The sequence below is a fragment of the Odontesthes bonariensis genome, chromosome 2 (genome assembly GCF_027942865.1).
Source record: "Odontesthes bonariensis isolate fOdoBon6 chromosome 2, fOdoBon6.hap1, whole genome shotgun sequence".
NCBI classification, from domain to species: domain Eukaryota; kingdom Metazoa; phylum Chordata; class Actinopteri; order Atheriniformes; family Atherinopsidae; genus Odontesthes; species Odontesthes bonariensis.
In genome coordinates, this window is record NC_134507.1 from 26,831,955 (window position 1) to 26,901,851 (window position 69,897).

General features: G+C 40.7%; 6 protein-coding genes across 6 annotated transcripts in view; 4 read left to right on the top strand and 2 right to left on the bottom strand.

The window, feature by feature from the left end:
• Positions 1-2,780: 2,780 nt before the first annotated feature.
• On the top strand, positions 2,781-14,326 carry napba (N-ethylmaleimide-sensitive factor attachment protein, beta a). Its single transcript, XM_075480646.1, has 10 exons — positions 2,781-3,013; positions 6,611-6,690; positions 7,084-7,200; positions 10,212-10,258; positions 10,353-10,430; positions 10,529-10,584; positions 11,220-11,304; positions 12,623-12,727; positions 12,856-12,924; positions 13,346-14,326. Exons 1-10 carry the CDS (start codon positions 2,916-2,918, stop codon positions 13,496-13,498), a joined length of 888 nt encoding a protein of 295 aa, XP_075336761.1. The 5' UTR covers positions 2,781-2,915; the 3' UTR covers positions 13,499-14,326.
• Positions 14,327-15,033: 707 nt separating this feature from the next.
• cdc5l (CDC5 cell division cycle 5-like (S. pombe)) lies at positions 15,034-26,687 on the top strand. The gene is made up of 19 exons (XM_075480657.1): positions 15,034-15,239; positions 16,299-16,402; positions 16,633-16,794; positions 17,224-17,351; positions 17,552-17,651; positions 17,793-17,919; positions 18,017-18,108; positions 18,408-18,552; positions 18,674-18,865; positions 19,027-19,175; positions 21,847-22,018; positions 22,168-22,332; positions 22,440-22,520; positions 22,928-23,179; positions 23,984-24,091; positions 24,442-24,531; positions 24,638-24,769; positions 25,287-25,367; positions 26,310-26,687. Exons 1-19 carry the CDS (start codon positions 15,195-15,197, stop codon positions 26,421-26,423), a joined length of 2,439 nt encoding a protein of 812 aa, XP_075336772.1. The 5' UTR covers positions 15,034-15,194; the 3' UTR covers positions 26,424-26,687.
• Positions 26,480-32,831, bottom strand: supt3h (SPT3 homolog, SAGA and STAGA complex component). The gene is made up of 12 exons (XM_075480667.1): positions 32,758-32,831; positions 31,670-31,769; positions 29,924-30,008; positions 29,540-29,626; positions 29,349-29,445; positions 29,128-29,264; positions 28,971-29,046; positions 28,476-28,588; positions 27,460-27,564; positions 27,244-27,372; positions 27,032-27,121; positions 26,480-26,828 (listed from the first exon to the last, which is right to left on the bottom strand). Exons 2-12 carry the CDS (start codon positions 31,759-31,761, stop codon positions 26,787-26,789), a joined length of 1,053 nt encoding a protein of 350 aa, XP_075336782.1. The 5' UTR covers positions 31,762-31,769; positions 32,758-32,831; the 3' UTR covers positions 26,480-26,786.
• A 2,431-nt stretch (positions 32,832-35,262) lies between these two features.
• On the top strand, positions 35,263-38,972 carry runx2a (RUNX family transcription factor 2a). The gene is made up of 6 exons (XM_075483277.1): positions 35,263-35,302; positions 36,023-36,213; positions 36,403-36,562; positions 36,950-37,054; positions 37,138-37,218; positions 38,626-38,972. The coding sequence occupies exons 1-6, from the start codon at positions 35,263-35,265 to the stop codon at positions 38,970-38,972; spliced, it is 924 nt and encodes a 307-aa protein (XP_075339392.1).
• Positions 38,973-39,111: 139 nt separating this feature from the next.
• Positions 39,112-49,740, bottom strand: LOC142400447 (follistatin-related protein 1-like). Its single transcript, XM_075485331.1, has 10 exons — positions 49,666-49,740; positions 47,674-47,763; positions 43,909-44,038; positions 43,794-43,823; positions 43,562-43,692; positions 42,580-42,698; positions 42,256-42,368; positions 41,766-41,876; positions 41,545-41,642; positions 39,112-39,570 (listed from the first exon to the last, which is right to left on the bottom strand). The coding sequence occupies exons 1-10, from the start codon at positions 49,738-49,740 to the stop codon at positions 39,559-39,561; spliced, it is 909 nt and encodes a 302-aa protein (XP_075341446.1). The 3' UTR covers positions 39,112-39,558.
• A 12,532-nt stretch (positions 49,741-62,272) lies between these two features.
• The window catches only part of LOC142397330 (gap junction alpha-5 protein-like), a 14,434-nt gene continuing 6,809 nt past the window's right edge, over positions 62,273-69,897 (top strand). The window contains exons 1-3 of the mRNA XM_075480677.1: positions 62,273-62,696; positions 67,467-67,616; positions 68,113-68,277. Of these exons, the coding sequence (XP_075336792.1) occupies positions 67,548-67,616; positions 68,113-68,277 (234 nt within the window). The 5' untranslated portion in view covers positions 62,273-62,696; positions 67,467-67,547. The remainder of the gene's footprint in view (positions 62,697-67,466; positions 67,617-68,112; positions 68,278-69,897) is intronic.

Here is a 69,897-nt window from a genome sequence, read left to right on the forward strand (position 1 = left end):
TACATAAAGTTAAAAAAAAAAAAACATGGGTGACCTGTCCATTGTGTGATTTTTTTTTTTTTAGTGTTTTTGTTGTGTATTTATTTGCATTATCTGCTATTTTCCTAATATGTGAAAATAAGTTTTAAAATTCACCGAATCATAAATTAGGAACCAATTGATTATAAGCTTTAAAATGTTGTAAAGATGCCACTCTTCATAAAAGACCAAATGCCTTATTTTTTAAACATGCACATCTCAACATCAGAGCAGCTCTGAATGGGAGATTTCACTGTGACAGCAGACCAGAGATCAGAGTTTTAAGCCTTTTTTTCCATCTCATTTTGCTGTCTTGTCTCAGGCAGCAGTGAGTAATTTACATGAAAACCTATATTTACCATGCAGAAGTTAGAGACCTAAACTTAGATAAAACAAAGCAGATTACAGGGATCTACATTCATTGCTGTGTGACTCTACCTGACAACCAATGAGGCCTGTTGTACGAATAAACACAAAACTTGTGTTAATCGTGCAGTTTAGCTTTAAGCTTGATTCTGCCGCCATCTAGTGTCAACAAGCAACAAGTGCAAGTACAGCTTTCATGTTAATCATTTAGAAAACTGTCTTATAACAATAACTGGTGAAAAGTGATTGTTTGTAGTGGATTGACTCAGATGAAAAATGACATCGAAACAGATGTTAAATGAAGGTAAGAGAATAAAAAGGCTAAGTGACAGTGGCACAGATGTAAGCTGTCATTGGGCGAGTCGACCGCCAGTCCATCACAATAAAGAGTGGAGGAGAAAACAGCAAGTGGAATAGTCAATATTCACAAGAGAAGACTAAAGACCGAGCATAAACTTACACTTAAACTAACTGAAAGTTAAAAATATTCATTCAAACCCACCAACACTTATGTCTGTGGATGCTGTTTGACTTTGCATCTTGAGCATCTAAAGTCATGAAAATGTCACAGTGTGACGTGTTTGCAGGCTCGGGGACCCACAGAGAGAGATGGTTTCTGTTCCTGTTCACGGAATAACGCATAAAAGAGACACAAAACAATCCAAACGAGGTCGTAATCTGAACACAAAGAGGAAGAAAACAACAAAAAGTAGATACAGAATTGTCATGGTCAATGGGTTTTGTGCTGTTTTGGGCTGATGTTTTGTTCTGTTAATGTCTCCCATGTTAGTGAGGTCACTCTTAGTCTTCTTCCTGTTCTGTGTTTAGTTTGTGATTGCCCTCTTTCTCTACTTTGATTTAGTTTCTGTCATTCCTCCTGTTTCTGTGTGTTGTGTTGTGTGTGTGCCTTGCTGGGTTATTTAGTTTTGTCTTCTCATTATGAATTTATTGGACTTCCTGATTTTTAATTTGAGTTCAGTATATGGTTGCTCTTTACCAGCTACTTCCTGCCTGTTCTCCTGTTTTTCAGTCCCACTCCCATTACTCACTGTGACAAAAAATGGTCACGAAGAGATCCAAACTCACCCATATTCGGCCAAAATTAGACACAAGCCAAAATTCAGCACAATGTGAACAATCTGCTTTACAAAATGAGGCACAAAACTATAATAATGACGACAAGAATTATCACAAAATGGCAAGATGATAGATTTCAAACGAAAATAAAAATGTGTCATTGAACATGTAGAAATTGCCGAAATTGAGCCACAAACTGACCAAAAAGGGAAGGGAAATTATATAAAATGACAGCGAGGAGATGCAAAAGCATTCATGATGCACAGAGTGACCAAACTGAAGCAAAACAGAAACATAATTTAATGCAAGATACATGAACCTGAATAGAACGGTGGCCAAATGTGACACAACAACTCTGATCAAATGTAATATGACCACAGAATTGTCTACAAATACATTCAGATCAGGGATAATAAGACAAAGAATGACCCCACACTGAAAAAAGTGACTTTTTGGTTAAGTAAACTCTATTAGAGTAAATGTCATAATTTCTACTTTGTATTTTTAAGATTCAGAAAGAGCTGGAGCTTCTTAAGTAAAATTAAACATTTTATTAACATAATACATGAATTATGGTGGAAGAGTAAGTTTTACTTAGGTTTCCTCATACAATTTAAATGTTTAATAGTTGTATGTACATAAACCTAGAAATATTCCATAAACTTTACTCTGAAAGTGTTTCGTTAAAATCTACTGAGTTACTTCATAACAGCAAATACTACAGATATATAAAATGTACTTAAAATTTTGAGTAAAATGATGTTCCTGTCTATGAAAAACAAGTGGACTTTACTTAATTTGTTTAAATAAATATAACTTAAAACTTAGATATAATTAAGTAAATGTTACTTATTATCTTCAAAACTGTTGTGTTTTATGGTAAGTAAAATTGACTTGATACTAGCAAGTGAGTGTTACTTGATATTGCAGCATTAAATATTACTTATATCATTTGAGAGCAAATACTTACAAAGAGTTTTTAAAGTAAATCTTATGAGTTGTTTTTTTCAGTGCACAATGATAGAAAACTATACGTGTTTGTGGTCATTTCATGTTTTCAGACTGTCTCTGGTCTGTAGACGCATCAGTTTGATCAATTAGATTCAAATATTTGAACATTTTCAGAAGAATTAGTCCTCATGGACTCAATCAACGGTGCTGATAGGATTGTTGAGTCAGTGGGAAATGAGATCTCCTTACATGACAGTGGAAAAGCTGGAGCTGGAGCTGAACGTTATCATTGGCTTTGCACCATCTCGTGACTTCTATTTTCCGTCCAGCAGGTGGTGACTTTGAGTCGCAAATTAGGTTTCGCTCTCGCCTTCGAAGAAGAGCATCATTCCCTCAGCATCAGCACCAGCAGAGACGTCTTCCTCCGCTCCTCTTCTCCGTCCACTGCGGAACACCGGCCTGTTTTCCTCCCATCCCTCCGCCAGTGGCAGACCCAGCTCGCCATGGACAACACGGGCAAAGAGAAGGAGGCCATGCAGCTGATGGCTGAAGCCGACAAAAAGGTCAAAGCGTCCGGATCCTTCCTCGGAGGGATGTTCGGGTAAAGGATGCTCTCCTTCATCTGTTTACCAGCGTCGCTCATTTTGGCATGGGGGAGGGATTTCTGCATGCAGGGCCCCTAAAACACTGCAAGGTTTTTTTTTTTTCTGAGCCGATAAAGCGCCAGAACATAGTTATGGTAATCAGTAATCAGCTTTAAACGGGCCGGATCAAACCCTGCATTGTTCCCCTTTGTATCTTATCATCGTGACATCCATGTAAATGATTCTTCATCCGTTTAAGGGGTGTTAACTTGAACTGCGTGACATTATGTCCTTTTGAGACATTTCAGTTCGCACATGTGTTCCATAAAGCAAATCATTTGTGGTCTTCGTGTCGTGGCCTGACACAGAAAAAGATATTTAAAATGAGAAATGTAAATGTGGCCCGTCGCGTCACTCCTGCTGCTGCGGGGTGAGAGCGGGCCCGGAGCGGGTGTGAGGCCGAGCGGAGGGTGCAGGGAGGCGGGGAGAGCTGCGGACCAAACGGCCTGATGCGGAGGATGTGGTTCTATTTTTATTTCTGTGTGGTTTTTTGTTTGTCTGTTTGTTTGTGTGAATCGGAGTGGGCCTTGAATAACGTAAGGAGGGGCGGATGTTTACAAGTAAAATAGGAGCAGAGAGGATGAATTGCATTTGGCCTGAGAAATAACGCCAATGCTTGATTGATCAGGATTATCGATCGACTTCTCTTTGGGGAAATGGTCTTGGGGCATGCTTTTTATGTTGGAGGGCATGATTTGTAATCAGTTGTGGAAAAATTTAAAGAGGAAAGCAGAAAGAATTAAACAAATTGCACCTGAAACAAATGTTTTTCAACTGTACGGATCATCACTTGACTGATTTACAGTTTGTTCTGTCAGAGAGTTTGTTGTTTAATTCACTCCATGTTGGTGTAAATCTAATGTTGGAGTTTGTGAATTCCTAATGGGAATTTTTTTTTTCCCCATTTTTTTTATCAGCCCTACTGTAATAACAAAGAATGAACCTTTTTACACATCTATTTGGGATGCTTCACCTAACAGACGGAGAACAGGGCACAAAGGATACCACACCCCTGCAGCAAAAGAACTCCATGATTTTAGCCCAGACGAGTTTCTGTTGGACTTTGTTTCTTGGTTGTTGAAGATGTTTCATCTCTCATCAAAATCTACAGTTTTAACTCGTTGAAGAGTTCCTGGTTACTCATTTTATAAGATATTACCAAGAAAATAGGGAAAAGGTGCAGAGATTTACTGAAACATGCAAACATAAGCTCCTTTATCCTCCAACACAGCCTGAACCCTCTCAGACGAGCTTCCTGTCCTTTCTTTAAGGAGTCTTCAGGAATAGTTCTCCAGGCTTCTTGAAGGACATCCCAAAGCTCTTCTTTGGATGTGGGCTGCCTTTTGTTCCGTTCTCTGCCAACATGATCCCACACTGCTTCAGTAATGTTGAGCTCCGGGCTCTGGGGAGGATTCATCCCTCCATCAGACCTGCTGCCACTGATTTTCAGTCCACTTCTTGTGTCCTTTGGCACAGCTCAGCCTTTTCTCCCTGTTTCCCTTCCTTAAGAACGGCTTCCTGACAGCCACCCTTCCATGGAGCCCATTTCTGATGAGGCTTGGGCCAACAGCAGATGGATCAGCTGAAGGTCCAGATGCATCTCTCAGCTCCTGTGTCAGGTCTTTGCTGGATTTTTTCCTCTTCCTTAAGGACATCACTTTCAGATCCTGTTCATCTGCTGTAGATAGTTCTTTAGGCCTGACACTTCTTCTTTTGTCCTCCACTTGTCCAGTTTCCTCAAATGTTTTAAGGACACACTGCACACGCTGAAAATGAGTGAAAAAGCAGCCAAAGAAAAACTTTGAAAGACCTTCAGAAAGCCTGGAGAACTACTGCTCAAGACCACTTGAGATAATTCCAAGAATGTCAAATGTAAAGAAATGAGGGGTGGATCGGGATTTTTACACATCACTGTCACAAAGAACCAGGGTTATTACAAAAAAACTGTAAATAATTACATGGAAATATTACATCAAGCAGTAAATATGAACTGAAACACCATTAGAGTATAATAAGAAGAAGCAGCTATAGTTAGCTATGATAAGTGTGGTCCTTTCATCTTCAGAGTCCAGCCTGCATGTTGGAGTTCATATTGTTGGTCCCTGACCTTTATATTCACCAGGAATTCAAGTTTAAATCTACAGCACAAGCTCTCTGGAAATCATCTTCCTGTCAGTCAACTTTAGTAGGTCTCCGCTGACCTCTCTGTTGAACTTAGTGTCAAAGATAGATGACTGTTTTCTGTAATTAGACAGTGTCCTAAAAGTTGGGGTGTGATCTGGGTCACGTCTGTGTTTCCCAACATGTTTATTCCACGAGCCTCTGGTGTGATCCCTTAGATCTAAGACGCCACCTGCCGGAGAATAGAAGCAGCGTTCCGTTTATCATCGATGTTTCCCACTCCCACCGGTGCAGAGTCACATGTTGTCACGGAACATTATTGTTTCTACATGTGTCTCTGATGATGTTGAACCAGGCGGCATCTACTTCACATCTTTTCTAAAAGTTCTCCTTTCGAAGTGGGAAACAAAGTGACCAGTTGAAGAATAAAGAAAAATATCTTCTTATTGATCCACCACACTGGAAAAAATGCCCCTCCAAAAATAAGTAAAAAAAAACAACAGATACGAGACGTTTTGCTTGAAATAAGCAAAAAAATCTGCCAATGGAACTAGTGAAAATCGGCTTGTCAAGATTTCTTGAAATAAGATGTTATATTTAGGACTTTTGAGATAAAAGTGAGCTTGAAATTAGCTTAAAAATTAGCTTAAAAACCTCTTCATGTGAAATCTGACTCAAAACAAGATGTTTTCAAGACTTTTTCACTTAACAAGATATTCAAGATGTATTGTCTTCAAACAAGTCCCTATATCTGGCTGAAATGGTACTTTTTAGGCAATTGTGTCTTATATTAAGTGTAATGAGATACTCAATGAGACAAATATACTTGGTAAGACTTTGATTTTTTTCCAGTGCAGGCAGGGATCGTTGCTAAGGAAGATCTTTGTTTTTATTTAAAGTCTTTATTTGTGCATGTTTTTCCTTCATTGTTTACAAAAATAAGGTATTGTAAGCAGCACAAAGGAGCCATCAAGTCTTCCTTCAATCTTATCTAGAAAAGCATTGACAGCTACAGATTTTTATGGTGATTCTAAATGAACAAATCTTTTTCTTAGATGGAGGCAGAGCTGTAAAACCAGTGCTGTGGGCAGTGATATAAAGTGATCCAGTTCAAGCTGCTTATATCACACCACACAAGACACCACAGTTTTTCAGTGTATTTGTTCATGCTGCATGATCAACATCACATTTGTACCTCATAACCTCAGCGGTGGGCCGTTGGTCCTCAGCTGCCCTCTGCAGCGATGCCCTGCAGCTGCAGAGCAAGCTGTGCAGTTTCATGTGCTTATTTAGACAATAACACTTTGCATCATCTAAAGCTAAGCAGAGGGGGGGGGGCAAGCATCACAGATTCATGAGGTTAGTGTAAAAAGACAGAAAAACAAAGAAATCATACGATTTATTGGTCACTGTCTCGTGTTTGTGTGTTTTAGGGGGAACCATAAGGTGGAGGATGCCTGCGAAATGTACGCCAGAGCAGCCAACATGTTTAAGATGGCAAAGAACTGGAGCGGTGGGTGACGTCCGCATGCAACTGTCCTCAAATGCAAGATCCACACTCTGCCACCCACGTGCAGACACACACATTTATTTCAGAGCCAACCTGACTATTAAGGGTGAATAAGAGATTTAAGAGACGCTTACAGGATAAATGAGTGGGATGTTTATGTGTGCAGAGACCAGCGTGCGCTCCACACAGAGTAGGTGTGCCAGTAATGGCTCGTGTTGAGTGTAAATTAGCTGTTTAGATGTGTGTGTTTTGATGGCGCTGCTGCCTGATGTGTGTGTCGACACACTCGTGTGAGAGTAAAACTGAAAATAATTCGCCTTATTTGGTTTTCCTGTAGCTAAAAACAAAAGTTAAAACGCTTTTCTCAGCTTTTAAACTGTGACTCTGTGTGTGCAGCTGCGGGGAACGCGTTCTGTCAGGCCGCTCGGCTCCACATGCAGCTCCAGAACAAACTGGACTCTGCAACCAGCTTCGTTGACGCCGGCAACGCCTACAAGAAGGCCGACCCACAGGGTGAGTGATGCTGTCTGGAAAACACGCAGAAAACCTACAAAATTGAACACACTGCAGCTCTGTCCTGTCACAGTTACAACAAGATGTCTCCCGCTAAAACGTCGACCCGAGAATCTCATTTTGCTCACGTTCAAACACTGGCACAACCTAAGTAAAACATATTTGCTGTGAAAGAAAAATTATTAGTTTAGAAGCTTGTAAACAGCTGGATTGTGAGGTAATTAAGGTGGTTAACACTGGAACTTCAATGTCTTAAGAGACCCAGATGCAGCCTTAGCAAGTTGCTTTTGATAATCCAGACATAAAACCATACATAAATCTCAGCTGGGAGATCAAATCTTTATGTCTTGAGTAAATCCTTTAAGATTTCTGGTTTTCAAACGTGCACAGAACAGGCACATAAATTAAAATCCCTCCATGCGACGAGGGCTCTTGTTGCTCACTCTTTCACCCTAATTTGCTTTTTTTAAGTCACAGACATGTGAGCATAGCACATTTTGACTGTTGAATTTATAACTAAATTGGTGCATCTGAATGTAAGAATAGGTCCTTCCTGCTGGGTTTTGTAGGTGTACATCTTTCACTGGAGTCTACTTGTTGTCAAACTTAGAGAACGGAGGACGCAGATGCAGGAGATGTAATTCCAATGCTTTATTAGGAGGGCAGCAGAATCAACAAGTTCCTCTTCAGAGAAGCTAAACAGGCTATGAAATATTATACTAATAACATACTTTTCCAAAATGGGAAAGTATATCTATATAAGTTATCAAACTGAAAATCACTCCTCTAACGGAGGAAAAAAACAAAAGACCATGAAACTTTAAGATTAACTAAGGATCACTCCTGCTGCGGAGGAAAAAACAAAAAGCCTCTCCTAAAAATCGGAGGAAATACACTAGGATAAATTTACAAAAAAAAAAACAAAAAAAAAACACTCCAACTAGGAGGGAAAACAAGAAGGCTATAAACAAAAACTAACACTGTAACTCTTACAGGTTCTAATTTATCAAAATTCACTATGAGAAACAAAAAAACACTCTTTCGAGGATAAATACCATTTGGTAAACTTGGAAACAGGGCTTGGATAACAGGCTTGGCAAAAAAGGCAAGGATGATGCACTTCATACGGACAGATACAACACACTGGCACAAGACAGGGGAGACGCAGACTCTTAAGCACACCGGGGTAATGGGAAACAGGTGGAATCATTCATACCACAATCAGACTGGAGCACGAGAGGAAGAGCAAGTGACCTGGAAAGAGAGGGAAGTTAATCTTTCAAAATAAAACAGGAAATGACGAAACAATACATGAAACGAGACAAAAACCCAACTTAACCTCACCGCGGTGTGACACTTGTCATTCATTGTGAATCCTTTTCTCCCTTTTTTGGACAAAAAGTGCTTCCTTCTCAGCATTTAAGGCTGGAAATCTTTGTGTGAATATGATTAATATGTGTGTTTGTGGCCACTGCAGACTTCTTAAAACTTTAGCACACGTTGCCTATCTCACACTAAAATTCAGCTGGACTTTATGCACTCCTCCACCTGCAATGGTCATGTAGGGGAGTTGTAGCTTTATAGCATCATTGTTCCTCATTTTCTTTTAATTGAGCTCATTGGTCTCGCCAGAACAAAAACATATGAGAAACCATATTTAACTGAATTCAAATAGTATTTTTTTCATGTTATTTTCTATTATTTTTCGTTCCAGAGGGTGTAAAAATGTCCCACTATGAACCTTGGACAGCCTTAAGGAAATAAATTGAATTAAACTAATTAATACTTTCTTCATCATATTGTAGCATTATATATAATACTGAATAGTCATTACAAAGAGTCACTATGGACAGGAATGATATTCGGTAGCATTCCTTCTTGCAGTGGAGCTGAAGAAGCCTCTGCCTGAAGACACTCTGCGTTGATAAGTTTGTGAAACTTTCTGGTTCAGTTCTTTGAGTCACTGGTTCTGATGCTGCTGTCAGTATTTTGCAGTGTCTTAGATTTCTGTTTGACGGAGTTTTGTTTATCCTGCTTTTTTAAAATCTAGCCACAGATTTATGAATGTTTTTAGGTTAGGGGATGAAAAAGCTCTCACCTCTAAAGCTCACCCCTTTGTGGAAGCGTGTTTAGGATCTTTACTCGGTTGACAGCCTCCTTTTTGGCAACAATATAAGCTCATTCTGCAGCCCTTTTCATCTGAACACACCTTTGCTTATTGCAACCAGAGGGTTCTGTCTAACACCCTCGTGTCACTCTGATAAATAATCCTGGAAGGTATTTTGGTTTGTCCTTCTAGATATCCTATTACCTCCACTATTCCACTTAACCGTCATTTCCTGATTACATTATTATCACAAGAACTGGCTAGCTCTGCTCACATGATATCTATGAAATGTTTTGGTTTTTAAGAGCAGAAAACAGATGCTTGGAGAAGCCAGTGGCTGCCTATTGTTGGGGCAAGGTTTTGATAGTTCGATTAGATATGAAAGTTATATGGAACTTTGACATTTGCATCACCTAAGCTAAGCCTTAACTATTCAGACAAACAGAAGTTTTGACCACAAGCAGGAAAATAATGAGTCTATGAATACTGTTGCCCCCCCCAGTCACATAAAAATCTTGTATTTTGTGGCAGTAACAATCATGTCGAGCCAAATCCAGGTTTGAAAACATTCAGAATGATGTTAGGTGATGCACTGTCGAGGCATTACAGCGGCCTCTGCATCGCTTCATTTCGCAGACACGTTCAGGACTCAGGAGGCTGTTATGTTGGAGGAACATAATGGGATCCTGTGTTGCTCGAGGAAAATTAATATCTGGGTTCTGCTGCTTTGTAGTGGACTTAATAAAAAAACTGTGGGTTAGCAGGTTAGCTGTCACAGAGGGAGCTAAATGAGATTGAAGAACGTTAATTTGACTTAGTAGACTCAGGGGACTTCGGGTAAGTCTTTACTCTAAAATATCTCTAATAATATTTTACCTTCTTGTCCTCATCCTTCTTCTTCCAGAGGCCATCAACTGTCTAAACCAGGCCATTGACATCTACACTGACATGGTAAGACCTGCACCAGCTGTTGACCCCCCCCCACCCCCCTCTGTCTTGTCTTATTATAAAACCCTGAATTTGTCTGCATGTGTGTTGATTACAGGGTCGGTTTACCATCGCAGCCAAACATCACATCACTATAGCAGAGGTTTATGAATCTGAGCTGGTGGACATCGAGAAGGTAAAACGGGGAGCTCCTTTCTTTATCATTTGTTATATTCTGTGTTTTTAAATTCACTCTCTTACTGTCCTCGCTTGCATGTATGTGTTTGTTTCCAGGGCATTGCTCACTATGAGCAGGCAGCAGATTACTACAAGGGAGAGGAATCAAACAGGTAAATGAGCTGAATTTGCCCTAAAAGCCAGATACATAGAATATACACATACGTTCTAAGAGCAATCTGTCAATGAATGAACATTTTTACTGCACTATTGTAACAAACTAGTTAGTGTTTAACAGATTCTATTTGTAAAACGTAAAAATTGGCTGATTTTCTTTCTCAAAAATGTGTAACTTTGATATTTTCTGTTTGTATACAGTTTAAAGATGCTACCTGGTAATCATGGAAAACTGTGTCCTGAAGATTTAAAGAGTAAAAATGATTCAAATAACTGAGAATATAACTGGCAAATTGATCTAAAATGAAAGTAGAATAACTAATTTTAGCCTTCCTTGCAAAAATATATCAGCTTAGAGGTAGTTTAGCTTTTACAGGGTACTCTGACGCAGTATTTCACAGGAAAAGGCACCTCTTTGTGCCATCATGCCAAGCTTGCCAATTAATAATGCTGACTCACACTCCTGTTTATTTATCACGGCAAGACCTGCTGAGCTCTACAATGAGGTCAGACATAATTTGAATAAGAATCTCAGTATGAAAGGTCAGGGAACAGAAAAAAAAACGTATTTTACGTTCATGCGAGGAGGAGCCAGTATGTGAGCTAATGAGTTTCTTTGTTTGGGTTTCAGCTCGGCCAACAAATGTCTTCTGAAGGTCGGACACTACAGCGCTCAGCTCGAGCAGTACCAGAAAGCCATCGAAATCTACGAACAGGTACTGTCTGAGTGTAAGCAACCACTACAGCCTGCATTAGTTAGACTAGTTAATGTCAGAGAGATGCTGTTGCAACTTTCTGTCTTTAAATTCAAAGAACCTCCATCAACAAAGTCTGAAGGGGCCTAAAGCACATTTTATAAAATGTGGTAACAAAACAAGAACACAAAAGCTGAAAGGCACTTTAAAGGGAATCATAGTTCCGACTTCCTTTATATAAACCTGCAGTGCCAAATGATTGTCTCCACCTTCTGGCAGGGAGAGTAGCACTTGAGACGTTTTCACTCTGTCTGTGACTATTGTTTGACTCTTCTGATGGTCCCCAGTTGCTTCCAGAGATAGGACCAAGTCACACATGTGCAAGTCTCAAGTAAGTCTAAAGTCTTAGCTTTCAAGTCTCAAGTAAGTCCCAAGTAATTTTTTCTTGGGCAAGTCAAGTCAAGTCCTGTAAAAGGTCAAGTCAAGTCAAGTCAAGTCAAAGTCAAGTCATCTTGTTTTTGCAATTTTACCTGCAGAATCTGATCTTAATAAAGTGAAAAGACAAGATATAAGTAACTGTCCCCCACCCCGTATCATATCAAGCTAACGTTAGCTAACTACCGACTAGGCTAACAGGATAATATTAGCTAATATGACAAGCACTTACTGGTCAGAATGGATCTTCAAATGACGAACAAAGTTCGAAGTTATGCTAGATGCTTAACACTCAAGTCATTCAAGTCATCGTGTCTCAAGTCAAGTCAAGTGCCGAGTCTTTAACTTCCAAGTCCGAGTCGAGTCTCAAGTTTTTTCTTTTTTGTCGAGTCAAGTCACAAGTCATCAAAACAGCAACTCGAGTCGACTCAAGTCCAAGTCACAGTGACTCGAGTCCCCATCTCTGGTTGCTTCCTCCATACTTCACGGTCCTAATCAAGGCTAGGTACTGAAAGTGATAGGTTACAATCAGGAAAACATAATTGAATTATGAATTAAAATACAATTTACTGAAGAAACCTTCGCCAAAGTTTTCTACGATGAAGCATCCTGCAACTGTTTCCACTTTAGGAGTACTTGCAGTCCAAAAATGATGCTTCAGGGGTATCCTACAAGTTGAAAATTAACAAAGCCGCCTCCTGACCAAGCGTCAGTATGTGATGAATTCAGAAAGAGAACAGGTTAAAATCAGTCCAACCATCTAACCATCCAAAAATGAATAAACATAAATATTTCGAAGGAGAACCTCACATTTCTGTTTGAATCGAGCTCCTAAAAACCACTGTCAGAGATCAAAACAACAACCACTGTGGTCCTAAAGCCTCCATGACTTTGTGTGTTTCAGGTTGCAATGAGCACCATGGACAATCCTCTCTTGAAGTACAACGCTAAAGAGTATTTCTTCAAGGCCTCACTGTGTCACTTCATAGTGGACGAGCTCAATGCCAAGGTAACTGCAGACAGTGGTGTCACGGATACATGCAGTCCCACAAATATTTAGGTTTGTTTAACATGTGCGTCGCTGTTAGCAAACAGGAGGTTAGCTGCACCTTGATTGCTTATATTTGTGTGTTTCAGTTGGCCATAGAGAAGTATGAGGAGATGTTTCCAGCCTTCTCAGACTCAAGAGAGCTCAAACTGATAAAGGTAGGTTTTTTTCTTCTTTTAAATTAAAGGTTTATTTTAAGATTTTGACTTGGTTTGTCGTTGTCATGCAGAATATTTATTTACTCCAGTGCATTCTCTAGTCTACACAAACCCCATAAATAAACATGAATATTGTAAAATGATTGTTTACATTGTTATTCCGAGATCACATAACCTGAGATCTACATTTCTATAAACAGTAATACATACAACTACATTACTTTTATTCATTTAGTAATTTATTATTATTATTATTAATAGTTAGTAGTAGTGTTTTTATTAGAATAGTTTATTATTGTATTATTATTGTTGTTGTTAATATACAATCATTGTAAATATTAATAATTTTTTTGAGCTATTCTATTCTATTCTACGTCCAACTCATTTGATTCCTGATATGTGTTGAACTGTATCACAACAGAAACTGTTGGACGCCCACGAGGAGCAGAACAGCGAGGCGTTCACGGAGGCCGTGAAGGAGTATGACTCTGTGTCCCGTCTGGACCAGTGGTTGACCACGATGCTGCTCCGCATCAAAAAGACCATCCAGGGAGACGCCGGGGACCTGAAGTAGACAAATACCGAACAGGGAGCCGGGGAAGGAGGGGGGGGGTAGGTAAAATAGAGGAGAGGGATCATGGGGAAAGACGTGTTAGGGTGGATAAAAGTGTAGATGGGTGGTGTAAGGGAGGAATGGTGGGACTCGGGGAGTTTACAGTTGTACATAGCAGTCTGCATGTGGCCCCCAGTCAACTATCACCTTTAAATCACTGTTAGATGACCCTGTGTCCCGTCCTACAGTATTGCTCCGTAACACTGGACAGAATTATAAAGAATGGGCAGAAAATGTGTGTGTGACAGAGAAAGTGTGTGTGTGTCCAATGCATAAAGGTTATATATGCTATTTGATGGGGAAGTGTGAAACTTAAATAGAATATAAAGATATATGTCATGGAAAAGGGGTAAAAATGTTATTTAGGAGAATATTCATATTTATTGTCAATACTGAGGATAATTATTGTTTACTATGGTGCTCAGTGTTACAATATGTCTTAATATTTTAGGTATTAGCCCCTCTACCTCCCTCTTCTCTCGTTCTCCTTTACTTCCTTCTCTCCTCTGTTCTTCCTCCACCTCTTTCTCAGCCTCTCCTTGCCCCAGCACCCCATCAGAGTCAGTAAAATCACCCATTGTGACCCGTTCGTTCTTTGTGTTCAGGCCAATTGGAGGGAGCGTGCAGTTGTCGCTGCCTTGTTTGTGCATGTCTGCTGTCATGTTGGTGTAAGTGTTCTCCGTGTCGTGCTAACGTGTGAAGAACATACGTGTAGCCTGGTATCATTTGTGTGAAATCAGTAAATATGTACCTCAGATATTGAGTTGAAATAAAAACATCATCTCTCAACATATGTGGCTTTTTATTCAGAACACTGATGGCAAACATTCCAGATAACTTCAGTTTACTATAATGCTTTGTAAAATAAAACTTTCAGTTAAATTTACTATATATCTCTACTATGTATCTCTGAATTCCATGCCTCAATTTCACTTACTGAACTGAAAAATACTTTTAAACAAATAATTGTACTCTTCCTACAGTACTGTAGTGCTGATTTAGGATAAATGTTCAAGGGTTTTAGGGTAAGCTAACGCCAAGATTAAAGTGTAAAATTACTGTTAAAACATTTCATTTGTTTAGAATAAACTATTTATGTGCCATATCTGTTCACTTTCATTATCAGCATAATGTATATTATTATGTCTATGGTCAGCACTAAATGAGGGCAAGAGTCAGGAAGTTTAAAGCTGGCGGAAATCGAAAAACTGAATGAGATGTGTTCCGGTGTTGGACCAAAATCGGCTTCCCATATAAATCAAAGCTCCCGAACAGTTAGGTCCCGGTTAAATCAAATAGCTGTTAGGTAAATACAACTAGTATGATTCAGGAGAAAGTTGGGTTAAAGTTGAAACATCAGAATAATTTATTGTTAGGGGAAACGTACATTTTTAGCTCTGGGAAACGTGTTAAGAGCGAATACACATGGGAACTGATTTCAACATAACACTTGGACGATAATACCCATAATACCTTTCGGTAGATCCGTTGCAACTCAAGTTTCCGGTGAATTCATGCGCGTTGGCTTCTCTGTAGAAGTGCTCTGCGTGTGGTTGTGTTTTTTCATTATAAAGAGTCCACGATACTTTGGATCATAACTGGCTTTGAATAAGCCATTATTTTTTAATTAAAAGGGAGACGCCAGCAAGCCGCCAAGATGCCGCGAATTATGATAAAGGGAGGCGTATGGCGCAACACTGAGGTATGTGTTTACATGGCTAGCTTGGTTAGCATGATGCTAACTCCCGTACAGCAAACCACTGTGTTCAAGTTAGCCTGAAGCTAATTGCTTATTTAGCAGGATTCAGCTCACATATTGACTTCAATGTATTTGTATTGCTGTTTATTTAGTACTTGTGTGCGTTACTGAATTAATAACTTTTGAAAAACATGTATTTAGATACCACAGACAGCGACATCATTAGCAAACATTTCTGCAAGCTTCAAGATTTCAGGAGCAGTGTTGCTAGTTCGCGCGAGAAAAAAAACTTCCACCGTGCCAGGGAATAAGCTATTTGGCTTAATAAAAAAGTGCAAAACACGTCACATCACCTCCCACATCTGATGATTTTACATATACACGTGTCAGTTCAAAAAGAGCACTTAGCTAAATCTAATGCAGGCTTGATGCACCATTCCCGAAGTCCACATTGGCACCATGAAGGTTAAAATAATCAGTGTTTGGTTATACAGTTTGATTTCAAGACTGGAATAACGAAAAACCCTTTGTGTGTTTAATTCAACACCTGTTGACTGCACAACAAACAGCATCTTAAGAAAAGTATCATCCAATTGATTACCTTGCATTCATGAAGAGGGATTCATTTAATGTTGTTAAATAAGATGCATTATTATCATCATTATTTTATACTTTAAAGTACAATGTGAGGAACTGAAAACAAAGGTAAAGGAGTTAAATAAAATTATCTGGCTGAATTATTTCACCAGCAAGAACCAAACAAAGATGGCTCGCCTTTGATAGATTCTTTCAGTTAACATTGCGTCTTTGTACACAAAGAGAATGGAGTAGAGGACAGAATGTTAAGACATATTTTCAGTGTAGACTGATATAATAACAAGGCCCAAGCCATCAGCTTGTGATTATCAATATTTCAAAGCGATTCTGTGCAAGTGAGAGCTGGAAGGAGGATATCTGTCAGCAGCATTATTGTCTTATTGTGGTACCGTGAAGCTCATTGAAGTTTGCTCGAACTTCATGTTTGCGCCTGTCCTTTATCTGCCTTCCTGTTCATTTATTTAGGATGAGATCCTCAAGGCAGCGGTAATGAAATATGGGAAAAACCAATGGTCTCGTATCGCCTCCCTGCTGCACCGCAAGTCTGCCAAACAGTGTAAAGCCAGATGGTGAGTGTTGAGACTAAAAATCCCACTTTAAACAGTCTTTAAACACCAATTTAACTCTGTTTTTAACATGTTAAACGGTTTACAAAGGAAATCTCTATGGGATAAATAGTTGATTTTCAAATGTTTTTGATATGCAAGGTTGTTTTTTTGTTCGTAACATCTTTCTAAGGAGCACATTTAGAAAAACTGCTAAAATCAGGATGGTTTTCATTGACCTTGTTTCTGTGCAGGTACGAGTGGTTGGATCCCAGCATCAAGAAAACAGAATGGTCCAGAGAAGAGGAGGAGAAGCTGCTTCATTTGGCCAAGCTGATGCCCACTCAGTGGAGAACTATTGCTCCCATCATAGGACGCACTGCTGCCCAGTGTCTGGAGCACTATGAATACCTGCTGTACGGTTTCAGGATTTCTTTACATTACATACTTTTAAACTTAAGCAGCCTCTCCAGACTTAGTAGGTGAACAGAGGAGGATGAACCTGTTTGTGTGGATATTAATGGATGGATGTGATTGAACAGATACATGATGGTGTATGTGAAAAAAACACTGAGTTGTCCTTGTGATTCTCTAAAGGATCATCATCAAACTGTAGTCTTGATTTTGTTGATTTGAGCAACTTGATGCTAACTTTGCTACAGAAAGAGCTCTCCTTATACGTTCTGACTTGCTGTTAAAAATGCAGGCTTCCTCCATCCCCCTGTACCAAAACACAGAGCTTACACATGAACAAAATGGCATGAAAACATTAGGATACATTACGATGCAGTCAGGGATGCTTCATTGAGGCGGTTGTTTATTATCATGCGTTCTTGTTCGTTTAGAGACAAAGCGGCACAGAGAGACAACGAAGAAGAGGTGGGAGATGATCCCAGGAAATTAAAACCAGGAGAAATCGACCCTAATCCTGAGACTAAACCCGCCAGACCCGACCCAGTGGACATGGACGAAGGTGCGGCAACACGCCAAAGACGATGATGTAGAGCATTTTTAGAAACATTTGTTTGAACTTGTAGGAATAGTTTAGTTTGCTGCAAAAAAATGTTGGATTCATTTTTACAATGGTCGCACCATTTCTCATGAATGCTTTATTTGACCAGCTTTGTGTGTGTGAAAAAAGAATAATCTGTTTTTTCTGGTCTCGGTCTACAGATGAGTTGGAGATGCTGTCAGAAGCCAGAGCTCGTCTGGCCAACACCCAGGGCAAGAAAGCCAAGAGGAAGGCCAGGGAGAAGCAGCTGGAGGAAGCCAGGTTAAAAGGATTTAGTATTTTCAGAAATTAGCACAGAATCAGACAAGCTAGTTGTATTTTGCTGAGAAAGGAATACTTGGGAAGCACCAAATTCATCAGTGTTCACTTTAAAAACTGTTTACACCTTTTATTGTGCTGCAGACGACTGGCTGCTCTGCAGAAGCGCAGGGAGCTGAGAGCAGCAGGAATCGATGTTCAGAAGAAGAGGAAGAAGAAGAGAGGAGTGGACTACAATGCTGAAATTCCCTTTGAGAAGAAACCTGCTCAGGTATCTGTCAATATTAAGTATTCTTTGATATGTGCAGAATAAACAGTGAAGAGCCTAACTGAACCTGTAATTGACTTTTATAATGGTTTGTTTTAAGGGTTTCTATGACACCAGCATGGAGCAGTATGACGCACAGGAGCCTAACTTCAAACGGCTCAGACAGCAGCACTTAGATGGAGAACTACGCAAGTCAGTAACACCATAAAGCATGTTTATAAAGCTTTATTTATCACATTTTACAAGCTCAAGTGCAACTCAAAGCGCACTGAAGAGCAGAAAGAGGAGTAAAAATAAAACACAAACTATTTCTGTGATGGTAGAAATACAGCTGCATGTATAAAAAGATTAAAAAAAAGGAATATCTTAGTTAACCAGTGAGTGAACAACAATACAAAAGCATGTTGAAGGTTAAAAAAACTACACAAGACCGTTAGAAATATAAATGTATAAGCAACCCAGTGAGTTTGTGGTTTCATTTCTGCGCACAGTGAACGTGAGGACAGGGATCGTAAGAAAGATAAACAGAAGATTAAGAAGAAGAAGGAGAGCGATCTGCCATCTGCCATCCTGCAGACCAGCGGAGTGGCCGAGTTCACCAAGAAACGATCCAAACTGGTGCTGCCTGCTCCACAGGTGACTCCTCGTGTTATTTTAGTGTGTAATCTGCAGTCCACACTGATCCTGGTTCTGTCCGTTTGATTGTGATGTGTGACAGATTCTTTACTCATCGTTTGATTCGACTGTGTGCGCGTAGATCAGCGATGCAGAGTTAGAGGAAGTTGTCAAATTGGGTGTCGCCAGTGAGGTCGCCCGTCAAGCTGCCGAGGAGAGCGAAAGTGGGAACTCGGCCTCCTCCACCCTCCTGTCGGAGTACAGCGTCACCAACAACATGGCGACAGGACTACGGACCCCACGCACCCCTGCTGTACAGGACAGGATACTTCAGGTTTGATGGACCGCCTCGTGTGTTCACTCAACTTAATTTCACTACTTTCTGTCGTTTGTTCTTTAATCTCTAATCTAATTGATTTCCTGTGTTTGCTTTTTATATTCCCATCATGTTGAACCTTTTTCTTGTGTTAAATATTCCACCTTTGTGTCTTTCAGGAAGCCCAGAACCTCATGGCTCTCACCAACATCGACACCCCTCTGAAGGGAGGCCTCAACACTCCGCTGCAAGAGAGCGATTTCAGTGGCGTGACGCCCCAGCGGCAGCAGATTCAGACTCCAAACACTGTTCTCACTACACCGTTCAGGTAACAAAGTTATCCTCTGCGAAGCAGCGAGCCACTTCCACCAGTATCTGTGTGTCACTTGTGACTGTATTTGGTGATGAAAGCTGCATAAAAGCACAGGGAGGCTGGAGTTTTTCCATTTTACAAACTTACAAACTGATTCTTATTCACAAGGAACTGTAACCAAGGCTCAGAAACATGTGTTTGTGTTGTGTTGGGTTTTTGAGTGAATTATATTTTGACAAACCTAGACGGGCTGTGTTGTGGAGAATAGAGGAGTAGGACTCACCTTGGCAGACTCTTTTGGGGAGTTTATTGATCAGAACGACACAGAGACATGTACATGGCAGCATGCACAGAAATTCCCAATGACCTTAGTTTGTGAGATCTTCTTACACCTCTTCTTATCATTCTGTGTATGTGGCCCAAACCCAATCTCTATCTGGCACCTGCTGTCTGAGAATGCTGCTACATCTTCGTCTACATCAGTGATACTCACTATTTATTTCACAAGAGCCACATTGGCAGAGCAAAATCAAAGGAAGAGCCACTTTTACGACAACATACTGAAGTCCCCTTTTGCAAATATGCATTTCTACATATAAAACATCCCACAAAAAAAGAAACGACACAGCCAATACATGTTCAATTACGACCACGTTTACCTTAATACTGGGATGAGCGGAAGCTGGCGTGCATGTCCTTGACTTTCTTCATGTTGTATTTGTAGTTTGTTGTTGTAATCATAGTGAGACATTCAGGATGAGCATGGTTTTTGTGCTGGTTTTTGTCCTTTTTTAATTAAAAAAACAATCCATTGTGACTGCATCTCTCGCTGGCTAAAGGAGCTAGCGTGCACAGACGGTGTGACGGTGGTTTAAGCGGGCTGCGTTATAAAAATACTTAATACTGTGCAGTATTCGCTGTATGTTATTTGAAAAAAATGTGTTGTTATTGTCACCATATTGTTATAAGCTGCTATGCAAGCCGCGCAATGAGTATCTCTGGTTTAGACGGAGTTCATTCTGGTCCTAAACAATGTGTCGAGGCCCTGCTCTCCCCACAGCTGACTCATATCTCCCCCTTTTTTAGTGCATGTTACTGTAGTGTTTTTGCATTTAATGGGGCACAAAAAAAAGTTGAATAACTCCTTTACAGTCTACATTATGGATGATGGTTTGTTTTTAAGGTGACTTTGTATTTAAAGTTTGCTTCAAATATGTTCAGAATAAGTTGACATTTTGATGGTTGAATAACACTCCTAACCTGCTCGTTCATTGTGTTTGTCACCTGCAGTGGCTAATAGCTTTAAAAGTAGCACTGCAGTGCTAGCTCACTGTTTTCATTACACAAGTTGAAATAAAATGAGAGATGTGAGTGTGAGCCACTTTAATTTCAGTAACGAGTCCCAGACATCCAGGCTTTTATATGCTGTCAGGCTTTGCTTCATGAGGGTTCTCGGTCCAGATGTAATGTGCATATAAATATGAGGGAACTGGATTCCTGGACAGAAATGAATGTGAGTAGTTTACTAATTTAATGGCATGCCACAAGCAACTCTTGTCAAGACCAACAACCTTTAATTTGAGAAGATATTCACCGTTAAACTCCCAGATGTGATGAATGTTTTGCCCCTCAGTTGGTATGTTGTCTGGATGCAGTGCTAACATAGCTGCATACCTTCTATTCTGTGTGCATTGATGAGGTTTTTACTACAAACCAACAAGCTGATTATGTAAATAAAGCCAAAAAACTGATGTCATTTTCTTCAGTTAAACTCAAGAAAAGGCCTCATCCAAAAACTGGTGTTTTTAGTTAAAACTGCACCCAGTAATGACACTTTTAGGTCGTAGTTTGTCGTGTCTTGTTTGACAGAATGTCTTTCTCATTCTGCTGGTGCTGCTGCCTCAGGTGCTTCGACAGGTCAGCTGTGCCACCGACGTTACAGCCCGTGGCAGCTGGACTACAGTCATCTCAACAGGGTTCAGATTGTGTTTATAGCCAATGTTCGTTGTTTTAGGACAGTTGTTGTCTTTCATGGCAGCTGCAGGTGGATTTTAGGCTTATTGTGAGTTAGCTTGGTTGTGTCGATAGATGATAAAATATAAATTGGCTGACAAATATGTGGAAAGTTGGACCAAAATAAGTTAAAAGTTACACCAGAACTGGAAAAAACTGAATACAGAGTAAAGAACATTAATGGGTTTTCATGTTGGAAGAGGCTTTTCTTCTTTACTCCAGACTGGTTTCACCAAGTGGCTCCTTTCTGTTGATTTGATTGGTTGAATCCTCTTAAAGATGCTTAGAGGTATTTTTTAGTCTGGCAAGTGATTTTCAAGGGCTTTCCCAGTTTAATTTTCCAGTTTATGGTCAAACATGAGCTTTTCCTAGAGAGCAGGCAAATATTAGGGACAGTTATTTGGCTGAAAGATTGATTTTTCGGTGTCTATTTTCAACAGGAATGTTTGAGGTTGTTCTGCTAAAAAATCATCTGATGTGTCGGTTCATTGTGTTCCTGCCATCACTCCCATCTCCAACTGTTTCTTGCCACCAGAATGTGTTGTTTTAGAGACCACAGAGACCATTTCTTTTAGATTATTTCTAACTTTTCTTGTTTTTGTAATGTTAATTGAATTGACTCGCTGTTATCACCCGGCCCTGCTTTAAATGCAAATCTTTACATCTTTGACAGAACTCCTGGACAAGGGCAGGGCTCAGAGGGCTTGACACCTCAATCTGGAGGTGTGATGACCCCACGTGGGGCGATTACACCAGGTTTGACCCCCTTGCGCACGCCGCTGAGGGACAAACTGAACATTAACAGTGAGGAGCAACTGGCTGACCCCGCGTACACCAAACACCTGGTAAATAACTCTAAATACTGTCCATATAAGGACACAAACTCTGATTGTTAAAATATGTGAAGCTCTTCTGAAAATGAGGCCAAGATCTCTAATTGCGAAGCTTTTAGTGACAATTGGTCAATGTTGCTGCCCTTCTCTTCCCATCGCAGCAAAAGGAAAGCCTCCAGCAGCTGAGGCAGGGCCTCATGTCACTTCCTGTTCCCAAGAACGACTTTGAGATCGTCCTTCCCGAAAACGCAGAGAAAGAACTTGAAGAAACTGAGTCAGAGACGGGATTCGTCGAGGACTCTGCTGATATTGAGGCCCGCAAGCAGGTAATCGCACACAAAGAAAAAACGTATGACATCAGCTCAAATCTATTCCCTTTATAGGAATCCCTGTGGCTCAGAGGTCTTTAGTTGAATGAATTGTGTTTCATCAGGCAATACGTGACGCAGAGCGAGAGAAGGAGCTGAAGCTGCGACACACCCCCGTTCAGAGGAGTCTCCCCAGACCTACCGAGGTACAGTCCCCTAAAGCTAACACCAGATCCAGGTGTTACATTACATTACAATACATTACGGTCATTTTGCAGACGCTTTTATCCAAAGCGACTTACAATAAGTGTGTTCCACATCGATAGGCAAAAGAACTTCAGGTCACAAGAAATCATAAGTGCATTTCCTTCCAGAACCAAACAGCTAAGAGCATAACTAGTGCTAGAGTAAGTGCGGTAAGTTAGGTACCTAGACAAATGGGAAGACAATTTAGGAAACAAATAAGTGCTAAATAATCAACCCTGCAGAATCTGATAGAACTTTTATGAAAGCCACTCAAATTGTGTGAATGTTTGTTGGGTTTATGTGGAGTCTTTGCTCTCTGCCTTTCTTTAAATGAAGAATGTCCACTTGCTGTCGTCTGTCTCTGCAGGTAAACGAGTCCGTCCTCCGTCCCTCCTCCATGGAGCCGCTCTCTGACCTCCAGATGGCGGAGGAGCTCATCAAACAGGAAATGATCACCATGCTGCACTTTGACTGCCTTCACCATCCTTCAGCCAACGCGGCCAATCAGCTGCAGCGCGGCAAAGGCAGAGGCCCCGCCTCCACGTCCAACAACGCCTCGCATATCTCTTACCTGGAAGCACGCGCCTACAAACCCGTCAACACGGAGGATATGGAGCAGGTAACCGGCCACCGATGCTTCCTCTTCAAATGTTTTAGGGGTTTCAGTACATTTGTGAGTGCCAGGAGGTGATATTGATGGATTGAAGGTTTCCTCTCCCAAACAGACCAGGAGAAACTCATCCATGCATTCATCTCCAGTAGACTCCATCACTGTAATGCTCTTTTAACTGGACTTCCCAAAAAGAGCATTAAACATCTGCAGCTCATCCAGAACGCTGCTGCTGGAGTTTTAACCCGGACTAAGAGATCTGAACACATCACAGCAGTTTTAAAATCTTCACACTGGCTTCCAGTCAGTCACAGAATAGATTTTAAAAGCCTGCCGATGGTTTACAAAATACATCTGTGATGTGTTCAGAGAATATAAACCCAGCAGAGCTCTTAGATCCAAGGACTCAGGTCAGCTGGTCCAGTCCAGAGTCCAGACTAAACATGGAGAAGCAGCATTTTGCTGTTATGCTGCAAACAAGTGGAACAAACTGCCAGTGGAGATTAAACTTTCACCAAATGGAGACATTTTTAAATCCAGGTTAAAAACATTTCTGGTCTCATGTGTCTATGCATGAAATCTGCACGATATCTTTTGCTTGTTTTTAAATTAATTTAAATTATTTTATTTGTTTCTCTTTATATTCTTTTATGTATTTTTAATGCTTCTTCCACTCCCTGCTGCAATGCTTTTATTTTATGGGAAGCACTTTGAATTGTTTTGTACATGAAATGTGCTATACAAATAGATTTGATTTGACGTCTGGCAGCAATTTAACCTTTTTATTAATTTGATTAATATCAAAATAAATAGGCGAAGCTCATCCTGGCAGCAGAAATGGAGGTGGTGAAGGCAGGAATGGGTCACGGTGATCTCAGTATGGAGGCCTACAGCCAGGTGTGGGAGGAATGCTACGGACAGGTGAGCATTTTTGTCCCTACATCAAAAAACATCAATATGGATCATTTTAGAGAACTCATTCCTTGGTAGTTGGTAGGAAAATCTGCTGGATTCATGATGTAATGCATTTTTCTGACAGTTTCTCTGTTTTTATTTATTTTCATTCATTCATTTCAACTTCATAATGTGCAATATTATTCAGGTCACTTTACTTTTTAGTACTTGCTTTTTCTCTCTTTTTTTTTTTTATTTCTTGTTCATGTCTGTCGTTTCTTGCTGTGTTGCTGCTGTGGCAAGTGAATTTCCCCATTGTGGGATGAATAAAGTAAAATCTTATCCAATTCATAACGTCTGCTTCTCCTGTTGTGCAGGTGTTGTATCTACCTGGTCAGAACAGATACACCAGAGCTAATCTGGCATCAAAGAAAGATCGTATTGAGAGCCTGGATAAGAAACTAGAGGTGAGAAAGTACCCAAAACTTCTCAACTTGAGCTTGAATTTGTTCAGTTTTATTTTTCGAACAGCTGTAAGTGAGTCCTGGTCCGATGTGTCTGTGCACTCTCCAGGTGAACCGTGGTCACATGACGGCGGAGGCTCGAAGAGCAGCGAAACTGGAGAAGAAACTGAAAATCCTGCTGGGAGGCTTTCAGTCCAGAGCGCTGGGGCTCCTGAAGCAGCACAATGAACTTTGGGAACAGGTACGGAACAGATTTTAGTCTCATCTGCCAGGATTTATTTCTAGTATTCACAGCCACGTGCGATATTATTTAAGTCGGCCTTCCAAGTGTATTCTCATGTTATAAAACATTGTAGCTTTAAAATTTCAAATAATTCTGATTTATTCTTACAAAACTTAACAAAAAAGAGCCTTATTTCCCTTGAAATGGACTGCTTAATGATTTCATGTCTATGAACATGAAAATACACACCCACTGTATGCTGCTTTTGTCACTCTGCACCTTTTGTACACTGTCTACCTACTTATTTACCTGTCCATTTGTCTGTGCATGTTGCGTTTGTCTTACCTGTGTGCATTATCGTGTGTGTTATAATGCTGTTGCACATTTGGAGAATGGGGAAACACAATTTCGATCCTCTGTGTAATTGCTTGCACTGATTGCATGGTTGGATTGACAATAAAGTTGACTTTGACTTTGATTATTTATCAAATGTGAACACTGGCAGTAATGGTGTTATGCTCATCGTGTCCACCAGGTGGAGCAGGCGGCCACAGAGCAGCAGACCTTCACTCAGCTGAAGAAACAGGAGGACACTGCCATTCCCAGGAGACAAGCGGTAAAACATTAAAAACCACACGTTACTGCACTGAGCAGCTCCGTTTTCCAGCCTTAACTCATATTCCTCTGTTACAGATGATTTCATATTACATGTAGTTGCATTTAAGACTTCTCTTTTGACTGAACGGGAACTGGAATAATAATACACTGGCAGAGATTTCTCCTCAAAGCTCCAGGTCTTTCTTAAAATAACTGACATAAAAAAAAAAAAGGTTTCAGCTCAGCTTTAAGACTCTGAAACTACACTTTGATCTGAAGAATATTGTATTAGGGCAGTGAGATGCTGATCTCGGATTGGAGCGCCTACAAAAAACCAATCAGATGCCTCTGCTTTCTGCCTACGCCCCCCTCTGCCGGCTCCCTGCTCCGTGTGCGCACGCGGTTCTACCGGCTTTGGATGAAGCACTGACGGAATGGGGAGGGGCTTAGGAGGGACCACTTTCGAATCTTGCTAGCTCTCTAGGATTACCTACCATAGCTTTAAGCGGGCTGCGTTGCCAGGTTTAACAGTGCCCCCTTTATGAAACACCATTAAGCCTTAATTAATACTTATGCAGTATTCGCTGTGTGTTATTTGAAAAAATGTATTGTTATTGTTACCATATTGTTATAAGCTACTATTAGAGGTGGAGGAGCCGCGCAATGAGTATCTCTGGATTAGGGCATAGGGAGGCTGTTACTAAGGTATGCAACAGCTGAGAAACTCAGCTCATTGTTTTTGTGATTAATTTTTACATTTAATGCCAGTTGAACAATTAAGGGCTGCTGCAGATTTAGACTGTTAATCCATTACCATCTTACATGGCCCAACAAAAATCAATGCAGCAGGAAACATCAGGTTTGTTTAGATATCTGCACATCCCTCCTGTTAACCCGACCAGATTAAAAACATTACCTTTAGGCTTTAAGACTTAATTGACACGTTTCTTGTGTGTTTCAGGCTCTGCGGGAGGATGTGGAGCGGCAGATGGAGAGAGAAAGAGAGCTTCAGCAGAGATATGGAGAGCTGCTGATGGAGAGGGAGTCGCTGGTCAACAGCGCTCAGAAATACTGAACAACACAAGCTAATCAATCGTACATTCATTCAGAAACTCAAAGACATTAAAATCAAGCTAGCAGCTGCTCTGAAATACAGCTTTATTCCACCCGCCCACCCAGAGTTGTCGTGTTGAACCGTGCTGTCTTCTAAACGTTGCTGCAAACTCCAGAGATGAATTCCTCCTCTGTGCTGATGTTGCTATGATGTCACATGTTGAGTTCTGAGCATGCTCAATAGTTCTCTGTAGTAGTGACTAATAAAGTTTCTTTTCAACAATGACATGAATCATTTTAATTAATCGGCTTATCAGGAAAAAGTCTTCATGATACCAAGACAACAAAAATGTGCACGTAGGTGTCCACGGCCATGTGAGCGCTCTCAGCAGGTGAGGAAAGCCATCCCACTCCTCCTATATGCACTCTGACAAACAAAGACGAGATGGTGTTCAGTACTGATCCAAAGAGTCACCTCTGACTACATCACGTTGATTAATGGGAAAAGTTTGGATTTTTCCTGTCCAAAAATGCAACATTCAGCCAAGAAACAACTACATTTCATACTATAAACTCTGTATTGATGTGGAATATGGAGGGTAGGAATCGAGTAAATTAACATGTACGTACCGTATGTCTGTAGTTGTATCTTCTAATGGCCTCTCTGATGTGACAGGGCTGGATGGCTCCACTGGGCGGCTCTGCTGTAGCCGGAGAGCTCTGAAACACACAATTCAGCGTTAGGATCTGGTTTCGTGGAATAAATGGCGTTCTTTACATCCAATGCCCACGTGGAGCTGGTGACAAAGAGAAATGACCACTGATGAGAAGCCTGTATGCACCTTTTTGCGTTTTCTCTGTCTCGCTCGGCTGTCCACGCTGCCGTTACCCTGCAGGAGGGGCTTTGAGGCGTGGGAGGACCCTGGAGTGGAAGGAGGCGTGGCCTCAGGTGAGTCTGGATCCTTCTTCACCTGGCAGGGAAAAAGTCAAATTAAACAAAACCTAAAATTAGCGACTGAAAACGACTCGACGCGAGGAAATGACAGCAGCGTACATACCTCGGTGTGTGTGTTGTAGTGGATGTAGCTGGCAGAGATCACATGACTGACAGGATCAGTCTTTGCCATCATTTCCTGCTTTATCAACAGGGACAAATCCACAATCTGTAAAGATGGATTTAGTTTTGTTTTAAAATCACCAATATCCAATCATTTCAACTTCCCTCAATGGAAATGTACTTTATTTATACAGCCCTTTACAGACAATCCTTACGGTGTACCAAAGTGCTTTACAGCAGGTAATAAATAAAGAGAAGAATAAGTAAAAACAATAAAAGAACAGTGAAAGCAATAAAAAAAATAAAAAAATCGAATAAGATAAAAGTGTCATCATGCTACTGGGTATTAAAAGCAATCCTAAATAAGTAGGTTTTTAGCCTAGATCTGAAGAGGCCCAGGTCAGAAATAAGACGCAGCTGGACGGGGGGCTTATTCCAGAGCCTGGGGGCAGCTTTGGGAAAAGGCTCGCTCACCCCAGGGTTTGTATTCTGACCTGAGCACTTCCAGCAGAAACTGATCTGTTGACCTCAGAGCTCTACCAGGACTGTTAAAAGCTCAGATAAATACGATGGGGTGAGGCCGTTAAGAGCTTTAAAAACAAACATTAAAAGTTTAAAATCAGTTCTATAAAGGACAGGAAGCCAATGGAGGGAGTTAAGAACAGGAGTGATGTGCACACGTCTGTTGGTGTTGGTTAAAAGACGGGCAGCAGCGTTCTGCACCAGCTGAAGGCGGCTGAGAAGACTGGGAGACGCCGACATAAAGGGCATTGCAATAATCTAACCTTGAACTTATTAGGGCATGGATGGCTTTCTCAAGATCATGTCGACTTAAAAACATTTTAACTTTGGCCAGGAGACGCAACTGGAAAAAACTAGTCCTGACGACATTGTTAATTTGTTTGTCCAACCTCAGATCAAAGGTCACTCATAATAATAATGTGTCCCTGACATTTTGTTTTTACAGGAAGAGGCAGCCCAAAGAAAACTCTGCAACGTCGCGAATTGATGCGTTACCTGGGCAACGGTTTCGTAGGCCAGGTAGGAGAGGATCTCCATGGCGATGCTGTTGGGTTTCAGCTCCAGGCTGCTGCAGTCCAGCCAGTCCCGAAACTTTGACGCTTTCTTGGCTGCGGTCGTGTCGACAGCGCAGGCAGGCGACACAAACACACAAGAGGTCACAGCGAGCCTAAACTATGAGCATCAAAAACTCTAAAGTGGACAAGATGTGATCACATCCAGTCTTTTATTCATAATCTTCAGTTACCCCTAGATCATCTTTGCATACTTAGTAACTGAACTTCAGTCACACCTTTTCTGGAGATAAATGTAAATGTATTTTATTTATAAAGCCCTTTACAAACAATCATTATGATGTACCAAAGTGCTTTACAGTAGGTAATAAATAAAGAGAAGAATAAGTAAAAACAAAAAACAAGTAAAAACAAATAATAAAATAAATATAAATCAGAATTATATCAGAGGGAATAAATCAACCGTTTGAAATCTTACCGAAACTAAGCTGCCGGCTCTCGCAGAACTCTGTGTACTGAGCCTGGTCCATATTCTGAGTCCGACGCTCCAGACGCTGAATATTCACATAAATAACATCATCAATGACTTTAACATACGGTCAAAGTGGCGCTGCCAGTAAGTGGTGACCTCTGACCTCCATCCTCTCCTGTTTGACCAGATCTACTTCCTGTCGCTCAGCCAGTGACAGGAGTTCCCCGTTCTGATCCATGCACACCAGGAAGTCCTGGGCCAACCGCTGCCTCCGCTGGTTACCGCCGGCTACAGAAGAACCTGCGTGCACGACAAAACTCGGAGATAAAAGCCAGACTTTCTCTATTTTTGTGTATTTTTTATGATCAACTGTCACGCGTTTACCTGCTTCCTGCTGCGGGTCTTCATCCTCTAAAGATTTGAGCAGCTTCGATTTGTAATCCCTAAACTGGAGATATTTTAATAATCGTCCCATCTTCCTCTGGTCAACAGACGGAGAAGAAGAAGAAGAAGGTTGGAAAATGATTCATTTCAACGCTACAAATCAGTGGGGTTTGCTTGCATTCAGTGCGTACCTTGTCTCTCCTCATCAGGAACAGGATGTCCTCGGCTGAAATGACCCTGGAACCACGAAGCGCTGCGCCCTCGCAGGCCTGATGCAGCTGATGAATAAATCAGCTGTGTCAGTCAAGTCGGGATCACACAGCAGAGTTCAGCTTCGTGACTTTTCGTGTCAGACGCTCGGCAATAAAACAGCTGTTGATGATTCTAATGATCCAGCAGACTGTGCTCATGTTTCAGTGACTTAAATAACTTACTATTATTCTATTTCTTAAATAACATGTCAGTAAATCTAGATTTGTGCATCGATTTTTATAATATTTAAGTATTTTGTATATCTGGCATGAATAGAAGCACAAAGTGCGAAAGAATTCAGACACGTAAAACATCTCTCTCACCATAGTAATGAGCTGTGCGTGCACAATATCTTCCACCAGAGCTGCCGTCTCCTGCAGAGGCCTGCGAGCGTCTCCCAGAGCAAACCTGCAGAACAAATGGGTGCAAAGCATCAGCCAAACAGGACTTCTAGTAAATCCTCCAGACTTACCAGTCCAGCCACTCCCTGTTTTCTCACACACATCTTTGGTCTTTGCCGTTTCTGATGTTTCGTCCTCTTAGCAAACCAGTTGCTATCAGCCCCTTCTGGCTCATGTTGACTTTAGACCAATCAGCATCCAAACCAACACAGTTGCAACAGCACAACTCAGCTTATAAAACATCCGGTTCTAAGATGGCTCAAACTGTGATTCAAACTTGAATTCTGATGATTGCAGAGGTCACTTTTAGTTTGTGTGTGGCTGCTTTGACAAAAAAAAAGAAAAAAGTGAAACAAATGGTCTTCACTGGTTACATTTTAAACACATACGGTGAAAAGTTAACTTTCAATCGTGAGATTTTTAAAAATAAATAAATAAATCATCAGAAAATCATCAATTTGCATATACATTCAGATGGAAAAACTGCACTTGAAGTATAGTCATGGTAAAGTCTGCCTCTATAAACACAGATTGCAAATGTTCCCACACAAATACACTGACCCCCCCTTCGGACACACACACACAGTTTAACCACCATTTGGTCAAACCACAATTTGCATCCAAAGAGGCCACTTCCACGATGGCAAACTAAGCTAAACCCACATCCTGCAGCTTTTTCCTTCTCTCTCATTTCTTCTCTTCCCTCCGTCTATCCTTTCTGTTTCCCACCATCTCAAACACCTGACAGACCCCCCCCCCTCCCTCCTCTTTTATCTGAGCTGTGATTGGCTGTCTGAAGCCATCAGTCACACAGGTGAGAGCAGCTCTGGTTTGGGTTGCGGGCATGTTGGCCTCAGGTTTGGAGATCTGGAGCACTGGTTTTGGGGTTTAGTTGGGTTTCAGCCTCTCTGACCACCACCAACAACCTCTCTGCAGCCCGCACACAACACGAGGTGAGTACAGCACACTCACGCACCCACTCACACTCATGGATGTCACAGCATGCAGCTCGCATATTTGGAAAAAAAAAAAGATATCTCTTTTTTGTGACAGAAAAGCAATCATATGTTTTTTTTTCGTTTTTTTTTAAGCTGAGCAAACATAACATTTTTAAATCATAAGATCAGTTTGAACATAGTGGAAATACATTTTAACTAAAACCATAAACTTCACACCAATTTCCAAAATTTACAAGCTGAATCTGTCTTCTTTTGACGTGAAAGTGATTAATTATCAAACTAGTCGCTTTTCTGTCATTCTGCTCACCGGCTAATCATTTCCAGCCTGCTGCAAACTTAATTTTAAGAAAAATTAAACATGTTATTCATACTTATGCTCATACTTCCTGCTTCTCTGTGGCTTTAGGACGATTACTGAGGATTTATTTTGCACACTTGCTTGCAACCAACTGTTTTTGGAGTCTTATTGAGAGAGCTGAATGTCCAAGGCTGAGAGTTTAAATGGCTCTGATGAACTGTTTACCCTTTTATTGTCGCGCTCACCAAAACGTGTGTAAAGTTATAGTTAAAGACGTCTCAATGGGATTGTTATGGCTCTGTCGTTTGTTAAACAGGTTTCCATGGCTTCAAACAGTCTGTTCAGCAGCAGCAGCAGCAGCCCGATGCTCTACTGGGGTGAGATCTTTTTCTGTGTGTCTGTGTGTCTTACATCATGCTCTGCAGCTCTGGGATAAAACTGGTCCTGGAAGCTGGACGGTCTTTAGAACTGGAGGCAGCAGATCCAGCCATCGGACTGCTCATAACCACACCTGATGACACAAGAACAAAAACATTCAACTTTAATATTTATGATGATGCCACTCATCAATATGTTGAACAATGTCAACATCTTAAAGAAGTGTCTGCTCTTTCGAGACATGTTGTGCCCTGATTACCTGTTTTCCAAGCAAGAGAATCAGGATTCAAGAAACTAATTTAATATTAAATTTAAGGTCGTAGATTAATTGTTTCTTTTATCAACCTTTAAGAGGGGAAACCGAGGCAAAGAGCTTTTTGCTTTCATACATTTGATAAACTGTAAAATATCTTATTAGTATCTTAATATCCTATAAGTGCTTTAATTTTTTTTTCACACCACAGCTTAATATAATAGCATCAATTCACTTGATTGATTGAGCTGTTCAATTAATAAATGGGCAGAAAAATTAGTGATATAGTGATATAATTCCCTATTTTTTCATCAAGTGAAAATACAAAAATATAAAGTTCTCGTATCTTTTTTTTAAAAAAAAGATCATTTCCTTTCTTTGTGAAAACGTTTCTACTTTTTATATGTTGGATTCTGAAAAAGCTGTTCATTATTTGTAACATTTTTCTATGATTACGTTATTATTTCATGAATTTAAAAAGAAAAAAGATTGTTTGTGGTCTGTTGACTTCAGATCTCTCAAAGGGATTCCGAAGTTTTGGTATTTTTTTTTTTCCAATTGTGAGGGAGAGCAAAACAGAGGCTTAAAATTACAAAATAGCAGAACAGATTTGAGGCGAATAAACACACTGTTCAAACACACCCCTAAACACGCTCAGAGTTGAACAGGTGCGGACAGGTGGTGTGACCGCGGTAACTTCCCCTCCGGCAGTAAAATCTGAATGATAATACAGCGCAGTTCCCTCCTATTCAAACACTGCGGTGAATAAAGCACAATACAGAAAACAAAAAGAAGAAAAGAGAACGGGAGGATGAAGTAAACGAAACCAAAGACACGGAGAAGAAGGTGGAAAAGTGAATATTCTCACCGGAGTTTGTCAGAAAACAGCCGCAGTCAACTGCTACTGTTGAGTTTCTCCAATTTTATTCGATTCTGGGCGCGGGCTGATGACGTACTTGTCCCCGGAAGCGTTGGACTTTGGTAGATGTAGTTTTCTACCTTTTCTACTTTTACGTTAAAAAAAGTTTTATTTTACGTGAAAATACAAATTTAACGCCCTGGGGCACATCTTTACTTGTTCATTCGACCTGTGCGCTCGGTTTAGAAGTGAAATCAATTTGGACAAATTAGCCTTTTAGACATTTTAGCTAATCTAATAGCATTGACCTGTTGAATTGATTTAAAACAAAAAAACTATTTCGCCTTTGGCTCATTTTCCGTCCTATTCAACAAATTGTGTTGAAAATAGCTACACTTTTCGGTCTTTTACAAATTAGGTGTCACATGTGACGTCATATATTTAATGTATTACTATCAATCCAGTTCGCAGTCTTCACAAAACAATTACTAGTTATTTTAGATTAGCTCATCTTTACATGGAAGTATTAGTGTTTTAGACCTCTTAACCAAGATTTATAATAATCTGAATTTATGGTGAAAAGTAAAAGGACTCTTTTACAAATGTGGTGCACCTCATAGGTGGAGAAAATATGTCCTTTTTAACCTAACACTGCTTTTTCTAATACACACACAGGGCCGCCAACTCTCACGCATTGGCCGTGAGACTCACGCATTTGATCGGTTTTCACACGCTCTCACGCCACACCTCCGATTTCTCACGCTGAAATACACATACATTTTTCTTACTTTTAAAAATGGGTTAAAAACGGTTCTGAATATATCTGACAGCTGAGTTTATCTGTGATCTATCTGTTGAGCCTGAGAGAAGCCACGCGTGAACGATAGGTTATGCCTGCACAGCGGCGCAAAAAGTGGGTTTGCACTAGAGGGGGGCCAAAGCCATGGGGGAAAAAATCATTTAGAGTAGGTATAGTCTTTATTTAACAGCTTTTGTGCATGTGTAAATAAAATGATCATTAACAGAGGCACGTAACAGCAGCCGGAGACCACACCGGGGGCCGCTCATGTCAGCTAACAACAGGAAACTGAGACTACAATTCACACAGGCTCACCAGTACTGGGCATGTACTGGTGAATTGTAGTCTATTCGGTTACAATAGACTACAATTCACACAGGCTCACCAGTACTGGGCAATAGAAGATTGGAAAAACGCTGCCTAGTCTGACGAGTCTCGATTTCAGTCGCAGTGGAATTAGTGGCAGAACGGAAAAATTACATATCCGCTAGTTCCGCTAAATTAAATTAAATATTAAATTGTTTGAGACCCCTGTGGGGGCTCTCAATTAAATAAAATAACTGAAATTTACCCTTTTTTTTTTTTTTAACCCTTTTTATGCAAAATGAGCTTTGCAAGCGCGTAGCATAATTGTTGAAGATGTGCACAAGGGATGCTCCAAACAGAGGCAGCCGGGATAAACACGTGTATCCATAATCAAAAGCAAGCAGATTTCTGGCCTAAGAATGAATTAATAGAATCTTTGGACAACAAGCAACACTTTGCAGCCCTTTTTCTAGGTTTCCATGAAGCTTGTGACACCTGTGAATCCTACAATGTTATAAGTTATTCAGACCAATGAGTGTAGGGTTGTCTAAGGGCTCAATGCTGGGACCCCTGCCATTTATCACATATATTCATTATACACTCACTGGCCACTTTATCAGGTACACCTGCATAGGCGGCGGGTGAGCCCGACATCTGGCAAGGCACCGAAATCGACATTTTATTTATTTTTAACCAAAAATGGCATAAAAATGAGTTTTTTAGCATAATAATTAACAACAACACATGGATTTACCACCGTCACTTTATTGCTATGAAGTTCAAACCGAGCATCAGGATGGGGAAGAAAGGGGATTTAAGTGACTTTGAACGTGGCCTGGTTGTTGGTGCCAGACGGGCTGAATACCACAGCTGAACGCACAGCACGTGGAACCTTGAAGAGGCTCACCAGAACTGGGCAATAGAAGATTGGAAAAACGCTGCCTGGTTTGACGAGTCTCGATTTCATTCGCATTCGCAGTCGAATTAGCGGCGGAACGGAAAAATTACATTCCCGCATTTCCCGGGAATGCGGGAACACGTGTATCCATAATCAAAAGCAAGTATATTTCTGGCCTAAGAATGAATTAATAGAATCCTTGGACAACAAGCAACACTTTGCAGCCCTTTTTCTAGGTTTACATGAAGCTTGTGACACAGAGAATCCTACAATGTTAAAAGTTATTTAACAGATGTAAAACTTCCTCCCACTGTCCAAAAACATGCATGTTAGGTTAATGGTGTCTCTAAATTGTCCTTAGGAGTGAATGTGAGCGTGTGTGTGGTTGTTTGTCTCTAAGTGGCCCTGTGATGGACTGGCGGCCTGTCCAGGGTGCACCCCGCCTCTCGCCCAATGACTGCTGGGATAGGCTCCAGCAGATGGAACCCTTTCATCATTAATAACAATTAAAATGGCGGGGCCTCGAGCCTTGCTTCAAGTGGGAGCCCTCTGTAGCAATCATCAAGGCCTCAAAAAAGGCCTCAAGCCAGTACAACAAGGCACACAGATCTTGAGATCTTCTTGTTAAATTCCCTGTGTCTCGTCTTGGTGCCACTTCCTTTGTGTAGTTGAGTTGTTTCCTGTTTTATTTTGAAGTTCCTGTCTTCCTGTGTTCTCCCTCTTGTGATTATCTGATGTCTGACCAGAGCTGATTCCACCATCTTGTTCCCTTGTGTATTTAACCTCAGTGTCTCCCTTTGTCTTTGTCGGATCGTCTGCGTTCTATCCCCCGTTGTCCCTGCCATCCTAGCCTTGTGTTTCATGCCCACATGAAATTTATTATATATATGTATTCATATAGTGTTCCTATGTTTTTTTTTAGTCATTTATGTTGAACTTTCTTATTGTCTGTTTGGCTTTTTACTCGTCCGAGACTTAGGCTCGTTGACCCTTTTTTGTTACTTTTGAGTGTATAAACTATACACGTATATACATATATACGTATGATTAAACCTGCAGAAAATTAGACATTCTGTGTCTTGTGTCTTCCTGCTGTGTATGCGGCAAAATTTTGGTTCTCACTCCAAGGTTTTTTGTAAAAGTTGGCAGCCCTGTCTTTATAGTCAACATGTTCTGGTTTCAGACAAAACAATCATGCCTCCAACATTTTAGAGGAAAGAAAAAAAAGACAAAGACAGGTTGAAAGCTTTTATGCATTCACTCTTTTTCAGATACTGTGGGGAAATGTCGGTTGGCGCCATCGCCGAACAATCCCCAACATGATGAGCAGGAGGTGAGGCCTCTCCACCACCGCAGCACAGCTCCATCCAGAGGTCTGGTACAGACTGACAGCCCAAACTTCCTCTGCAGCAGCCTGCCACAACACTGGAGGTGCAACAAGACCCTGCCAAGAGCTTTCACTGTGAGCAACCCAACTATAAGTCCATCTCTCCGTCTTGTTAATACTTGCTTCAGTTCAGTGTCAAAGGTCATTAAATGTTGTATGCACACGACTTTTACCTTCCCCTTCGCCTCAGTTTTAGCTGAGTCTGGTTTGCTTAGACTCGGAATACAAACCCCTAAAGGATCCCTCTTGACGCTTCATTTAAAGGTGGTCGCCGTAGGCAGTGACGTGCCTGATGGCGTGGTTGTGACAGTGATGGCTGGCAACGACGACAACAGCAACGCTGAGCTACGCAATGCAACAGCAACGATGAAGCAAGGTTGCGCCCACTTTAACGACCTCCGCTTCATAGGTCGCAGTGGCAGAGGTACACAGCCAGATGCATACAGTGCTGTCAGAGTAATGTTTCTGGTGTTTTGGACCATTTTTCCTCAAATATAGTCATTTTTGTTTCCTGTGATAACCTTCACATTACTTACTATACCTTTGGAAAGCCATTTTAAGCATTGAACACACCATTTAATTAGTCAAGTTTATTTGTTGAACCCAAAATGATGAGTTTGGCTGAGAAGGATTTACAGTCACAGGGTAGACTTGTGTGTTTCTGCTATCTGACATGTTACTTTTCAAGCTTTAAATGAGTCACTGCAACCTCCAAGTACCCCTGACTGGGCAGAAAAACTGATATATTACAAAAAAAAATGGAAGTGTCCTTCAAAGTGCCACTATATTATGTGTGTTTTGTTTTTTTCAGGCAAGAGTTTCACATTATCAATAAATGTGATGACCTCGCCTCCTCAGATCGCCACCCTGCACCGAGCCATCAAGATTACTGTGGATGGACCTCGGCTGCCGAGACGTAAGTAACCATCGGTGAGAATAAACTCGAAGTTGCTGCGATTAATTTTTTAAAATTTCTTCTCACTCTTTTTCTTTTCACAGGGCAGAGACAGAAGGAGCTAAAGCCAGGAGTGTTCAGACTTTCCAGCTCCAGCATCGGCAGCAGCAGCTCTGCCTCATCCGGTACGAGCAGCAACTATACTAGTATAGGTTGTAGTGGAGTGGTCAAGTATGAGCTGGTAGAAGAACCTTTTAGCTGGTTCTTAGCAACAGTGGGGACTGAATTGTACTGCATAGGTAAATTACTCTTGATTGAATACACTGACAATAGAGACTGGAAAAAATATATGAACTTCTGTGCAAAGGACTTCAAATTAAGTGATCAGGTTGGGTGTTGGTTGTAGAAGATTCACTCCCGATAAGGATATAAAAGCTGCCTTGTAACCACAGGAATTTTCTGCGATGATTAGGCCCACCTAAAGAGTCCTAACTTCGCCCCCAGCACCACCTAAACCTCGTCCCAACTGTGAGGCATGATGGTAGGAGTATCGTGGATTGTGGCTGCTTTGCAAAGTCAGGGCCCAGATACCATCATTTAGGGAATAATTCAGAATATTTCTAGAAGAATGTCACGACAGGAGTCTGTGATCAGAGGCTTAGGAGCTTTGGCATGACACAGTCAGTGGGGTTACATGGCACTGAAAGGATCGGATTATTGGCTAAATTACAATGAGAATGAGTTGAGCGAGGGTAATTATCCTTGGATATATGGCGGTGAATGAATCGGGTGAATGAATCGGGTCAAAGGCACAAAGCATGTCATACTCCGATACGATAGGTGGCGCTGTACCCATTTCAACTGTTGCTAATAGAGCCACTTCCTGTTGACCTCTTCAATAACCAATAACAAACTCAGGCATTTGAGAAAATGGCGAACGCAGAGCAAGATGAAGCTACGTCCCTCTACATTTGGTCTGTGATGAGCTGCTTGTTGCACAAACGCCATGCACAACGGAGCATTCTCCATCGCGTTGTTTGTTTCTTTCTGACGGCGACAACAACAGTAATATCGTCTCCTTTGACTTCCGGGTTACGACCCCGGGAAAAAATCTCGAGCATGCGCAGAACGCAAAGTCTAATTCACCACGTGCTTCAGGGTCTACAAGCAGGTTTAGAGTGACTTTCAACCGAGTTATTTCGGGGTCTTAATCCGATCCGATCCAATTTCTTGTCAGATTAAGGTGTCTACATGAACTTAATAACTCTGATTGTAATTTAGTCAATTATTTGATCCTTTCAGTGCCATGTTACCCCACTGATTGATACAGAGCACACAAGTAAATCAACAACAAAGGGGTTGGAAAAGAAGGAAATCCATTTAAGAGGTCCTGATGTTAGCCCAAACTGTTGACTGATCTGAGGAGGGTTTTATTTTCAATTCAGACATCCCAGATATTCTCATAAATTGAGAAACAATCCACGTTTCCTCCTCATTTTTGCACTTTTATAAATCATCTTAAAGTAAAGGGAGATTTAGGGCTCCTAGAATGAAAACTGATGTGTATGCTGACGATGTTCTTCTCTATTCAGACTGTAGGTCCTTTTCCTCCGCCCTATGGACCAATGAGCCCTCTTTTCTGGGTCAGGTGACCTCTCTAACATCCTCCTACGCTCCAACTCCCAGAAGGCACCACCTGTCTGCCCTCCCCTACTCCACCCAGCCCCCTTCGTACAGCTCCTACCTGTCGTCTCCTCCTGCTGCTCCTCCTCCACTGAGCCACATTGGCTCGTTCCAGCCGAGCAGCTTCTACTATGGAACGAACCAATCGCTCCAAACCACAGGGGACGACCGCAACGCCATCACTGCACTGACCAACTACATAGATGGGGCGTGTTTTCCCATGAGGGGGGAGGAGCCTGTCTGGAGACCTTACTGATGATTGGATGTGTTGAGTAATCTCAAAATAATGTAAAAAAATAACCAAGTTTTCTGTTTTGTTTTCACCTCCTTGTTAAGTCAAGTTTGATGACTTTGTCCTTTTTCATTTTTATTTATTTTGTAATTATACAGTTGGATTTTGTGAAAGAATGAATAAGTTACCCAAAAACAATGAAACTGTTTACCCTGAATTCATCTCCTGAGGGTTTAACAAACTTCAAGATATTTTAAACAAATGCAGACAATAAAACTTAAATTATTGATGATTTAGATTGTGCGTGTTTATAATTGATTAAATAATAAAGAGAATTTTAGGCAGATGAAAGGACAGAAATAATGAAAAAACACAATCCTAACAAGCTTAGTAATAATTAAAAACAATAACATCTATAGAGCAAAATACGTTTTAAATACAAAAGGCATATCGAGAAATGAATACGTAACTTGTTGGAATAAACATGATAAACATAGTATGTGTTTTAATATAAGACGGAAGCTCTGAGACCCTTCTCTCGAGTTCAAGCAAACTCGGCTACTGATTGGCTGTTGTTGCTGCAGTGGGTGTGGCCTCAGGTGATGAAGGTCTACTGAAGAGTCTGCATATGAGAGAAAGATACATGGTAAGTTTTAAATTTATCAAAGAATTATGTTTGCTTGTTTTATTTAATCTGTCATTGGGTTGTTCTTCTTTGTGTTTAATATGTAAATCACAGAGGATGTGATTTCTGACATCTCTTTTAATCCTGGCACAAATAAATGATTAGAAGCCTCAGCCTGTATGTACCTCCATTTGTTGATTTGGAATCATTAATTTCTGAGGAGTATGCAGGAAAGGACTCGGAGTATTCGATTTTCGATAGGGGCAACATCTCCCCAGAACCTAAAACTCTGGGTGAATGGAGACCCGTTATGTTCGTTATGTTCAGGTACTGCAACTCTACGGCATATTTTGTCAGGCTGTAATGTTAGTCTGTCACAAGGCCGGTATACGTGATAAACGAAGGCAGGTAAATTTAGGAGAGTCTAAGGCGAAGAGAGCGACAATTCAGTTTGTTCAAGAGGGAGAGAAAGTTAATAAGACAATAAGGAGGCAAGGTAGCTTTGAGGATGCCTGTGATTGGGAGATGTAGGTAGATTTAGGAGGAAAGCTTGTTGTTTCCCAGGAAATAGCCTCTACAAATATAAGGCCTCATATAGTCTTGTGGTCTAGGAGTAGAATGAGAGTCTATTTCAGTGGTTCTTAACCTTGTTGGAGGTACCGAACCCCACCAGTTTCATATGAAATAGACTCTATTTCATAGAGCTGACTGTTCCTTGGGAGGAATTAGTATCAGAAGCATATGAAAGGAAAAATCTTAGATATGTGGAGTTGGGGGCAGAAGCAGAGCAGCGAGGATGGAAGGTTAGAATCTGTCCAGTGAAAGTAGGATGTAGAGGATTTGTTGCAAAGTCTGTTGTCTCATTGTTGAGGGAGCTCGGTGTAAGTGGACTGAGTGTGAGGAAAATAGTGAAGGAAGTGTCAGATGAGGCAGTAAAGTCCAGTCAGTGGATTTGTATTAGAAGAAGCGATAGTAGCTCGGGGTCCAGCAGGGGGAGCACTTAGGGTAAACAGACTCTTGGAAGAAGCCAGGAAGAAATCCAGGATGTATTTAAGTGGAGGGTGTGGCCCATGTGAGCCTTTTGAAACCAGGCGGCCGTTTTAGGTGAGTTGGCTTGTATGGCTTTGTTTTTGCTGGTGTTTTTAATGACTGTAGGACTGTTTAGGTGAGTTTGTCTGCTGAATCTGCTAGTGTGTCTTGTCCTGCCTCCACCTCTGGCACCCTCTATATTTTCATTACCCCCTACCCGAACCAGGGTTTGTATCCCATTCCTACTTATCTTTACCTCTTCTACTTCTACCCCCACCCCGCTGTGACTGGTGTGCAGTTGGTGAGAGGCTGGGGTAGCTTGTGGTTGTGGAAAAGAGATGGTTGTTGTGTTGTGCACAACAACCAGCTGTGATGGCTGGCATTAGGGGAGTGACTCTGGGACGCCAGTGATCACTGTCTAGCCTCCCGGAGGTGTCGTTGGCCCAACTAGACGAAACACTGATTAACGGAGGTTCCCACCTGATGACCCCAATAACATGTTGGTCAGCACTGCTCACTGTTCTATAGAGATTATAGGGAATTATTCACTGAGTCTGGTCCATTTTTCTTTTTAGCACACGGTTCTTGTATTTACTTTGAATGATCTATCAATTCGTTTATTTTGTCCAACTTTGAACTCGGAGGCTTTTCACACTGTAGATTTTGGTGTGTACTTTTATGCCCACAACACCCAGTCACAGCTGTTATTGGGCGAGAGGCAGGGTGCACCCTGTACAGGTCGCCAGTCCATCACAGGGCCACACAGAGTCAAACAACCATGAACCATGCGCACTCACACTCAGTCCTAGGGACAATTTAGAGACGCCAATTTACCTGACATGCATGTTTTTGGATGGTGGGAGTCGCCACATTCATAAAGCATGAAAATTTGATTAGATTTAAAGGTCATTAAAAAATGAAGCTGTTCAAAGAACTATCAACCTGTAAAGCATTGAGTTCAGCGACTCTCTTCCTCCACTCCTCCTCTGTCATTTCTTCTTCTTCTCCCTCCTGAGCGTCCTCCGTTACCTGATGCTCTCCTGAAATACAAAGATGAACACAACGCCAGCACCCTTTATTGTCACATCTAAATAAACCAAACCATTTTCAGCCACCAGTGTGTGTACAGAATTTCAAAACAACATGTTCTTGTAGGCTCTCACCATTGCAGGTCAGGGCTGTGCAGACCCAGTTTCCACAGGCACAAACACACTTGTTGCACTCCATCTGAGTTTCAGCTCCGTCCTCGAAGACTTCATCCTCCAGAGCACACTCTATGTACAAAAATACAGCATTACAATCCGAAAACAGAAATACCGCTTTGAATATTACAGATAATTACTTGATTAATTAGGTCAGGGGTGTCCACATCAGGTCCTCGAGGGCCGCTGTCCTGCAGGTTTTAGATGTTTCCCTGCTTTGACACACCTGATTCAGATCAAGGTATCATTAGCAGGCTTGTGCAGAACTTTTGAAGTGATCCATTTCATCTGAATCAGGTGTGTGGAAGCAGGGAAACATCTAAAACCTGCAGGACAGCGGCCCTCGAAGACTGACTTTGGGCATCCTTGAATTAGGCGATATGAGGGTTTATGACTCTTAAAACACAACAAAAACCAGCAAACATTTGACTACATCTGTGTGTGTCATTACTTCTCTCCGGCGGGTGGTAGGTGGGTGTCAGACAGTTGATGAACTCTGGTAAACTCAACTTCCAGTCGGCATTTTCATCCGACAGCTCGATCAGAGCATCAACACACAAAGACCTGAGAGAGGCAAGCGGCAACCTGTAAGTAGCAATTTACACCTCTTATTCTAACATTTGTTGAGCGTCAGAGTCAGACCTCAGATTGCCTCTAAAGTTTCTCCTCTTATTCTTGTTATAAAAGTTAAAACGACACAAAAAAATATATATAAAACACATTTGACAAATGATATTTAGCAACATTTACGCGGTGTCTGGATTTGATTAAGCACCTGAGCAGCAGGTTAGTTTCCAGAGAATAGGAGAGCGTGAGGTTGAGGGCGGTCTCGTTGTGTTTCAAGAACCGCAGAAACTCTTTAGAATCCAGCTGAGAATCCCCGTTGTCGTACATCTGTAACACAAAAATACAACCGCAACACGCAGGGAGTTTAAATAAACTTCAAATGAACGACTTTCTGATCTTTTATAGCCTGTACTACATTGATTTCTTCATAGTTAACACAAATATATAGTAGATAAGTTACAAGCTATCAGGTGAATTGTTTCTTTACTTGTTTATATGATCAGCCTCAGTGTATTTTTATTTTCAACTACATCACAATTCAATTGTTTTGCCTCTTTTCTTTGATTTCTGATCACTTTTGATGACTTTTTATCTCAGAGTTTCTGGTTGAGGATGGTTTTGCTCCACCAGGTATTATGGACTAGTAGGGTTTGTAGTGGGGAGAAGAAAATAATGGGTTTTATATACGTTTAATTTTTTCAGTTCCAGTCATTGTAAAAGTAACTTTAGCCCTAATGTCCATGGACGTGAAACATGATTTAAAAAAAAAAGGTTGAAGATTGTAATTTGTGGGGGTTTTAAGAGATAAACTGCTCATTTTAAGAAATTTTAAACAATTCCCCCAGTAATTTGTATCAGCCTGTGTAGTTAAAGCAGAATTGGGGACAAAACAAAATACAAAATCAAATAAAGACATCGTTATGAATATCATGTTGAATTTCTGCCAATAAATTGATCTAAATATGACATCCTGGAACATTTAAAAGAAGAAAACTCGTGTTTTTTGATGCAACCAGAACATACTGACATCTTAATTAACTCTAACTGTAAAAACATACCTTAAAAATGTAAAAGTTGTCCTAATTAATTGGTAGCTTATAATTAAAATATAAGAGATGTATAAAGTCTTTACAAATTTGTAAAGTTAGTTTTACAACGGTTTCAGCGCTTAAGAAGTGGTGAGATCTGACCTGGAAATACGTTTGTAGGACGTTGCTGGCTGATGATTCGTTTGGATCCAGATGACCTGATTCCACCTCTGTCTGAATCCACTGGATCACTCTGTTTCTCAGCCAATCACGATCAGGCAGGAAACACACCACTACAACCAGGAAAAGCAGACGCATCAACATGGCTGCGGTGTTTGCTCTGAGATAATGAATCTCATCATGAGAAGAAGGTGTTTGAACCGTTAAGACTTACTGGGGCTCACGTCTGTTTTAGTCGGTTTCTCTGCCAAAATAAGCACACAAACCACCGTCACAACTCTTGTCATACACCATGCTGTCACAGTGTGCAGCTACATGCATGTACTGACCCACACAGCGTCTTCTGTGCTCCACATGTATCTTGGTCTGAGAGATGCAGGCGTCTCTGTGCAGCTCACAGTGATTCCTGTAGGGTTTACTGTTACTGCCACACACCCAGTGCTCGGACTGGTCACACAGCTGCGAATAAAAAGAAAACGGGAGAAGAACTATTCAGATAAAGTTAAAGGAGAAAATTCAACCACAGCTCCAAAAACAAAGTGTGTAAAATGTAAATCAAAAACACAAAATGCTGATTTGCAGACAGACTGTGTAGCATCCCCTCTTCTTTTAAGACAATAAGGAGGAAAGGCAGCTTAGAGGATGCTTGTGATTGGGAGATGCAGGTAGATTTAGGAAATAAGCTTGTTTTTCCCCAGGAAATAGCCTCTACAAATCTAAGGCCTGATATAGTCTTGTGGTCTCGGAGTAGAATGAGAGTCTATTTCATAGAGCTGACTGTTCCTTGGGAGGAATTAGTAGCAGAAGCATATGAAAGGAAAAATCTTAGATATGTGGAGTTGGGGGCAGAAGCAGAGCAGCGAGGATGGAAGGTTAGAATCTGTCCAGTGAAAGTAGGATGTAGAGGATTTGTTGCAAAGTCTGTTGTCTCATTGTTGAGGGAGCTGGGTGTAAGTGGACAGACTGTGAGGAAAATAGTGAAGGAAGTGTCAGATGAGGCAGTAAAGTCCAGTCAGTGGATTTGAATTAGAAGAAGCGATAGCAGCTCGGGGTCCAGCGGGGGGAGCACTTAGGGTAAACAGACTCTTGGAAGAAGCAAGGAAGAAATCCAGGATGTATTTAAGTGGAGGGTGTGGCCCATGTGAGCCTTTTGAAACCAGGCGGCTTGTATGGCTTTGTTTTTGCTCGCATTTTTAGTGATTATAGGACTGTTTAGGTGAGTTTGTCTGCTGAATCTGCTAGTGTGTCTTGTCCTGCCTCCACCTCTGGCACCCTCTATACTTTCATTACCCCCTACCCGAACCAGGGTTTGAATCCCATTCCTACTTATCTTTACCTCTTCTATTTCTACCCCCTACCCGAACCACCCTGTATCCCCACCCCGCTATGACTGGTGTGCAGTTGGTGAGAGGCTGAGGTAGCTTGTGGCTGTGGGAAAAAAAAAAGAAAAGATGGTTGTTGTGGTGTGAGGAGCAGTGATGGCTGGCATTAGGGGAGTGACTCTGGGACGTCAGTGATCTCTGTCTAGCCTCCTGGAGGCTCCAACTGGATGAAACACTGATGAAAGGAGGTTCCCACCTGATGACATGTTGGTCAGCACTGCTCACTGATCTATAGGGAATTATTCACTGAGTCTGGTCCATTTTTTTTTTTGCACAAGTTTCTTGTGTTTACCTTAAATAACATCAGTCTATAGACATCTGGTAACTGAGGAGTCCAGCTGCTGGACCTTTGGGAGAGGAATGTTGTTGCATTCTTGTCTAATAGAGGCTGCTCAACAAACTCTTCCACTGTGAAGCCACGCTGTTGGAATAGATGCAGGATGTGGTTTAATGTTGCTCCAAAGCCCCTGATGATCTTATTTTACAGATCATATATTGAATCTGTGCTGACCTTTTCTCTCCTGTGCTGGTTTGGCAACCTTAACACAAGGTCCAAAAAATGCACTTAACAGAGTGATAAAGACAAGCAACAAGATTCTGGGAGTTGAACAGTGCACACTTACGGATCTGATCAAGAGACGAATAATTAGGAGGGCTAATGCCATCCTTTACATTCTGGCCCCCGGCTCAGACTTCCTCGTATGAAGAGCAACAGGTACAAGCACTCCTTAGTCCCTACAGCTATTTTCCTTTTGAATTCAGGACAGGGTAGGAGGATATTGTTTTTGTTTCTTGTCTCCATGTGGTGTTATTGACGTTGGCAGAAATTGATGATACACACTTTCGCTACTTTGTAGGGGCTGCTACTGATGTTGTTTCAGCACCCTGTATTATCCCTCCGTCTTAGACTTTTAATTATATGTCTTTTATTTTTTATGTCCTTTTTACTTGCTGCAACACTAATTGCCCTACGGGGACACAAATAAAACTGAATCTAAATCTTAAAGTTTGAACATACCTTTCAGCATTGATGGCGCTTGACCAGATGTCCAAGTTGCCAGTTCCATAGATACTAATGCATCAGAGATGCTTTTGAATTGAGTGCTGATAACAAGCTAGATCGTCCCTCTCCTCTTTAGTCCCGAAGACTCATTGTCCATGATTCTGACCCTGACATTGACCCTTTTGATTCATTTGACCACAGAACAGTTTTCCTCTTTGCCTCAGTCCATTTTATATGAGTTTTAGTCCAGAGAAGACGGCAGAGTTTCTGGATCATGTTCACATATGGCTTCTTCTCTGCATGTTAGAGCTTTAACCTGCATCTGTGGATGTTACGGTGAGCTGTGTTCGCAGACGATGATTTCTGTGAGGTGATATCAGGACAGAATCAGGTCTGTTTTTAATGCAGAGCTGCCTGAGGGCCTGAAGATCACAAGACACAATACATCTGATTTTCAGATGCATGTCATCCACATAGAAATGTCTCCAGAACCTCTGAATCTTCTGATCATATTATGTATGGCAGAAGATTGAACATTCAAGTCTTCACAATTTCACATTATTCTAATAAAAGTCCTAATTTCTAGGTGCATTTTTTTCAGCTTGCTGACATTTTACATATCTTAACTTTTTTAACACATTCTGCCTCTCTAAGGTGCTCTGTTTATACCCAATCATGTTGCCGACCTGTTGCCAATTAACCTAATTAGTTGCAACCTACTTTTCCAGCCTTTTGCTGCCCCAGTCCCAATTTCTCTAAAACATGTTGCTGCCATCAACTTCCAGATGAGTCAATATTTTTCATGAAACAAGAAAATTTGAGGTGTTTTTATTGTAAATAAAATATTGGTTTTATGGGATTTTTTTCTATTTTCTACATATAAATTCAATACACATGTGCATTTTCACAAAATTTTGGCTAGATTTTGAGTCATTTCCATCAGTAAGTTTTAAATAAACAATATACCTGTTATTATTTAGATTTTATCAATGTTTTTATATCGATGTAGCATCACATAAAAGTCCTCCAGTATAAAAATCAGGGCTGGGCAACGATTACAATTTTTAATCTAATTAATCAAATGATTTCCCTGATTAATCGCATTTGTACGCAAAATTCAAAAATGAATTCAAAAGTAATGTATAGCTTTTAGCATTTAGCTTTATTTTAAATGTGCTGCCATATAAATGAAAGTGCCATAACATTTGTTGTGCAAACACACTTTTAACATCAGCATCTTTCTGTAGTTTTTATGTAGAAGCCTCGCTCCACTGTCTGTTTCCTTGAATGACTTGCTGCTATCAGTTGTGTGTTTTGCCTTTAAGTGATATTTTAGACTGGAACTACTACGGTGAGAAGACAATTCAACTTGGCAATGTTTACAGTTGACTTTGGTTCTGTCAACTCGGCCGTCTGGAAGAACTTTAAAATGAAAAAGGCCGAGTAAAAGTTCCGTACCCTTCTCCATGTTTGGTGGATCCGCCGATTACTTTCTTTTCCGGTTCCGCAGCAGACAGCAACAGACTTTTACAATAATAAAATAAATAATAAAACCTGCACTAATGCGTGATAAAATATTCATCGGCGTTAAATAATTAGCAAATTAACGCGATAATAACGAGTTAACTCGCCCAGCCCTAATAAAAATAAAGGATTGTATGATTGTAATTTGAGCAAAAGTAGTACTGGAGGGTAATAGATAACTTTACCTGTAAACAGCGACACACTGGTTCTCCTCTGTCAGTCGACACACACTCTCTACCTGCACCGCAGAAAGTCCTGGCACACACCGACTGATCCTAACACACACAAACACACACAGAGATGCCTCACTTTTTCACAGCAGAGAAAAGAAAGTGTGCGTGAGTGTGTGTGTCCGTGGGTCTTTCACATTCCAGATGGCGACCTTTAACCTCCCACATGAATGACAATAACGCAACACACACACAAACTAATCACTAAAGCAGCTGCACAGCGGTACAAATCATTTCAAATTCAGTCTTTTTTTTTTAAAGCTTTTTCCTTTTTTATTACAACAAAAACAAAACAGCATGAAATGATCCTATAAAGAAACAGCTGAAAACCAACCAGGAGTATATATACAGAGGAAGTGATGAGGGGATAGAAAGCAGGTGTAACACAGGGAAAGGAAGGAAAAATCAACAGAATAAACATTAATACTAATTTTCCTGCACTTTTAAACAATGTACCTTTTCTACTTTTGTCATGAGCAGGATTGTTGCTTTAGACTGCTTCAGTTTTAGTTTAACCTTACAAACAGCTTCTAAACGCATCGTCCTCTCTTCTCTCCTGACACAAACCGGCGTGACACCCAAACCACCACATGTGGCCTGAAACGTTTTCAAAATGTCTCCACTCGCAGGTTCAGAACTGTTCCACAGAGACACGAACACACACAATAGACACATCTGTCGCCTGTGGCTCTGCAGCTGACATCTGCTGCTCTGAAAACCTGCTGTTAGCGACCAGCTGACTGCAACACACACACACACACACACACACACACACACACACACACACACACACACACACTCTGCTGTGGGGTTTGAATCAGGACTTCATGTCTGACCCTGTTTGTTGCTGTGAAACAATTTGTCCTCCTCCTAATTATTCTCCTCTTTTCCATCATATATCCTGTTTTTTTTTTTTAAACATTTCCTGCTCGCTTACAATAACAACACAATCTTAAATCGCTCCTCATTTTTGCTGTTCGTTAAGTATCATATTTATCATATTCTCTGCTCTGCCTATTGGATAATTAAGTAGTTTTGCATTTCATACACATGAAACGTTCTGTGATGGGACACACAAGTGTGGCTTTAGAACTACAAATAAACGTGTAAATAAGGCTGAGCAACATTACGTCCAGGTTTTTCTTCAAACCATGCCTACGGCGGCGTGTTTTCTAACCACAATTACAGATGTGGGGGCTGAGATTAGAGATGAGCTGCTGACAACTATATTCACTCGCATACCTGAGAACCTGCTCACTCTGTCTGTGCCGGCATGCATTTGGTTTTTAAGGCACAAGCAAACGACAGGCTGTTAAAAGCAACATGCGTCTCAACTTCACCTCTTCGGGTCGCCGTCTTTCTAAATCATTTGCTGCCTTCAGGGGATGTTTAACATTCCTTCAATCATGGCTAAACATCAGTTTTTACTTCAGACTTTCAGCAGCTCAGGTGAAAAGGTGACATCACCCCGAAGTCTTTGAGCTCTCAGACATTTTCCAGTTTTCCTTCCCCTTACAAATTCCTCATTTCCCGTTTTAAAACTGAAACCAGCAACTGGTGTCTTGTTGTTTTTTTTTTTGCGCAAGAAGACAAGCAACCAGAAGAAAAATAAGAACCTACAAATCAATTTATCAGAATTTAAGTAGGCAAAACTGTTTGGATGTTTGTATTGATAGTTATCATTCATCAATGTTAGTTTTAGCACAATATTAGAGCAAAATGCTGATTTTAAAAACCTTATAATTGACTAATTTCAATGCAAAACTGTCTTATTTTTTTAATTAAGCATGAATCTTGTCTTTGGAAATGGAAACTGGAGTCAGCTGCCATCATATGTGATCAGGTTTAGTTTAAGGGAGGAATTCAGGATCTGGTTTACAGCTAAATCAAGTAAACTAAAAAGTTATTTTCAATAACGTGGTCTAAGTTAAACCAAAGAACGTTTACCTTTGTAAGAGGAGAGGAGGACACAGTAGTAGAGGAGAGGAGTAACGGCACCAGGAGCACAGCGATGGTCAACATCTGGAGAGAAGGAACATTAAGCCATCAGAGAAGTAATCAATAAGTTATCAGAGTGCTAACAATGTTGGTTATACTGATGATGAACTAGCCTTAAATGGTGAGAATTCTTGACGAGAAGATGTTTTTATCAGCCCGTCACCACCAAAACAGCCTGTAAGAACCAGTGTGTCGGCATCCAAAGATTCAGTCACTTCACAGACAGTCTGATGCTAATTAATGTCCAAATATCCAAACTTTCTGTGAGCGCGGATCTGTGTCGATGAAGAATAAATCCAGCAAGCGATCGGTGAAGCTGCCGGCTCTGCAGAGGAGCAGCATCTGAGTCAGAGTAAAGGGAAAGAGAGGAGGAGGAGGAGGAGGGATGCAGGGACAGAGAGAAGACCAGCTGTTCAGAGTTACCACACCCCCATTTTTCCAGCTCCCTAAAACACGCACACATGCACAGCAGAATGATGATGGACACAATGAGCTGACATGTTCAGACAGATTCGAACAGCCAGTTATGACTGACAGATGCACAAAAAAGTGTCAACATTGGAAAAAATCAAAGTCTTACCAAGTATATTTGTCTCATTTCTAGTCAAAATATCTGATAAGACACAACTGCCTCACAAGTACCATTTGAGATGTATTGTCTTCAAACAAGTCCCTATATCTGGAATATCTTGTTGAATGAAAAAGTCTTGAAAACAAATTGTTTTGAGTCAGATTTCATATGAAACAAGCTTTTTTTGACATTTGAAGAGGTTTTTAAGCTAATTTCAAGATCACTTTTATCTCAAATGTCCCAAATATCACATCTTATTTCAAGAAATCTTGACAAGCCGATTTTCACTAGTTCCATTGGCAGATTTTTTTGCTTATTTCAAGCAAAAACATTTCGTATTCGTTGTTTTTCTTACTTATTTTTGGAGGGGCATTTTTTTCCAGTGAAACTGTTCTAAACCTGTACTGTTTGAGTGTGAATACATCAAAATGACTTCCATGGGGTATCTGTTTAATACATTCTTGTAATTTTAGATATTTTGTTTTATGAAGATCACACCGTGCAGTAACCTATTTGTCATCTTTCTTTCCTTTTGGTTCTCTGTCTTTTCTCTGGCTTTATTATTTCTCGATGCCTTGGTTTTATTTTTGTTCTTTGTTTGCATTTCGTTTGAACTTCATCTCTTGCATTCTGTGCTCAATGTTACCCTCAGATGAACACACACCAGTCTCTCCTCAACCAGTCACAGCTGGACTCACTTTCTCATTAGATCCCTGCAGTATATACACTCCTTTTTTATTTATTTTTTCCCTTGTCCTGTTCAGCATTATGGCAGCAGAATTGTAATCTGAATACCATTTATGCTAAACACATTTGCTATGCCAAGGGAATCTTTATGAATGTAAAGCTCCCCTTGACGCCCATCAACTCCTCATTTTTATTTATTTATTTTTGTTACAATATTTAACATGATATGATAATAGTGCCGAACCGGACCGGAGGACAGAGAGAGAGGGAGAGCGAAGAAGGGAAAAAAAGGAACAGAAACATGAAGAGACAAACATAAAAAACAATGAAAAATCCGACAACTAGCTGCTACACCTGTAAAAACAAAACTGAAGACGATTCACGGCTTTTGTGGGGAATCTAACCTTAGAAACACCAGGAGCACCTGTAAGCAGACAAGCAGAGAACAAACACACAAAAAAAAAAAACAAGCAGCAGCAATCTCATATAATACACAGGTGACCTTAAACCACAGGACAGTACAACAACTGCTTAGTGAGCATAGTGAGCATGCTACTGGGCTAATGAATGTGTGTGTGTGTGAGTGTGCATGAACATGCAATACACGTAGATGGTCCCACATAATAACCATGCTTAAATATCAGTGTATAGTGCCACAACCCCCCCCCCCAGCAATCAGAAGCAGGCCGAGAGGGCCCCCAGACCCAGGCCACCAACAGCCCCTAAGGAGCACAGAACCCGGGAAGCCCACCATAGGGACAACCACGCATCCCCCAGAAGACAGCAGAGGAAGCTCCCTGACAGAGCCCCCACAAGCATCGGGCAGAGCCCCCCCGGCGACCAGAGGCGGCAGCCTACCAGCCCCGCCAGGCCCCCGCCACCCAGACATCGGCCGCGCCGGAACCAGCCCCCACGAGCCCGAGCACCACCAAAACATCCCCGGCAGGGGCCCCGCCCAACACCCGAGTGGGCCAGGCGCCCCAGACAGCCAACCGCAGTGGGCCAGAGCCTACCCCAGTGCCCCTGGGCAAGCGCCCTGGGAGTCAAGACGTGCCCACAGGTGGGTGAGGCCGCGAGCAGCGGGGAGAAGCAATGCCCCCCCCCCCCCAGGAACAGCACAAGCAGGCCAGAGGACAGCAGGACCCAGACCCAGTCACCCCATAAATCATAGAAGAAAAAAAAAAAAAGAAACACATCCACACACATTCGCACAGCACATGCATCCATCCCCCAAATCCGCTGGAGTGTGGCGCAGTGGGCACATCCGGGGGCCAGCAGGCCCCCAGCCCACCACAGACCCCGAACCAGCAGGACAACCAAATAAAGACCACGGTCTTGACTGTTGTTTACCTCAGTTGGGTCCTCCGTAACCTTTTATCCACCATCATCACAATACTGTTATTATGAGAAAATGAGCTTTGGTGTCTCAAGAACACCAGGTGCTGAGCTCAAAAATAAGTGTTCATCTTTGCTTTTGTGACACATACAGAGGATCTGTAACCATAAGTAAAGACACACGTCTAATTCTGTTAGATGCATTGACTTCAGTTCAATTCTGCTCTGCAGCACCAACCGTGACATCTGTGGGCATATGCTGCTTTTTGATGTTATCCAATAAGTTTACAGGCTGAAATAAGAATATATATTAAGTCTTTAATAAGAAAACAATCCTTGTTATCTTGAGATAAGAAGAAAATTAACATGTGACATTAATATTGTGATTTTTAAAACGTTTTTCAAGCCTGACCTCTTGTGGTTTCCATACTTTCTGTATGTAGCTGTTTCACTGACATGCCATAGTATTAAATTTAGGGGTGCACAAACTGTCGAAAGTGTTGTTCTTTACTGTCAGGCCAGTGAAACTGAGAATTTTTGTTGCAAGTATAAATGGATCAGTGTGTCTGATTTGATCAGAAGATCCACAGGTTTAAATGCCACAAGTACATTAAGCACCAAAAACAAAAGGTGCTTAATTTAGATCACCTAATCAAATCCTTATGAGAATTTCATTTTCAGGGCTACAAATAACAGTAACTAGATGTAATTTCTATGTTTTTGCTGAAGATTAAGACCAGTTTTCCACAGTTCACCAACAAAAGACTCACTGACAGAGTAAATATTAATAAGTCAAATGGTTTTTTTATTTAAAAAAGCCTTTTTTAATCAAATTCTTAATTTGGAGAAAAGCTTATATGTTATATTATATTCAAGAAAAATCCCCCTCAGCTAAAGTGACACTGGTGCAGTGTATGCATTTGCTGCTGTTGGCGGTAAAATGTAATTCATTTCTTTATTGATATGTTTAATATTTAAGTCACAGTAGGGACACATCCTCATTGATTTAACAAGACTCTTCAAAAGAGCCGTCCATAATGTGAATGCAGGGTTCCTAAACAGTTTCAATTTCAAAATTCCACATTTTAACAGATTAGTTTCTCATATCTAAGATCTGAGAACACAAAGCTAAATCATATACGGCTGCAAATCCAGCTCGTATGTTTCATCGGGCTATTTAAAGGGGAACTCTTTGAAGCGCAATCCCATTGCTAGAGGTTGTCAAATACTGACAGTAGGACACAGACTGGTGCAAATCGGCGCTCCCTGTGTGGAGATCGCGCTGTTTGCGCAGCCTGTCATGCGAGGCTAATACGTGGTGGCTAAGGGGCAAGCGCTAACCCTTCCACGTAAAACAACAACTTGCACACTGCAGAAACGTCACACCACTTTATAAACCATCCAACAATAAAGTCACAAGCCTTAGCATCAAAACCATATGCATGGTTCTCACATTACTGGCATGGGGACGTTACAAAACAACTTTATAAACAGCATGTCACTTACCGGTTGTCGGTATGTTTTTAGCATGTGAAAGCCCAAAAGATACAATGGACGATAATCCCATATACAAAGCAATTATCTTCTCTAGAAAAACTGCGTTCAAGTATTTAAAACATTACAACAATATTACTGGGCATGTATTGATACTGTGTGATTCTCTTAGATTATTCTCAAAGATTATTGGTTGAAGTACTGCAGTTCATACAAATGCATTAAAATCAACTCAGACATTTTCGATTTATTTGATTTTCCCCTCAAGCAAAACAATTTGCTATTAAAAAATGGCTTAAGAACTGGAAACACAGATAATTTTTGATAAAATATCAACAATTAATAAGAAATATTTCCTTTGTTGTATTTATCCATTTACTTATTCATTTATCTATTTATTCATTTGTTTATGTGTTTATTTATTTACTTATTTTGAACTAATTCAGACCTGGAAGTTACTAAATTCCAAGCTTTTCTACACACAATGGAAATGTTGTTAATAGTACCACACCTGTTTTTCCTGTTGTGAAAAATAAAACATTTTTATGGAATAACAGGAAACAAATAAAATAAACACGGAAAGTAAAACTAAACGAGCTGGTGCAGTACCTAACTGCGACCAGCAGAGGGCAGAGCCCACGCACTGCAGACTTCCTGCAAAGACCAAAACAAATCACACGTTTCCGTCAAAAAGGAGCAAAAGTGTTAAAATGAGTGTTCAAATACATCAGATGATCCTCCAACAAATGGAAGGTCGACAATCCAGCAAGTCCAACAGAAAAGTTGTGACAACCCACACCTTCGTCTTTGTTTACGGAGAACAGTTTGAAGGGAAAAGTGCAAAACTTACACTGCTGTCAGCCACAAGAGGTCAAATATTTTAAAACATAATTATTAATGATGAAAATCACAAGTTTAATCATGATATGATATTTCACTGATTCAATGGTCAGCAGCTGATGTTTGCATATTTCCCAAATTCTGCCTCGATACGATTTCGATTCGATTCTGGAGCCAACGATCAATATGAGACACTGTCACATGCTGATTTAACACATTCCCTTTCATGCACATCAGATCACAAAAAACATCTAAAATATGCTTTTGACATTCTTATTCCTGAGCTCAATGAGACATTTAAATGAAAACCAATCTGTTCTTTCAACAAAAATAGACTAAAAAGTGCCACATTTTGTATGTTGAGCTTTACAATTTTTTTACATAATGCAAAAGAAAATCAAATTTAGATTTATAAAACATTAAAGCAGGATACCGAGTAAACCTGTCTGATCAATGCTCACTGAATCAATGCTACACACTTGATAATTATCTGTGATTTCAGCCAGAACAAATGCACCGTGGGGACGTAGTTGGGTGGAGGACAGATAGGCTGCAAAGTAAACTAGGCTTTGAATCCTTGATAAATAAGATTCTTTTATCTTTTATAGTTTAAATCTTACAGATCTCTTAAGAACCCGTTCAGTGTATCAACAGCAAATTTATGCAGATGAATCTTTCCACTTGTTTCGTCATCCTTCTGGTGTGGCTCCGTCTGTCAGAGGTGCTGAAGTTCAGATAAACCCACCCTCCTGGTGTGGGCCGCAACACCAATGGAGCGCTTCCTATAAATAGCTCAGAGGTCAGCCTGATTTGTGCACAGTACGTTTGTGTGTGTGTGTTCTCTTTTTAGGAAAGGTATGTTATCGCTCTTCTTGTGAGCTTAATGCAACATGATAACAGAGGTGTGGTGCATGCAAAAACACGCTGAAATGCTTGCACGCACACACTCAGGAGAGCTGGGAAAAGAGGCGATGACAAGAACTAAAGGTCTGCTCGCACTTTCTGCTGTTCATCATTGAATCTCTTTTATTGGTCATGAACATGCCTGCAGAGCTGTGCGATAACACAAAGTGCAACAACTCAAACACTGTTTGCAGCATTCCTGAAGTTTGAAAGAAATTAAACATTTTTATCGTGCACAAAAGTTTGGGATGCCATCTTTTAATGACGCATGAGTTCAAACCAATAAATGTTCTGAAAGTTTAAAAGATCAATTCATTGAATAAGAGAGAAAATATACCAAAAAATAACTGTTTTGCCCGACTAACTGTAAAGTTGCACGATCTGAGTCCATATATTTAGTTTTTTATCAGCTTATTTTGAAGTTAGGTTTCACTTCCAGCTTTGGTTCAGTTTGTTTTGGAGATCTCTTCTCTAATGCAACACTCTTAATTGGTTTAGTAAGTTAGCACGTTACAGCCTAGACAATTTGAGAGAGGGGGTGTTCCTCAGGGTGTAGTATTCATCCTACTTGCTATTCGCAGTGGCATGAATGTAGAAAGTGGACCACAGTGGCTTCTCAGCCGATAAACCCGACCTTACACTGGAAAAAATGCCCCTCCAAAAATAAGTAAGAAAAACAACAAATACGAGACGTTTTTGCTTGAAATAAGCAAAAAATCTGCCAATGGAACTAGTGAAAATCGGCTTGTCAAGATTTCTTGAAATAAGATGTGACATTTAGGACTTTTGAGAGTCCTAAAAGTGATCTTGAAATTAGTTGAAAAACCTCTTCAAATGTCAAAAAAAGCTTGTTTCATATGAAATCCGACTCAAAACAATTTGTTTTCAAGACTTTTTCCATTAACAAGATATTCCAGATGTATTGTCTTCAAACAAGTCCCTATATGTGGCTGAAATAGTACTTGTTAGGCAGTTGTGTCTTATATTAACTGTAATGAGATATTTTGACTAGAAATGAGACAAATATACTTGGTAAGACTTTGATTTTTTTCCAGTGTACAAAACAATCTCCCAGTTTGACGTGTAAAAGCTACTCTGTGTTTATACATAATTTTTGAATAAAGGCAAAGAAAGTTACACTTACTGAAGAAACGCAGCTTACGTCTCACAATAGCCGCTTTCGGACAGACCGTTCTAAGAACGCAGTTATCAGAACTGTCCTACTCGAATTTCGTTCTGATAACTATCCTTCCCCAGCGGAACTGTTTCAGTCTGCATTCGCACATGAGTCGGGACCTGATAGGGACTGATGCGCCGCGCGCAGCCGTCTGCTTCAGTGACGTGTTAGCCGTTAGCCGTTAGCCGTTTAGCGCTACATTCAAACACAAAACAAAACGGTAAAAGTAAGGAGAGAAGAAAAAACACCACCAAGAAGCTAATATGGAAAGCGGGGAGGCCACTGTGTTTATGGTCTGCATGATGGTGATATTAATCATGGACAATCACATCAGGCGTCTAATATCGAGGCTGGAAAAGCTCACAGAGAGAGTCAGGAGATACTTTTTCATTTCATGAAGGAAGAAAGGAGAGCAGAGCGCTGCAGACAAATGAGACCAGTGTAAGTTTAACTTATTAAACACCCGCCGGTTCTGTCTGTGTCTATGAGGAAACATTTCAGCCGTGATAGCATGACATGGGGCGTAGCTACCGACCACCACACACCTCCGTCAGATCGTTCTATAGAACTATGAAAAGACCCGACCTCGGAGAAGGAGCTAAATAGTTATAGGAACTAAGGGAGATAGCCCCGAGTTCCTGTATGTCCGAACACGGGAGAAAACGGCCCCGCGGATTAAAAGGTTATTAGAACTGCCAAAGGTTCCTACAGTCCGAAAGCGGCTAATGTGTCTGTAATAACAAAGACCCTCTATGTTTCTACCTCGCTGAAGGACAATGAACTCATTCAACACTGTTGTTTTGGCTATAAAAGCTAATTTTGAGGAAGGAAAGGTTGCTGGAGGCATTAATTCCTGTGCTGAAGAGCCGGGTTTGAGTCCCATTCTGCGTGTTTTGGTTTGGTTCTAACGTTAGAAAAACGTACATCGTTAGAGTTGAACCATTTTGCTATTTGTGGGTCAAAGCTCGCAACGCATCACTTGTGTTTCCATTTCAGTTTGGTTCATCCACTGATCCTTTGATCCTTTATTCATACTTAATCATCAATCATTTAAATAATCGAGACTGGAAAACACAAATAGGAAAAGACAGGAAGTGTCTGAAACTGTTTAACTATTAAAACAAACACTTCTGGATTCTGTCAGGTGTAAAAAAGTCAAATTTGCAGGTTAAAACTCCAAATAAAAAGTAATTAAGGAGCTAATTCTGTCTCGTCTTGCCCACTTTTTCTGTTGCAGCCTGTTACCTTTGCTTTGGTTTTGTCTCTTTCAGCTGTTTACTTATTAGTGCATCTATTTCCTTTTGTGTATTTTCTGTCCCTTATTTCTTGTCCCTTTTGTGAGACTCCAGATTCTCTTTGGGTTTTTTTCCCCCTAGTTTCGCTTTGTGTGTTCATTCTGATGGTATTTTTTTTTTCCTTCCTTTCTCGTTTATTCTGTCTTGGTTTAGTTTCTGGTTCTCATTAGTCATTGTCCTCAGCTCCACACTCACCTGTTCATTATCAATCGGTCATAAGTTCCCCACCGTTTACACGCTTCTTCGTTGTTCTCGGTCTTTGTCAGATCCTTGCCGTTGCCCCTCAGTTATAGCCAGGCACAACCTTTCTTTCCACTGTTATGCAGACGATTTACACATTTATCTACCATTGAAGCCAAATAGTAACAGTGCACAATGTTCTTTGTTTAATTGTATTGCTGATATTAAGCAGTGGTGGGCCAAAAATTCTCTTCATTTAAATGATGACAAAACTGAATGCATTGTGTTTGGGGACACTGTGACAGCTGGCTTTGGCGCCTTGTCTTCAAAGCTTAGTTCAACAGATATCTGGGAGTGACCTTTTACAGTCATCTGAGGTTGGACAAACAAATTAACAATGTCGTCAGGACTTTTTTCCAGTTGCGTCTCCTGGCCAAAGTTAAAATGTTTTTAAGTCGTCATGACCTTGAGAAAGCCATCCATGCCCTAATAAGTTCAAGGTTAGATTATTGCAATGCGCTTTATGTTGGCGTCTCCCAGTCTTCTCTCAGCCGCCTTCAGCTGGTGCAGAACGCTGCTGCCCGTCTTTTAACCAACACCAACAGACGTGTGCACATCACTCCTGTTCTTAACTCCCTCCATTGGCTTCCTGTCCTTTATAGAACTGATTTTAAACTTTTAATGTTTGTTTTTAAAGCTCTTAACGGCCTCTCCCCATCGTATTTATCTGAGCTTTTAACAGTCCTGGTAGAGCTCTGAGGTCAACAGATCAGTTTCTGCTGGAAGTGCCCAGGTCAGAATACAAACCCTGGGGTGAGCGAGCCTTTTCCCAAAGCTGCCCCCAGGCTCTGGAATAAGCCCCCCGTCCAGCTGCGTCTTATTTCTGACCTGGGCCTCTTCAGATCTGGGCTAAAAACCTACTTATTTAGGATTGCTTTTAATACCCAGTAGTATGATGACACTTTTATCTTATTTTATCTTATTTGATTTTATTGTATTTTATTGCTTTCACTGTTCTTTTATTGTTTTTACTTATTCTTCTTTTTATTTATTACCTGCTGTAAAACACTTTGGTACACCATAATGATTGTCTGTAAAGGGCTGTATAAATAAAGTACATTTACATCAATCCACAACAAAAAATGCCAAACTGGCATAGCTGAGCATGTGATTTAAAAAAAAAATCCCCAAAACTTTTATCGCTTGAAGCTGTTTGTAATGAGCTTAAAAACAAGATGATATCTAGCAAAAACATTTAAATAAGAATTTGATCTCTTTAAGGAATCTGGAGGGTTTTCTTGCCCTTGTTTAACCTTGGAGGCTTCAATTCTTCAGTGAAATCTCCCAGATGATCAATTTGAGACTAATTCACACGATCCATCAAAGTGGAGCTGAATAACATCGATTCTCTGCTAAACCACCTGCAGCAGTCTTAATTCAGTGTTGGACTCAGTCAGGTCACAACTGTCAAAACACATTTGGAAAACAATTTTCACCACTTTAGCATCAAGCATCACATGGTGCAACCACTGCTTCAGATGCTGACGATAAGACACACTCATAATGGCCTGTAGGAAAACGGGGTGAATTCGACACCATCACAAGTTCTCTTGAAAAAGACACAGCGTCCAACAAAGCTTCGAGGACTACTCTGCCAGAAGATTTAACCCTTCTGTTATTCATGAACTGGTGCAACGAGAAAAGGCTCAGGTTCTGACTCTCAGAACTGCACTTCACCTCGTTACTCTGCAGATGCTGCAAAGGTCACCAAGTTTCATTTAGTTAAACCAAACTGGTTTGTGTTGTTTCTGTGAAATCAAGTCGAATCACAAAAAGAGGGACAGAAACACAAAGAAGTCTTCAGTCTTGCACCCTGGATGTGATCGCCTGCCGGCTTCCCACTAAGAACATGTTTTGCTGCTGGTAATGGTTCTGATTGTATGGGTCTGTATGATTCATAATTCATTACATGCCTGTTTGATTGGCTGAGAATACATTGGAATAAACCTTGAGAACCTAATAAAAGGGCAAGTTGACTTTTAAGTTTATGAGCATGTTTCCTCTTTTATACAAAAGACTTCCTCCGTGCTTAACTTAATACTCGGTGGGTTAAACGGCCTCCTTTGTTTAGTAATTGTTGGTCCAGTTTAATGTTGATTAAGTCCTTCACCTATTTTCTTTCTTTTTCCAGGCAGGATGCTGAATGACTAAGAATCAACACATGAATAAATCCTGACACGGCATGTCGAACATTATATTTTATGTTGTAGATGCAACACTGACAGGACCATGTCTCTTCAAAATAATCTTTTGATTCAGTTCTTATTTTTGGCCTAATCACATTTAGATCCAAGCTAAACCACAGCTATTATTATCATTGTAGGAGCTATTTGTAAAGTTATTTTTTGTTTTTTGGTTCTAGTTGTAAATTTAACTTGCTAATTATGAGTAACTTTATTTGATTAATTTCAGTGCTTTATTTAGATTAGATTTTTTGCTAATATTCTTTGTTCGTTATTTGTTTAGAATATTTTGGTAATTGGGTCACACTGGGCACCTGAAGCTATTTGTGTAGGTAGGCACCTGGAGTACCAGCATGTACCTGGCTGGGCGCAATGGTTTTTTAACAGGGAAAAGGAGAGAGCAGCAGGCATGGTTTTCCTTGTTCTTTTGTTTGTTTTATTATTTTGAAATAAATCATCAGAAAATGCAAGAATTAATTTTGGACATTCATCTTCTTTTGCCTGCGTTAAACCACATCCCCCATGGTGCATCAGTGACCTTTTGATTTTGTTTGGTTTAAGTTTAATTTGTTTTTTTATGGACAAATGGTCACTACAATCATAACTGATTTTTGTCCCACAGCTGTGGACGGCCTCAGGCTCACGTGACTCAGGTTCACATCCAGATTCCCGTCTTTGAAGATTGAAGTTTTGGCCAAATAAACTTGCTGTGTAATTATTTCTTTCCATTGGTAACAAAGTGCTGTGAGTGCAACATTGCTAAATAACTCTGTAAAATTCTTCTTCGCTGCATGCTGGAACGATTTATGTTGGTAGTTCTGGAACTTTTTTTTTTCACATCTGTTATGATGTATAACCCTGTTGTTTGCATCTGGGAGCGGCTGATTGAGCTTTCCAAAGCCCATAAGACCCAAAATCCAAATGAGTTAAAGAGGAGATGTCTGGGATGCGGAGCAGGAACAAAATGGAGAGAAAGGAGGAGGAAGTTTCAATCATTTGTTCCCTTGATCATCATGAGTAATACAGAGACGGAGACTGCAGACAGAGGGGTAACAGTAAAGGAGGATGGATGGAAAACAACCCCCCAATCAGGAATGGTGTTATCTTTTTATTTTTTTTTTTGGACTTTTTTATGCCTTTAATGACAGGACAGCTGGAGAGAGACAAGAAGCAGGGGGCAGAGATAGGGGGGAGACACGCAGGAAAGGGCCGCTCGGCACGGGACTCGAGCCGGGGCCAGCCGCAGTGAGGACTATAGCCTCTGTACATGGGGCGGCTGCTCAACCCACTGCGCCGCCGACTGCCCCGTTCATGGTGTTATCTAAAGATTTCAACCACACCTCAGACTTTGCTGCACTCGAAATTTCCAAATATTTTTTTTCATCTGCTTTTTTGTTTTCTTTCACTATCAATTAATTTAGTTTTTTTTTTCCTCAATCCATACTGCAGCGATATAATTTCCCTTTAGGTATTATTTAATTGAACAGACCAGAGTCTCTTTCTGCACAGAAGGTTGAACATTCTTTCTTATTTGTGAAATTTAAGCAGAATTTGTATGACGAGGTAATAATCTGTCGGTGAATCTGCATTTTGAGTTTGTTTCAGTGACTTATCAGACAGCTCGAGGGGCTAAGAGAGACATATAGAGAAGAATGGAGTGCCATGGAGGAATGCAGGAGTGGGGCCTTCAGCTATTGTGTCCTTATACAATATGGGACTTCCTTTAGATGCCAGACGCCACAAACAAACAGAGGCACATACGTTAGTGTTGAATAGCAGGCAGTGAGGCACCAGTCCTACTTCCTCTGGAGATGTGGATGAAGGAGCGGCAGAGAGGGAAGGAGGGGGAGAGGCCGGGTATAAACTACAGTCTCTGTCGCATTTCTGTTCAGTTCAGATCTCTGAACACAAACTGCTCACATCTGCCTGCTGCTGGACCAACTCTGTTAACTCAGCTGAATTAACCCCCTTCATCCATCAGTCTCAGACTGTCTGACCGAAACTTTTTCTCACATTGAGAAATTCAGGCTGGCTCAAAAAGCCGTAGGCATCTGAAAGATATCTGGACTCTTGCATCTGTTTGATAGAAACTTCTGCTGCTGCCGGGTTCCCAAAGATCACCGCTGAGCGGGAGAGACTACCTTGCTCAAAAGCACCTCAACAAAAGCTTCAGAGGAAAGGAGGCATCCATCGTGTTTAACTTCACAAAACCTTTTTCTCAGTTTGCAGCCATCTGCTTCTGCACTCTAAACCAGGTAAAAATGTGCGTTTGCATCAGATCGGTCACATTATCCGGGCAACACTTTAACTCCTTAACTTTAAGATTAAGTTGATAGATATTTACTGGATTATTAAAATAAGAAAAATCCAGAATTGTCATTTAATTCACTCAATCAATATGTTTTCATGTATTTCCTACGAGTTAAAAAAAAAAAGATTCTTAAAAAACATGTTACTTTTGCCATAAATATGGAAATAAAACATGCATAGCAGCTAGGAAACTAAGCTAATGCATTGTCAATAGAGTCAGTTTTCAGTAACTGTGATCAGGGATAAAGATTTAAAAAAATCAATGTCTTCAAGGGCTATAACACTAAGATCAACAGTTGGACTCTCATGGGATCCAACAAGTTGAACAATCTCAACTTTGTGCAGTTACAATGGATTTCTTGTTCGTGTATCTTCGATTCTTCAACTGTGATGTGTGAGCGGATGAAATGAAAGAGTGCACAGCAAAAAAACAACAACTCAGTGTCAAAATATGCAGTAGAATTTAATCTAAGCTTTAAAATGCGATTAGAACCACTTTTTTCTGGGTATTTTCATTGATTATGTTGCTCAATGAACACCCCAGCTTTTCTATTTTGTCTCAGATTTCCATTAAATTGGTCAATTAATGCTTAAAAAAAAGCTTTTTATCTGATTAAAAACATCCTAAAGTCTGAGCGATGTCAGAGATTAATCATTTAATATTGCAAATCAGCAGTGGGAAAACAGGTCATCTGTGTGTGTGTGTGTGTTTGAGCCCGTTATCAAGACAGGATGCAGAACAATACTGAGTGCTGGGTAACGAACACACACACGGGCACAGAGACACACACTCTTAGACAAAGGTCAGGCGAAAGTCTATACAGGGAAGTAATATTGTTATTAATGATGCTGGGAGCACTCGTGAAAGACATGAACACACACACACACACACACACACATGCTTTAAAGCCCTCAGTTTTCACAAAAACAGGAAGGGACGGGCACTTTCTTGATAAAGTAGTCAAAGCCAAAAAAATGTGAGCTCTGACTTTTCTTGGACTTTAAGTGTTTTGATTTATTTTCTATTGCAGATTATCTTCTGTTTTTTTAAATTTTTGCACAAATGCAGCCGCTGAAACGAAGCTTTAAAACTCAACTTTGTCCTAAAACAAAGGTTTAAATATCAGTTCAGCGAAAAGCAGACGTGGATAAGAGTCTGTAGAGTCGATCCAGAATGAAACAATTAATGACACTACACCCTGATAACAGAAATGACACGATGACAGAGTGTATCTGTGTGTTAAGCAGCTAAATTCCCTCTCCACCCAAAAATGTTTGTCATTGTTCTGGCACTTGGATGTTTGTACCTCACTGTAATGCTTCCAGCTTTGGATTTTTTTTAGACGATCAAGAGTACAGTACTGTGCAAAAGTGTTGAACTAGCCCTTGTTTCTTTTTGCTGCTTTAGCTTTAGCTCTTTAGCAGACTTTCTGGTAATCTTTCAAAGTGGTCTCGAGCAATAGTTCTCCAGGCTTTCTGAAGGTCTTTCAGAGTTTGTATCTGGACACTGGCTGCTTTTTCACTCATTTTCAGTCCAGTCCTTGTACCTGACCAGGTGTGTTTTTGTTTGCCAAGCCACTAAACACTGATCCATGAATCATTCAAGCAGAAAAAAGGCTCCGAACTCAAGGGATGAACCAGTGTTGTGTTGACACATAACAGCCTAAATTATCTTTAGGCACTTTGTTCCCAGCAGCCTGTCACACAGACAAATCATTTGTTCCCATTTCTTTCGCTGCATCTGTGAAAAACAGCAAAGATAACACAGTTTGACAGAGAGAAAACAGGATTTCTGCAGCAACAAGGTGATTTCCAAAGAGCTGTTAGCTGAAAACCTGGCATATCTCAGCATGGTGTGCAGTGTGTCCTTAAAACATTTGAGGAAACTGGACAAGTGGAGGACAAAAGAAGAAGTGTCAGGCCTAAAGAACTATCTACAAAAGATGAACAGGATCTGAAAGTGATGTCCTTAAGAAAGAGGAAAAAATCCAGCAAAGACCTGACACAGGAGCTGAGAGATGCATCTGGACCTTCAGCTGATCCATCTGCTGTTGGCCCAAGCCTCATCAGAAATGGGCTCCATGGAAGGGTGGCTGTCAAGAAGGCGTTCTTAAGGAAGGGAAACAGGGAGAAAAGGCTGAGCTGTGCCAAAGGACACAAGAAGTGGACTGAAAATCAGTGGCAGCAGGTCTGATGGAGGGATGAATCCTCCCCAGAGCCCGGAGCTCAACATTACTGAAGCAGTGTGGGATCATGTTGGCAGAGAACGGAACAAAAGGCAGCCCACATCCAAAGCCAAATCCCTGTTTATCTTTCCTGGTGACATCTAAGCAAAAGAGGGATGAATCAAGACTTTTATACAGTACTGATTTGTTTCATAGCTTTACGCAGAATTACGTCAAACACATACAGGAAAAAAGCTATCCTCTCTAACAAGAGCTTTGAAATGTTGTGGATTTATTTGAATACAATTAATCTCAGTTGTACAATGTGAAATTTGCGACACTTTCACATAATTTAAAACACAAGCATGTTCAAATTTGCATAAGAGAACACAGGTTTACCTTGAAAATGTGGTAATTTTGCACATTTTAAGAATGCATACAGTTTCACATCATTTTAAAAGTCAGATATAGACATAAAATGATCCAGTAGCCCAGGAACTGCAGTAATGTTACCATGTTTGGAACTTTGTTGTGAAAATACCACGTTTTGAGCTGTGGACCGATATAGCTATAACACATTCTGGTGTGAGACTGCATCGTCCAGGCTTGTCAGATTTTAGATAAAAAATGTGCACCCATATTCAGGCATTAACAGCACATGAGTGCAGTGGCACAATGACGCAAAGTCTCTGTGAGTGTGCTGAGGCCGTGTATACAACAGACGTCTAGTTTTCCTTCCCCAGAGACAGACGGATGGGGAGTGTGGGAACTCAGAGTGAAGCTAAACTAAGACATGGGCACAGACATTTTTATTAATGGGGTCGGGACCGGGGTGGAGAGAGGGTTACAGGGTCAAGATGATAGAGGAACACACACAACCCAGCAAGAATGAGCATCAACTGTAAGCGTCAGTGGTTTGTTCACTGACGAAATGGCATTTTTCAGCTAATTTCATAAGGATTTTTTAAAAAAAGAAGAAAAAGCTGAAAAATAAAGTACATTTTCTGATTGTTTTTTGTTGAAAACCGGTCATACAAGAGTAGAAAAGGAAGATTACTATTGTAATAATATATGTAATCCAGATAAAGTGCCTTGTTTTACTCTCTGTTCTTGTTAGGCATTTTGTTTTAACATTAGCCCTTCCTTTCTCCCGTTTCTTGTCATTACCCCTAGATGTCCTCAGTTGTCTTGGTCTCTTTCACACCTGTCTCTGCTCAGTCAATCACAGCTGCACTCACTTTCTCCCTCAGTATATACCCGTCTTAGATTCTCAGCCTTTCTCGGATCCTCTCCCTGTTAGGTTCTTTCATTCTAGTTATCCAGTTCAGCCCTTTTGGTTTCTTTAAATAAAAACTTCCGTCACCATTTGTTTGCCTCTGGGCTGCTGTTTCCCACATTTGGGAAACCTCTCTCTACTGAGAACCTAACTGAAAGTTATTTCAAGACGTACTGTTGACCAAACCTCATGACAGAAAGTAAAATAGTCGCACTGATTCATGGCAAAACGATGCAGTTTCACAATGAATTCATTCCTTCCTCTGTTCTTTTTGTGACTGACCGCCTAAGAGCAAGAGATTACGGGTTTTAGACTCATTTGCTATAGTTATTGCACCTTTTTGCTTCTTCTTGTGATTTCTTCCATTTTCTACAACCCTTTCGAGTTAAGGTTGAAATGAATGTATGTGGTTAGGTCTGCATGTTAGAAAATACATGGCTAGACAGTTGCATAAATCTCCATGATACAGCTGACACATTAGCCATATTCCCACTGTAGGAACCTTTTGCAGTTTTCCTTTTGCAGTTTTCAGGAACGGGGCCGTTTTTTCCCGCATTCGGACATAAAGGAACTCGGGACCACGGCCCTCAGTTCCTGGAACCATTTTAGCGCCTTCTCCTCAGCTGGGTCTGTTCTGGTTTCCATAGGAACACATCTGACGGGGGTGTTTGGTGGTTGGTAGCTCTGCCCCTTGTCATGTTGTCAGGCTGAAATGTTTCCTCGTACGACACGGACACAACCTTGGCGTGTTTAATAAGTTAAACTGACACGTGGTCTCCTTTATCTGCGGCGCTCTGCTCTCCTTCTTTCATGAAACCAAGAAGTATGGCCTGCGCTCCATCCTTCGTCTCCTGACTCTCTGTGAGCTCTTCCAGCCTCCATGTTAGACGCCCGATGTGATCGTCCATGATTAATATCACCATCATGCAGACCATGAACACATGTTAGCTTCTTTGTGGTGTTTTTTTCTTCTCTTCTTACTTTTTCGTGGGTTTTGTTTTGTTTTGTTTTGTTATTGAATGTGGCGCTAAAGTAACAAGTCGCCCTCGCAGACGGCTGCGTCGCATCAGTCTCTATCAAGGTCCGACTCATGTGCGAATGCAAACTGAAACAGTTCCCCTGGAGAAGGGCAGTTATTAGAACGAAATTCGAGGAGGACCGTTCTTAGAACTGCTCTGTCCGAATGCGGCTATTAATAAACCTATACGGGCAGGTACCTGAACGTGACTCACCTGACTTTGGATCTAAAAACCTGTATGTTCTCTGTTACTCAGGTGGATTTCATACCTGTGGGGTGGCAATTCGGAGGTCATCGAGGGTCGAATTGAAGAGTCCGTGCTGAGCTGTAGTCGGTCATGGCAGACTGGAGCCTGTTGGGAAACTTCTTGGAAGAAGTACAGGAGCACTCTACTTCTATTGGCAAAGTACGACACACGTGTCAAACCAGGCAGCACCGCACCAGTCTTCTGCACGAGATGGGCAAACACACCCTTAAAATAGAACTTTAATGTATTTCCAACATGTCCTGTTTATATCAAAACCCACAGTTTATATGGTGACATTTTTCCGTCCTGTAAAAAGCAGACATAATATTTATGTTGATATAAATCTGTCTGTTTAGGCTGTGTAACCGTAAAGAATGTAGTAAAACTCTGTGAATAGACACAACGATTTACATGGCTTTCGTGTAAATCATTTAACTTGCATTTCAAGCAATTTTTATTGTTTGATTTTTAACTGACTGACACAAATAATATGAAAAACACCTGCATTATGAAATCTGCAATGTATTACTGATACCTTCAGAACTCTTATGGCATTTTCAATACTTGCTTAAAGCATTATTATCCTCTGTTATGTTTCTGTATTTTTGTCGTTTAAGAAGGTTTAATGAGCTATTTGCCGTTCTTTGTTCCACAGGTGTGGCTGACTATCTTGTTCATCTTTCGTATCCTGGTGCTCGGGACGGCAGCCGAGTCAACTTGGGGGGACGAACAGGAAGATTTCAACTGTGACACTGAGCAGCCGGGCTGTGAGAACGTCTGTTATGACCGAGCGTTCCCTATAGCGCACATACGATACTGGGTAATACACAGAACAGTTTATAAAGATACATGTCTGCCTTTAGGTTTTATTTAGGGCTGGGTGAGTTAACTCGTTATTATCGCGTTAACTCGCTAATTATTTAACGCCGATAAATAAGTTATCGCGCATTAACGCAGGTTTTATTATTTATTTTATTATTGTAAAAGTCTGTTGCTCACAGGCTTTTATTTTGTAAAAGTCTGTTGCTGTCTGCTGCGGAACCAGAAAAGAAAGTAATCGGCGGATCCACCAAACATGGAGAAGGGTACGGAACTTTTACTCGGCCATTTTCATTTTAAAGTTCTTCCAGACGGCGGAGTCGACAGAACCAAAGTCATCTGTAAACACCGCCAAGTTGAATTGTCTTCTCAGCGTAGTAGTTCCAGTCTAAAATATCACTTAAAGGCAAAACACACAACTGATAGCAGCAAGTCATTCAAGGAAACAGACAGTGGAGTGAGGCTTCTACATAAAAACTACAGAAAGATGCTGATGTTAAAAGTGTGTTTGCACAACAAATGTTATGGTACTTTCATTCATATGGCAGCACATTTAAAATAAAACTAAAGCTATACACTACTTTTGGATTTTGCGTACAAATGCGATTAATCTTGGTTAATCAGGGAAATCATGTGATTAATTAGATTAAAAATTTTAATCGTTGCCTAGCCCTAGTTTTATTTGATAGGGACTGATGTACTTCATATAGAATAGCTGAAAACAGCATACAGGTATCAAGGTGTTTGTACCGAATGCTAATTCACGGCACCTGTCCTTAGAAGGTTTTTTTTGTTGTTGCTTAACACATATGTCCACAGATTCCACTAAATTATTGAAGAAAAACATTGTGCATTTGCTGTATAAGCTTTTCCTGGGTGAAGACCCTTGAATCCATTAGCTAAATACTGATATAGTGAGCCCTGTGACATTAAACACTAATGGGATTATTAACAGCTAATAAGCATCGTGAGTGTGCTAATGGTTGGAGTATTTATTTCCATCATTGCCCAGGAGTGGTTACTGTTACTCTGTCGAAACAGTGTGTTGTCATGGCAACATGTTTCTATTCTGCTTAATATGTGGATGTTTCGTGGAAAATGAATGCAGCCTCCCAGAAAATTGATTATACTAAAAGGGTCAAATTGTCAAGAGAAAATACTTTCTGCAGTCTTTTAAGTAAATTTTTCTTGACCTCGGTGGAAAATGTTATTACTAGTTAAGGGAAGAGTGTGTGCGCCCAGCCACTATGGAGCACGAGCCAGTGAATTTCTAATGCGAGGGTAAATGGCAAGGGTTGCGTCAGGAAGGGCATCCGGCGAAAAACATGTGCCACATCAATAATGCGAGATCGACTCTCTGTGGTGACCCTTGATAAAGGGAGAGGCCGAAAGGAGAAGTAGAAGAAGAAGAAGAAGAAGAGTTAAGTTTAGGAAAGTTTTGTAAGGAAAAGACAACTGTGAGACTACAACAAGAATCCAACTGCACTTGATAAGTTTTGAGTGACTGCAGTGAAACTACAGCTGAAAAATGTACCAAGTACTTTGCACAATAGAATAGGACATAAACAGGTTATTATGTTTTTATCAATGTTGATCATTTAAAAAAAGGAAAGAAAAAGCC

What these genes read in the sequence shown, in the direction of transcription:
- napba (XM_075480646.1), top strand. Translation starts at nt 2,916, where the DNA reads ATGGACAACACGGGCAAAGAGAAGGAGGCCATGCAGCTGATGGCTGAA. An exon ending in TTCCTCGGAGGGATGTTCGG is followed by an intron (nt 3,014 to 6,610) that starts GTAAAGGATGCT and finishes TGTGTGTTTTAG; the next exon opens with GGGGAACCATAAGGTGGAGG. An exon ending in AAGGGAGAGGAATCAAACAG is followed by an intron (nt 10,585 to 11,219) that starts GTAAATGAGCTG and finishes TTTGGGTTTCAG; the next exon opens with CTCGGCCAACAAATGTCTTC.
- cdc5l (XM_075480657.1), top strand. Translation starts at nt 15,195, where the DNA reads ATGCCGCGAATTATGATAAAGGGAGGCGTATGGCGCAACACTGAG. An exon ending in AAGCAGCTGGAGGAAGCCAG is followed by an intron (nt 17,652 to 17,792) that starts GTTAAAAGGATT and finishes ATTGTGCTGCAG; the next exon opens with ACGACTGGCTGCTCTGCAGA. An exon ending in TACAGGACAGGATACTTCAG is followed by an intron (nt 18,866 to 19,026) that starts GTTTGATGGACC and finishes TGTGTCTTTCAG; the next exon opens with GAAGCCCAGAACCTCATGGC.
- supt3h (XM_075480667.1), bottom strand. Translation starts at nt 31,761, where the DNA reads ATGAGCAGTCCGATGGCTGGATCTGCTGCCTCCAGTTCTAAAGACCGT. An exon ending in ACGCACAGCTCATTACTATG is followed by an intron (nt 29,627 to 29,923) that starts GTGAGAGAGATG and finishes TTTATTCATCAG; the next exon opens with CTGCATCAGGCCTGCGAGGG. An exon ending in AGACCCGCAGCAGGAAGCAG is followed by an intron (nt 29,265 to 29,348) that starts GTAAACGCGTGA and finishes TCGTGCACGCAG; the next exon opens with GTTCTTCTGTAGCCGGCGGT.
- runx2a (XM_075483277.1), top strand. Translation starts at nt 35,263, where the DNA reads ATGGCGGGGCCTCGAGCCTTGCTTCAAGTGGGAGCCCTCT. An exon ending in TGGACCTCGGCTGCCGAGAC is followed by an intron (nt 37,055 to 37,137) that starts GTAAGTAACCAT and finishes TTCTTTTCACAG; the next exon opens with GGCAGAGACAGAAGGAGCTA. An exon ending in CAGCAGCTCTGCCTCATCCG is followed by an intron (nt 37,219 to 38,625) that starts GTACGAGCAGCA and finishes TTCTCTATTCAG; the next exon opens with ACTGTAGGTCCTTTTCCTCC.
- LOC142400447 (XM_075485331.1), bottom strand. Translation starts at nt 49,740, where the DNA reads ATGTTGACCATCGCTGTGCTCCTGGTGCCGTTACTCCTCTCCTCTACT. An exon ending in CCTCCTCTCCTCTTACAAAG is followed by an intron (nt 47,764 to 49,665) that starts GTAAACGTTCTT and finishes TGTGTGTGTTAG; the next exon opens with GATCAGTCGGTGTGTGCCAG. An exon ending in CACAGCCCTGACCTGCAATG is followed by an intron (nt 41,643 to 41,765) that starts GTGAGAGCCTAC and finishes TTTGTATTTCAG; the next exon opens with GAGAGCATCAGGTAACGGAG.